The 72,089-nt window shown below is 39.2% G+C and overlaps 2 protein-coding genes across 4 annotated transcripts in view; both read right to left on the minus strand.

Annotated features, from left to right (window-relative positions):
• Nucleotides 1-14,696: 14,696 nt before the first annotated feature.
• LOC117291581 (insulin-like peptide) lies at nt 14,697-42,374 on the minus strand. 2 transcript variants are annotated; one of them, XM_033773395.1, is made up of 4 exons: nt 42,214-42,374; nt 20,014-20,174; nt 17,371-18,083; nt 14,697-16,681 (listed from the first exon to the last, which is right to left on the minus strand). In XM_033773395.1, the coding sequence occupies exons 1-4, from the start codon at nt 42,249-42,251 to the stop codon at nt 16,514-16,516; spliced, it is 1,080 nt and encodes a 359-aa protein (XP_033629286.1). In that variant the 5' UTR covers nt 42,252-42,374; the 3' UTR covers nt 14,697-16,513. The 2 variants fall into 2 exon arrangements, with proteins under 2 accessions (XP_033629286.1, XP_033629285.1); XM_033773394.1 differs by lacking the exon at nt 42,214-42,374 and adding an exon at nt 23,906-24,382.
• A 20,618-nt stretch (nt 42,375-62,992) lies between these two features.
• Nucleotides 62,993-72,089, minus strand: part of LOC117291148 (insulin-like peptide) — a 24,981-nt gene continuing 15,884 nt past the window's right edge. For both annotated transcript variants that reach the window (XM_033772698.1, XM_033772697.1), the window contains exons 2-4: nt 68,196-68,367; nt 66,132-66,790; nt 62,993-65,314 (exon numbers count right to left, since the gene is read on the minus strand). In XM_033772698.1, coding sequence (XP_033628589.1) covers nt 65,081-65,314; nt 66,132-66,790; nt 68,196-68,349 — 1,047 coding nt within the window. In that variant the 5' untranslated portion in view covers nt 68,350-68,367 and the 3' untranslated portion in view covers nt 62,993-65,080. The remainder of the gene's footprint in view (nt 65,315-66,131; nt 66,791-68,195; nt 68,368-72,089) is intronic.

Consider the following 72,089-nt stretch of genomic DNA (forward strand, 5'->3'; position numbering starts at 1 on the left):
CTGTGTATAAACATTTGAAAACGGAGACAAACACATTGAAGTTTTCCCAAGTTATTTTAATTGGGTTACTTTTGAAGAAAACCGTCTTCACTTTTATTAAAATGAACTTTTGTTTAATTTTTTTAACAATTAATACGCCTCGAGTAGAAATATAAGCACGAGTAAACGGTCCATCAAGGCAATTTGTTTGTTTTTTAAATTTGTGTCATTTTCACACGTCAGAATGTACAACCTTGCAACTCCTTCATATTTCGCCGTCCTAATTTACCGCAACTTTCACTATATTGTCGAATTTTGTCAAGCCATGGACTGAAGTGGACTGCCTAAATTATATAGACCAAATGTAACTGTCTGAAGCTGGAACTGGACGAGTAAATAAGCTGAATTTCGGAAGTGAAAATGCTGCGCCATCTCACCCTTTCGCCCATGTGCCGTCCGCCAAGCCTCAATGCAAACGCACGGCAACCACCGTGCAAGAGCACGACGTCGCTGTTGTACAAGAAGGTGAGCCCGTACAACTGCGAGCAAAGACTTTGACTGTTGGTTAGACGGCAAATGTTGTACTGAAACTTCCACTCGAATTTTGTGCAACAAGAGAGACAGTTTTACTTCTTATAGCAGAATGAGGAATATTGTCGTCTTGGGTGAATTCTTGTGTCGAGTTCAAGACATGGTCAAGCCTGACCAGGAGGGGGTGAGTCAATGAGTCAACACACAAAAACGGTTCTTTTTAGAACCACCAGTGGGATGGGCAGACAACTCTCATGAATATAGAGATAATTATGTTGTTTCAATGTTGTTGTTTTTACTGCAAATCTTAGAGGACAAACAATATAGCTCTGTGTTGAAAACCCTAGTTTATATTTCGTCAAAACACTTTTTAAAATGAATGTATACGTGTACACAGATTTACAAGCAAATTCCTCTCAAACTATACTTTTCATTTATACTCGATGTGTTTTGGGGGTAAAGAGAACGAGTGAAGCATTAACAAAATTATGAACAAAATGCCCTCGACAAATACTTGTTAAGCAAATTAATAGTTGGTTTCCCAAAAATAAAATCACTAAACGAAAATTCTTTGTGACGATGAAAAAGATTGGCACTCCAAGGTTTCGCAGTAAAGTTACTGCATGAACTGCCAATTTAAACTTATCTTTTGGGCAAATAGGAAAGCAATACATATTGTATTGAGACAGGTTTCGAAAGATGTTTTAACGGATAAATGAAAAAGGATTAGCAATTTTGTAAAAGGGTGTCATAATTTAAACCTCACTTAAAAACCGTTTTGTGAAAATTATGTTGATCTTTTTATATCATCAGACCATTATTAAAATAATTATATGATGTGTGTGTATCCATTGTGCTCAAAAATAATTTTGGTCATGTTAGAATTAAAAAAATAAATAAATGTTCATCGTACAAAAACAAACAACAGTCGAAGTCATAATAGCCTGTGTGGCTATTATTATTTGGCTGTTATGTGGTATTCCTACTCGGCTGATGTTGAACTCGCAGTGCAAATCACACCACCTGTTTACCCGCGAACTGAACAATGAGACTAAAAGGTGGTGACCAGTTGCATGCCAATAGCTTCCAGCAAACCAACACTTCTCTCGGAACTGATGTCATTCATTGCATCAACAAAAGAAATAGTAATACACTTTTCAAAGGAGATGAGAACACGAAGAAAACTACATTGATCTTCAGCGCACATAACAAGATTAAGGGATGAATTGCATAACTTTGAATGACTATATAGGAAAGCTGACTTTGGAACATTTCAGTTTGTTTATACGCAATGCGATGCATAGGCAAAAATCAACACCAACATTACTGACCAAAACAATCCACCACACGAACATTGTAATTATACACACTTGACTTTAAATACAAATAAATGCCCCTATAGGGGAATTTAAACAACTGAAAAAGGTTAGTCCTTTTTTAAATTAGAAAAAGTACGAAAGGAAACAAGTTAATGGGTGTAATGGGTGGTTAATTAGCCCAATGTTTATAACTCAAGTTCCAATTAGTAACAGAGTGAATGATTGAGATAACAATTGAATGAACGTGTAGCCTCCTGGAGAGGGGGTGAATGCTTGCTTAAAGAGTGAATATTTAATGAAATAAAACAGCAACACGAACAATTACTTAAAAAGTAGAGTTATTAGGCTTACATTTAGTATATTGTTTATAGTGAATGATTGAGATAACAATTAGATGAACGTGCAACCTCCTGGAGAGGGAATAAATGCTTGCAAAAAGAGTGGAATAATTATGAAATAAAACAACAGAACAACAATTATTGTTAGTAAATTAAGTTACAGGCTTACAGTTTTTAGTCTTTCTCTTCTCACACTAAATATTTCAAACTCTTACATTCAAAGTCTTGCTTTGAAGTCCTTTCCCTTTATTTTACGTCTGTTGATGTCCTTACACTCAAGTTCACGCTGCCTTTCGTGGATTCATAAAACCACATCATCTGTCTTGGTTCTGAGATCCTTAATGCAGAGTATCTTTGTTCTGTGATCAAGTCTCTTACACTCTTCACCAAAGGTAATCATCCTGTGTGAATCAGGTATTCACCTGTTTGCAATCAGGATGTGAGCAAAGTGTTTTCGTACACAATGTTGAGAATGTAACGTAGAATTGTATTGAATTTGTCAGTAGCTATTTTTGAAAATTGCTTGAGGTGGTCTGCCACTGATGTCTTGAAGTCATGAAGACCCAGCTTTCATTCTTCTTGAGTTGATCCTTATTTTGAAATGTTTTCGTGTGTGTATTTGCTATCATCTAGTCTTTGTTTAAAGAGAATTGCAGCATCCATTTTAGTGAACCCCTCTTACAAATTCCCCATTCAACAGAAATAGCTATTCTATTTAAAAGGCAAGTAAATACTTGAACATGTTTTAAAGTAATTTTCTTCCTCAATACTATATCTCCTGCTTAGTTTGTTGCATAATATGGGCTTATATTTTTAGGGTTTATGGTTAGTAAGTTTTTGTAAGTAAAACAAAAATGTATGTGAATAATAAGTGTATAGTAATTTAAAATGCAGTTTGTTATTACTCTGCGACACTTCACGACAGCGTTTTAAGGCTGTCCTCCTCACCTGTGCGAGATCCTATACTCACAGTCCCCCTCTAATCTTCTTAGTTCCCCATCTCAGAGAATCTCTCTGCATATGACCCTCAATCTCTTTTTCTGCCGTGGGACACACCCCCCCCCCCCCCCATACCATGACAACATTTTTGGTCAGGAATGAAAACAACTCAAGGTAAATGTTGGTATATATGAGTTGGTATGTTTACAGTGTCAGAACTAATTAGAACTTCTTATGTATGTAGTGGTTAACATTAAGTAAGTAGTTAATAAGGTACACGTAGTAAGCATGCTACTTAAGATAGTATATTCCATGGTGCAAAGTAGTAAGCGTTGTCATAATGTATTTGTTTTGGACACTTCCTGTGTCATCCCACATGACTCTTTTTCTATTTGGCGCAAGACACTTTGGGGCTGTCTGCCAATCCTATCCTCATATAAAATGTATCTTCTATTAAATCTATAACTCTGGAATTCTATCTCTTTTTTCTACTCTACACTTTCATGACAGTCTGTTTTGTCAAAATTAACCAACTCGAGGTAAGTTTCTGTACATGGTCTGTTACCACGCAGTGTCAGAAATATTTACAACTTGTTATGTCTTACATTCTGGTAATATTTTAGGTGTGCTCTACTCTGAGTGTAAAATAGTATAATTTTAGTGGTTCATATTTTTAAAGTAGTTAATAAGGTATACACATAATTAGCATTAAATGAGTAAGTGTAGGTCTATGGTGCAGGTTATTTCCCCCCCAATTTGGACACTTTTCCTTTCTCATCCCGTTTGTCTCTTGGCATACGTGTGAAATAGTAACGAGACAGTTTCTTTGGGCTGTCATTTCATCTCGAAAAGCCTTTCTGTTGTCTTATCTTATAAAATGTCTCTTCTCAATCTATGGACTCTGAATCTCTTTGTCTAAGATGCACTCCTGCATGATAATTTGCTTTTGTCAGGGATAACAAACTCAAGGTAAGTTTGTGTACATGTGTCAGAAACATTTACAACTTGTTATGCATGTCTTATATTGTGGTAATAGCATAGGTGTGCTTTGTGTATAAAACGTGTTAAATTAAGTGGTTAATTTTTTTGTAAGATTAAGGTACACGTATATCAGTACTGGCATGATAAATCGGTAATTGTATAGCATATGGTGCAAATATTTGGGCCTTTTAAATCTTACCCCGATTTGGACACTTTTCCTTTCATCCAATGATGTCTCTTGTCCTTAACCTATTGATGTGGGATACCAGACAGTTTCTTTGGGCTGTCATCTCATCTTGGAAATCCTTTCTTCTGTCTGTCTGTCTAAGACGCACTTTAATGACAACGTGTTTAGCCAGGGTCAACCAACTCAAGGTAAGCTTCTGAACATGCTGTTTATAGAGTCAAAAAGACTGTCAACTTATTATGTCTTACATTCTTAGGTGTGATCTTAGGTGTGCTCTCGAGTATAAAACAGTATGATGTAATGATTAATGTTTTGTGTAAGTAATTAATAAGGTACAAGTATATCAGTATTAGCATGATACGAGTACGTGTAGTCTATGGTGCAAGTTATTGTATATATTTTTAATCCTTCCCCCCCCCCCCCCACTTGGACGATTTTTCTTTCTCATCCAATATGTCTCGACTCTCTTGACTTTAGCTTATCGATGTGAGATATATATATTTGGTTTGCGGTAACACCATGTATGTATCTACTTGCCAGGTAGAGTTGTTCTTAGGGAACTGTCTTGCTTTATTCTACTGCCACATGGTGTTACCGCAAACCAAATATATATTGATACCTCACCATGCAATGCCTCAAATCCTATATACGATATGAGATAGTTTCTTCTTTCTAATTTTTCTATAGATAGAGAAGAGAAGAGACGTTCATAAAATAAGAAAGTTTGTTATTTTGTTGGATAGCCAACACAATGTAAGTGTCTGTATAATGTATAAGTAGGCCCTACACATTATTTTTAATATTTTATGTGTACTGTATATTTTACAGTATAAGTTCAGTTGTTAATATTTTGTAAGTAACAAAAAAGTACATCAATATTAAGTATATCAAGTGTGATAATTGAATAAGTGTAGTATATCGTGCAAATTATTTGTTTGTTTTTACTTATTTATTCTTTTATTTATGACACACTTCCTGTGTCATCTATGTCTCTTGTCATCAACGGTCAGTGTTATACCCTCGGTTCCCTTGGGCTGCCATTTCACTACATCCCAAGCTAAATATCCACCATCTATTTTCATAAGTTCCTTATTGTGTCAACCAAAGGTTCTGCCCTCTCTGACTCTACACTCCCAAAGTAACTGGTTTTCCTGACTCAGTTCTTATTGATGAAGAAATAAGTACCTGTCTCAGAAAGGTAAGTGTGTGCACCTGTCAGTTGCCACATCATTTTAAGTAACATGGTGCAGTTATTGTTCACTCTGAGGATACCCTTGTGTGGGTATTTTTAGTAAAGGTCATAAATGTTTGAAGAGTTATGTACATCGTGTATTCTCCCTGGTGAACTTTTCAACCGAGGGTCAGTGTCCTCCCTTTTTCCTCAGAGGATCTATTGGGCTGCCCTAAGGCACATATCCTCTCCTGTGCTTGTAAAACCCATCTTGGTGAATGTGAATTAAGAAAGAAAATAGATGGTGCACAATCTATTTTCTTCCTCGATTCAGATTCCTTTTTCTCTGCTACCCTATTTCATTCATTTCCGAATCATTGGCCTTGGCATGAATCAGTAGTGCATGTAGTGTGCGCTAGTAAGGATTAAATGAAACTACATACACATTGGATGGTACGCCGAAGAAAAGGAAACGGAGGATAAAGTAAACATTTTGTGAGACATGCTCGTGTCAAACAAGAGACAAGTAAAGGTTAAACTCTAATTCAATTCACATTACATACTTGAATGTGAGCCAAGGAGATACATGGAAACGATAACGGTGAAGGACACTGATAAACTCTGTCAGGACCACTACTTTGGAAGAGCCTGCATTCCTTTTTTCTTTTCCTTTCAAAAACTAAATAGAGTAAAAACATTATTTATCGTATATTTTATTAATAAATAAGTTTATATAAGTAATTATTTAGTTGATTAATAGGTAGTTAATTTAATAAACGAGGAGTGATTTAAAGAGTGTTAATTAATGGATGGGAGATGGGTGCATATGTCGCTAAAAATTATGAAAATGGAACTTGAGTTGGTTTATTTGACTAAATAATACTTAAATAAAATTTAGGCTAGTAAAAAGATGTCCACCAAACATAAAACTCAAAAACAAACATTCACGCAAGTTACAACAGCAAACGCATCGCATTGATAACACTGAAGCGCAGCTTTGGACAAAACTGAGCCCTCACATGCTCAAAATATGAAAAATGAGACGAGGTTATCGTTACCCTTAACAGTAATTGACTCAGATAACGTCAGAAATCTTCAGCCTGGTGACACCACGCCCGACCAAAGATATCTCCAACATCAGTGTCAAATCGACCAATTAAGCCCATGTATGGGTTTTTCGTCACACCCACATCAATACCTGTTGTTCTGCACCACACACCTATTGAACTACCATATCAACAGCGGAGATGCCTCATTTAACCATCATCGTGGACGCGACATTTAACCACGCCCATCCAAAAGATATCAATAAACCATCAATGTGCAATGTTTGTTATCGACATGGAACGTAACGCCGAGGGCGCACTTGTCATCTAGAAACAGCTTAATGTCCGAATGGGATAACATTTGTATGTGTACAAATAGTGAACAACTAAGGACGTAAAAAGGAACGTTTTGAACACTGAGGGCAGCATGACTATCATCCCGCTATGACAATCGTATACAATCACAACACATCGTACAGCACCCAAAACCATTTACACGGATAAAAACACTAAACTTATAAATATATTTATATATTTTTAAAACATATAACTAAAACATGTATGAAGTGAAGGATGAGAATGTGAATGTGGCAGTGTAAAAAGTATACGATAATAAATAAAACAGAAACAAATATTCATTATTTCGTTAAGGAATAAATAAATAAATAAGTTTATACATAGCTCTTGGAAATTACCTTCAATATCAAAGAGTAATTTGAATTGTGCAAGGTTCTGGAATTGTCTATGTGGTTCCGGAACATGGGGATAAGTCAGAGATCTTCAAAAGCCTCTTTGCTCTTTAATCTACCAACCTGAGGAGAAGATGAGAAGGGCTATCTTTCCTGGCCTTTCACCTCAAGGACCCTGGTTCGAATCACGCAATGGACACTACGTGGATTAGGTTAATTTCAGTCCCTACCTGACTGCTAGGATTTCCCATGGATTCATTCTCTGGGGATTTCCTCCTACATCTAAAACTGAAACTTCTTTCCGAGTGTCTTCTTTAGATGTGGTTCTTGACTTGAACAGTGATTGAGTTCACTTTTTTGTTGAGAGTCCTTAGCTTCCAAAATCAATCAATCTGTTTATTTATAGATAGTATTTAATAATAGAGTAAAGGAAAATATTAATTTCAATAATAGATAATCTTAAAAGTATGTATCAAGGGTGCGTGCAGTGTGAATAATTTGGTTGGTTGGTTGTTTGTTTCGATTGATTGTTACATTTACTAACTACCGCGTAACATTTTCACTAATAGTTGTTTTAACCAATACTAAGATCAGTCAGTCAAACATAATTTCATAAAAAACACAATTCATCGTCAACACGCGTGCCAACCGGATGTTACAGAGTAAAGGAACAATGAAGATCTATCATTAACTTTATGTATTTTGGACCATTTTGTCAAATATGCGGAAATACTCGATGGAATTAAACTTCAGGAAAATAAGAAAGACTCGCAAATGGATATATCGCTTGTTCTACTTTGCTGTGACACACTTTAGTTGCACTGAATACTTCTGTGGATACAACTCACTGGATAAACCTCACTGGATAGACCTCACTGAATATACCTCAATAGATATACCTCACTGGATATTCCTCACTGGATACACCTAACTGGATACTGGATATACCTCACTGGATATACCTCAATGGATATACCTCAATGGATATACATCTATGGATATACATCTATGGATATACTTCACTAGATATACCTCACTGGATATACCTCAATGGACCTAACTCAATGGATATACATATAAGGATACCTCACTGGATATACCTTACTGGATATACCTCACTGGATATACCTCACTGGATATACCCAAATGAATATACCTCACTGGATACCTCACTGGATACCTCACTGGATATACCTCAATGGATATACTTCAATGGATATACCTTAATGGATATACCTCACTGGATATACCTCACTGGATATACCTCAATGGATATACCTCAATGGATCATACTTCAATGGATATACCTCACTGGCTATACCTCACTGGATAGACCTCACTGGATATACCTCAATGGATATACCTCAGTGGATATACCTCACTGGATATACCTCAATGGATATACCTCAATGGATATACCTCAATGGATATACTTCAATGGATATACCTTAATGGATATACCTCAATGGATATACCTCAGTGGATATACCTCACTGGATACCTCACTGGATACCTCACTGGATATACCTCAGTGGATATACTTCAAATGATATACCTTAATGGATATACCTCACTGGATATACCTCACTGGATATACCTTTATGGATATACCTCACTGGATATACCTCAATGGATATACCTCAATGGACATACTTCAATGGATATACCTTAATGGATATACCTCACTGGATATACCTCACTGGATATACCTCAATGGATATACCTCAATGGATATACCTCAATGGAAATACCTCAATGGATATACCTCAATGGATATACCTCAATGGATATACCTCAATGGATATACCTCAATGGATATACCTCAATGGATATACCTCAATGGATATACTTCAATGGCTATACCTCAATGGATATACTTCAATGGATATACCTCAATATAATATACCTCAATGGATAAAGGGCATACTTCACCGCAAGTGCCGTACCTCAGAGATGGACTCGGACAAAATGTTTAGTAAAATGATGTGTCAAAAAAAATGATTATGTTATGCTGTAGTTTTTATAGTTTAATTTAATTACGTTAATGAACAGTTTTCAAGCAAGAAACATGTGAACAATATTTATCGGGACAATTGGAAGTGAGCAGTGCTTTACATCAAGATTTGTGCCTTCTACAATCAAGAAAAAACAGCAAGCAAATCTTCAAACGAGAAGCTGGAAGTGACAGCACTCGAAGACACTATTGCAAGTGGATTCTTTTGATGAACATTATTTTGACTTTATGGAAAGCAGCAGAAATGCCAGTCGAAAAGGACAGTGGCAAGGACAATACTTTCAAAATGTATTCCTCACCCCGGACAAGCTACAGACGATCAAGCAACGAACATTATGAACATTTAACACTTATGAATTTGAAACAGTCATGAAAACGCTAAGAACAACCAGAAACAACATATAATTATTGTCGTTGATAAAATTAATAAATTAGTTTTTTTAATAAACGTATGCGAGACATCAGATGAGTGTAAAGAGGTGGGTTTCGTGTGTTAGCGGGGGAACAATCATTTGAACAAACTTAGGTAAAAATAATAATAAGTAATGTAAAACTTAGGAATTCGGTCAGAGCAAACCAGATTGTTATTGATGGGAATCGTTCAAGGAAGGACGCCTGTCTTCGTATAGTCAAGTTACATCACGTCATCTCCTCTTGACAAGGATTATATTCCTCATCCTCAAGAATTGGTATTCTGAAAACTTTTCATGCAGACAATTTTTTCTTTCTATGTCACAGTTCTCAAACTCTTTTCTACTTTCTTCTTCCTTTGCCGTTTGTTTCAGTGTTTTATATCTTTGGAATACGTTGGTGTCTTGATTCAAAATCACATCCTTTCTTTCACGTGGATTTATGCACCTGTCCAGCTAATTAAGTTCTCTCTAACTCTCTATAAATGCAAACGTCAGTGAAAAGGCACTCTTTAAGGGACAACTCGAAATGTCAAGAGTGGTGTTTTTCACTCTTTTACATTTTTAAGAGAGTATTGACACTAATTTTCTTCACCCTGTCAGGGCTGTCATCTTCAGGTATTTCTTCTTTATTTTGAAAGAGAAGGTACCTTGACAACTGTCGGTTTGTTGACCTTGAAAAGACAGCCTCATAATGATTGCGGAAAAGGTAAGTGTGTAGAATTCGGGGACTACGTTCGGCATGACTTTATATTCTTCTTTGCAAAATACTAGATCTATATCCTTCGTTCCTGGCTGTGAATTCAGACTTTCTTCACCTTTGAAAAAGGCTCAAGATTATACCTCCGCCAACATTTTTAACCTTACTTGAAGGCTGCTACACCAGAAGGTTTGATGTCAAGGGGGAGGGTGCTACAAATCCTTGCTCAGCGAAAATGTTCGCAAGTAGGCTCAAGATTGCCAGTATTGTCTTTCGTCTTGGCGAAGGAAGAGGAAATCTTCAGGATGAGCAGAGATGCGAGCTTAACCAATGTGGGATACTATACTTGCAAACCACAGGGAAACTCACCTCATTGCACCATTGTCCAGCTTGGAAAAATATCAACGTAGGAAAAGGAACCAATTTGAAAATTGAAAACGTGATCTTTGGTATAGTGGCACAGAGTCACCTGGAATTTTGAGGTTTGTTTAATGTACAATTAACTAATTAGGTCTAGTTTAAGCATAACAAATCTGTGAGTGAGAAGTTGATTCGTCACGAGTGAGTGAGTGATATGGATGAAATGGTTGAACCAGCTGAATGAATTTTGATTGGTTGAAAGGAGGAAGTGTGATCGAAATAGTCAATGAACACATTTGGGGGGGGGGTACACCATTAAATCGACACTGAACCTTTGCAAACATCAAACATAACTCATTCAGTCAATCAGACAACAACGTCTTGCGTTAACACGTGACGTCACCAAGAGTTTATGCACTGCAAACGGTATTTAAAAACATTACGTTATCGCATGAGCACTGCGCATGAGCCTCAATGGACCAATCAGGATTGCGACTGAGGGGATTCAGAGTCAACTATGAACACCCGCTCTGGAAGTTAACGAGACTGTCCGCTGATGACTGCGGATAAGAGATTGGAAAAACGAACTTTGTGTAGAGGTCTGGGATAATAATCATCAATAAGCGTAAAAACTGCTGACATCGTGAAGTTCAAGAAATATCATCGAGAAAATGATGAAAGCTTCAGTGAGAATGTTTTGTTTAATTTATGTGAGTTAAGCAATAGTCGAAAATGGAAGAAGCCCCTGACATAACACTTTCTTTCAACGATGAATAGTTTGTTATAGAGGCTTTATGCAAAGAAGATAAATTCTGTTATTATAGAGTGGTTCACGTATACATATTATGAGTATCATAATAATGTGTGAAAGTCATAAATAAAGTAGGTTTTGTTTTAGTAGGTGGAAGCTTCAGTGAGAACTGTTGCGTTTCAATAGGCCTTCGTAAAACGTGAGTTTACCAAAAGTCGACATTGGGAGAAGTCATTTTTCTTCTTCGATATATAGCTTGTTATGGAGGCTCTGCCACATATTGTGCTATCTAATGTGTTTTGTTATATTTCGTTGTACAAAATGGTCTCACAAAGGGGTTCAAATGAGTATTTTGAGTGTCATAAAGTGTGACAGTCATAAATAAAGTAAGTTGTATTTCAGGAAAAAAAATTCATTCATTTACGAAAGTATTTAAGAGGACGAAGCGTTTACTGTAAATTGCGATATTAAAAGCGAATAAAATTATCTAACCTCCGGGCTACATTCGCACGGCGTACATTACTCTACTGGAATGCCAGCTTGGGACTTGGTTATAGAAAAGCAGCAGCCTCATCGGTCAAGGAATGGTGTACTTCATCAAATTCAAGGTAATAAAATTTATGAGTTTCTGAGTTATCCTTTAGGCCTAATTTTAGTCTTTGGATTTTCTAGATAATTTCCAGAAGGCCTAATGTATTTTTATATCACAGTTACATGCTTAGTTTGTAGTGATAACAATATAATAATTGAGACTGTTTTATTATTATTATTTTAATTATTATTATTGTTGTTTACGAATGATTCATTTTGAAAAGGAAAGAAAATAATCGGTCAGGACACCATTGTTATAGGTGAGGCTGGGCGGCTGTGTGGGGAAATGGAGGAGGCCGTTTTAAAAGTATTAATTTTTATTAAAGGATCGTATATAAATGATTTGATCAAAACAATGTATTTGTTGTTTGACCACTTTCAAAGTTTTCCAATCACTGAATACGTTATATTATACATTTTTGAAGAGTAGGCCTATCTTAGAAGATCGATCGAACAAAAATTGTTCGTAAACTTTAACTATTCATTGATACGGTTTTGTTTCAGGCTCTATGGTACTTTGTCAGAAACTCATTATGATATTTTCCTCAGCAACTCAATTCCCCCTCTGAAAATCACCCACTGCAACTTTTTTTGTATTTACATTTCTTTTTACTTCTGTTTTTCAGTTCATGAGAGATCATCTTAAATGGAAGTCGAACCGCTGAATGTTTTCCCCCCAACATTTCTGCATAACTTGGTACCTGGAAATGGTAAGTTCAAGAAACATCTTGTTATTCTTGCTTGTGTTTATACTTTTGCTTTTGTTTGTACTGGTTTAAATAATATTTGTGTATATCCCTATATTGTATACATTTGCATAGATAAACCATGTTGTAATATAAATCGATCAGTACATACCCCCAAATATTGTTCAGCCTGAAATCTGTGCATCTTTAAATTCTGGGCCCAATTTCATAAAGCCTGTTACTGTTAGCACAGAAACTTCCTGAGCACAGACATATTGCTTAACAGAAACGATTCAGGCTATCAGCCAAAATTGCATAAAGATATTGTTGTGATTGGTGTCCCACTCATTTTGTTTGTTTAGCAAAGACAATTTTCAAGAATATTTTTTCTACCCAACAACTTTATGAAAATAGGCCCTTGTGTCATGAAAAGCAACACAATCAGAGCTCCATATGGGACACTATTGAATGACGGACCTCAAGAGAACTGTGAAGTTAGTATTAAATTTACTCGTATTAAATTTACTCAAATGAATATTCCTCTTGGTAAAAATTAATTATTTTTGTTTAGTTGAATTCGGGAAATGCAAGTTGGACCTCAATATAAAGACAAGAGTGTGAAGTCTGCGAATGGTAAGAAGATATAAACCGTTCACTTGCAGGGCCGGTCCACCAACCCTTCTACCCCCTCCCACTCCTCCGCTCAGCGATCTTGTTGATGTTGTCCTTGCTAAAATAACTTTTAAGATGACTTCAAACTGTCTTGGCATTTTGGGATTTGCATATTGGTCGAAGCCAATGATGCTTTTTTAATAAAGAAGACTTATTTTTACTGGGCGTTTCTGTCAGGGCGTTTCTTTTGTTTTACATCAAGTCATCAGTTGTCATGTATATGTAATCTTTGTGATTTGATGTAGCGTAATGTTTATGAAAGAGTGCAAGATCAAACTTAATTTCGTATTCCACTTCAATAATTCTTCGTGTAAGATCAGTAATGTTTGTGAGCAAAAAATTAAATAACAAACTCCCTTCTCTCTCGATTCTTTTGGCGAAGGGTGGGTGGGGGTCCCCGTTGGCCCTCCCCCTTGATCCCCACTAGGCCGTGTCCAGTGTGGCAGGGGATCCCCCCCCCCAAACAAATTTGGTGCCCCCCCCCTCCCCATGGCAAACTGTGAACAAACTTCTGGTAATAGCGCCCTCTTTAGAATAATCGTTCTCCAGTTCATGTTAAATTCCCATAATGTAATGGGAGACTGAATCTCCCTGCGGACACACCGGCTGCGACAGTGGCTACGGTCAGATAGGTGGACATTTCCATTTCTCACCATTGTCACTGCAACCAATGATTTGCAATGTGTGCTGCCACCTAGCGTCTCAAAACCACATCAAATTATTTCAAAAGAAACATGCATGAAGACTGGTCCCCTTTCTTTGTCAGGGGGTATAGGGTAGACACTCGTCCACACAACTAAGAGAAAACGGAGCGTCTCCCTCATTAATAATTTAGAATATTCCATACTATGTTAAGCATATTTGACGGGCGGGAACTGATGTATTTATTTGGAGAGAGATTAACTCGACTGGTACTGTGACTCGCCTTATTAAATTGAGCAGAAGATAAACATTCAAGAGACGATGGATAAGTCACTGTAAAAAGCTTTAAGACTTCCAAGTAATTTTGGGTTTATCAAAGTATACTTAATTCTTTAAGACAAAATTAATGAGATAGAACTCTAAGTGTTCGTTGAATGAATGTTTAGCTGTACATTTTAAGCTGTGCAGAAAGTTCCCTCGCGTTACAGTCTGGTCTTGTAAACAACACTTATGCCGATGCAGTAAACACTTTCTTAAGGCCCAGCCTGTGGTTTTGAATGTTTTCTCTAAAATTAAGCCTTGCTTAAAAAATTGTGATACTTGCAAATAATGCTTAAAGTATTTTTATATTTTTATCACTTAGGACAGACACACATAAATCGACTAATAACCACAAGTTCTTCCGTTAATTTTGATTTGTGTTTTATCACCTCATTTTATTTTGCATTTCCCATCATAGAGAATGGCAGTTCACAGTTATCATGAATAACAACACAGCGAAATAGAGATCGAATTGTAGAAAATCTCAGTCAAAATATCTTGTTCAAGTTTCCTTTGGACAATAATGTATAATTAATCCTCTATCAAGTCCTAAAACGCAAATTCTATTTTGGATAATTACTTATTATTAAAGCATCAAGATCATTTTCAAGATAGTCATTTCCCAAAAGCTGTTAAAAATACCTAAAGAAAGTATGCATTGACAGCTTTTGTCACTGTTAATTCAAATTAACTAAATTCAATAGTGAACACTGAATTTAATCCAATTAACTTTTGAATTATATTGAGCAATGTACCCTGTTTTAAATATCCTTTAGCATAAATAAATAATTTAGCATAAATACGACAGAAGTGCACTGAGTGCCCGTAAGTTGGGCAGTTGTCATGTTCTCTCTCAATAATAATGCCATGCCTATCTGTCATTATTAAACTGTAGGTTTCGTATATACCTGTACCATAAACCTGCTTTAATGACTTCTAGTTATCGTTAGAAAATATTTACGTAACATACGCAGGAAGGTCACTGTGGTGGCCAATCAGGGAACTATAGGACAATATTATTAACTTCAAAAAGGTTTTATTAGAAAAATAAAAAATATATAAATAAACACGTCATCCGTTTGAATAATAATCTTTGCGCTATAGTATTCTTCGTCTGGCTGATGAAGGTATAAGCACACTCTATACTTCCCAATAGTTTATGGACGTCTGTTTCCCTTTTAGTGAGCAAATCAAAACTGTAATCTCTCCTAACTCAATAACTAGTAAGGTCACTTGATCATCATCATAATAATATTGTGTGCAATTTGTTATTATTTTCCACCTGTCCTGGAAAGGATAATATCTTATTAGCAGTACAGGAAGAAAGCCCGTTCTTGTTTCCATTCAAGAAAGAACTGTTGACCTAATCGCAAAACCACTTCAACCTAGGCCCTTCATAAAGCCTGTAAGCAGAAAAAAATGCAAAGAAAACATAATCTTGCTTTGGAAAACAAGCTTACCAGCCAGAATACCATACATATACCATTGCTGCATGCGACTGCATGGGTACCCCACTAATTTACTGCTTAACAGCTTTATGAAATTGGACTCTCGAAGTAAAATACGGGCTTCGTCAGCTGCCTGTGGAAAAAAAGGTTTTTCAGACTGGGTGCCCTTATAAACTTTACTGTGAGCAATTCCTTGTAGGAAGAGCGCTATTTCGTATCTGTAAGTTTTTTGGACGCTATGAGCATGATCGTGGGAAGAACACGTCCTTTTGATCTTGGGAAGAAAATTTCCTTCTAAAGTGTATAAAATGAAGAGAACTTCCATCTGATCAATGAAAGAGCGCTTCATCCGCCCTAAGAGTTAACAACCATTTAAATTATTTCGTAAATTGTACATTTGGTTCACAGTTAAGCATACCGCCCTCCTCGTCCGACAAAACTCAACTCCCGAGTGCAAAGTAGACACAAATCGTCACATCGCTATATAGCTTTCTCATCATGTCTAATTACACCTTCCCCTCTCTCTATCTCTCATTGTCTTTACCTATCCATAGTCCAAGGGGTCTGGGATAATAAATATCAATAAATATTTCCGTTGCTTTCCAAATCCAAGCTCCCAGTTTTTATAAAAGTCAGTTTGAAATCGATCAGTGATGAGCAGTGAAAGTTAATACTAACAAACTGAACTTTAAATCATTGGGTTAAAGTCGTCTAGTTCTCGACTCGTTGATGGGGTGATCAGCGATTACCATTGTCTGGTTGGAAGCCTATCATATCACTGAGCACGGCCGTAATCGTGGTGATCAGATCATCTTTCTTGACCTCTGGTGACCCCGCCCCCGCCGTGTCTGTTTCGGTGCCGTTTACTGACGAATGTTCCCCGGATGTGCTGTTCCGACCACCATTCTGTGTTTGGAGAGAAACAAATTGGAGTCAGTCAGAGGTACATTTGCACCCTAACGAAGTGAAGGCTTTTCATATACGCTTTGACAGATTATGTCGCTACAATTGATACAAAAACATCTTTGTTAGACCTTTGTTTCAAATTGCAATAATGAATTGCAAGAAACTATTCAGCAAAATTGCTGTTACCTAGAACTCCTTTCTGGAGAAGCTGTGGTTCTGGAAAGAGCCAGTGTGGTCTTGGCGTTTCAAACAGTATACTCCGCCCTTCCAATGGATGGGGGCTGTAATGTACCTATACGATCATTTTGACTTGTGTTTTTTTTTCCCCCGATCTCATTTTTGGGGAGGCAAGGAGGCGGCAAGTGAGCCCCCTGCGCCCTCTGGTTGCACCACTGGTAAATTGTAACAGGGTCCTTAGGGCCAAGTCACTTGAGGGCATTCACAGGCAACCAATTCCAGGCATTCACGTTTCGAGCGTTCACACATTCAGTTATTGGGGTAAGATTGTTTGAAGACAAGTCATACTCATGTGCTACCAAAATGGTCCTGCAGCATGACCTTCATTTGGTTGCCTCCAAGTTGCATGTAAAAGCCAACGAGGCAATGACTTAGACTCTAAAGTTCTTTGTTTTTGGTGATGACGAACTGGACACAATTATAGTGTTCATTTTGAGTTTCATCGCACTAACCTTTAGAGGGCGCTCTTGTACTGCGAGTGGAGTAGTGGCTGCAACAGAATGGTCTTTCTTATCTCCCTTCGACTTCCTCTTGGAGTTGGACTGCTTCCGTTGTTCTCTCAGCTCCCTTTCCCGATGTCTCTGTCGTCTCCTTCTAAGCTTCTCTTCCCTTCTACTGCTGCTTGATCCTCTCCTTTCACTGCTTAGACCCCTCCTCCTGCTGTTATTTGCTCTTCTCTCCGAGCTAACCCCCTTGTGGGTCCTATTTCTACCTCGCTCTTTTGAATTGTCCCTAATGTTGTTTGGTTCCGGTTTATTTACTTCGTTATCTTCATCCTGTATGCTTTCTCCTCGTTCTGATGGACTGCTATCGTCTGGTTTATCATAAGGTGCGCCCTCTTCGTTGTCATAACTGCCCTCGTTCGACTCTGTCGTGGTTTTACTTCTGTTCGTCACGGTGTCATGCGTGAGTACGCCGTCCACACGCGACATTTGGGAGCCTTCGGTGGCTAGCTGGTCTGAGTAGTCGACGACCACATCTTTCGTCCGTCGGTCTTCTGTTAATGGCGCCATTTTTGTTGTTGTTGTTGGGGCTGCTGTGGATGGTTGTGTTTGCGATGGCGGTGCTGGTAGATTGCAGTAGGTCTCGAGGATTGAAGACTCGCAAAGGGACTGGCAACATCTTGTCGCAATGCCGTCGTGTGTCGGCGCTCGACGTGAAAAACCTATAGTTGAAAAAAAAAGGTTTCCATATAAATTCACCACTTGTAAACAGACTATTTTGAGTAACTACTTCCTTCAAAGAAAGGTGGTTTTAAGAGAAATGCGCTCAAAAGTTGAGAAACGTTTCATATGAAACGTTTCTCAGATTGTATTTTCCATTGGAGGATTATGTTCTCTCTGCGTGGACCTTCGATAAACTAAAAACGCTACCATCTTTTGAAATACCATATTTACAGCTTCTTTGTTCTGCAATTACATAAGATGAAAAAGACACACACACAAATGGTTCCCAAAACCAAAGGTATACTTTGCCTTTTTAGTTTGAATCATCAAACAAAATGATTTACTAGAAGAGCACCCTCTCGTGACCATTAATGTCTATTTACAATTAGTTATCGAATCTTGGCATCTGTAATAATCAACCCAGTCTGAATTACCTTGAGGTCATTGCTCAGTTGATGACACTATTATTCATTATCTGGCATAAAAATTCCATTGCACTGCCACACAATAGAGCCTCCAGATACCATAATTCGCACACTTTCTAGTGTTTCCACTATCAGCTCGTAAAAGAGTCATATAATATACGACCTATTTTTCTGTTAGATTTTGAAATGCAGTCAATGGTTACATAATTCAACCATGTGCCTTTTGGAAAACAGTCAACTCGCCCCCAGTCAAGTCCTATTTAATACAAAGTCGCCGTATACAAAGTTGTCCCCTATAGCAAAGTCGCCAGTCACATACAATCTCACCCGTTTCAAAGTTGCCCCAGAAAAAGTCGCCCTTACCCCATGTCGACCCCTTCCCCCTCAACACAGTCGCCCCCCCCCTACAAAGTCTACCAGTATGAAGGTGCTAGATGCCTTTTTCGCCTTGCGGCGCGCCTCTTCCTTGGCAAAACAGCCAATTTCGAAACTTTGAAATGGGAAAAAAAACGCCATGAATTTACCAAAGAAAGCAACGTTTTCTTTGCCATGTCATGGAAAACCTTGTTCTTCTCGGCAAACAAACCAGCACACCATTTTCACATAACCCATTTCAAAGCGCCAGCCAGTGATCTTTGAAGGCTTGTTTTTTCGCTGGCTATAAAAATAAAAAATGACATGAGGCTTAACAAAGCTCCGTGATGTCATTATCAATGAGGGAGAAAGTTATGCCAGACACGCCGCCGGTCGAAATGCGCCGCCGGACCCACGGACCGACTTGCTCGGGACGCGGGGTAGTCGCGCACTGTTGTACTTTTCCCCGGTCCCTTGCGGGAAATTGGAGAGGAAAATATGACTAGTTCCGCCAGGAGTGTTGAAAGAAATGAAACAATTATTGTTTCTTTGGTGGTCGATGCCAGATTTCGCTGATGACACGACAGTGGAACTCATAACAGTTTCATTGCATCTCAATGCGAGAAATTTGCATTTGTAAAAACAAAAATGATCAAATAAACAAAAATGACCTATTAATAACAAGAAATACAATGACATGAATATGAATATTATGTACAAACTTGTTAATTTGCATATAAGTGTGATAAATTATTTTTGTCTGAATTTTTTTTTTTAAGTTTTTCGTTTAACACGAAGCGCGTCAATCTCGCTCTGATAGAAAGGGGATATTGATCTCAGTATGATCAAACATGATCAATTAATAATCAACCAATCAATCAATTAATTAATCAAAGCAATTTATATAGCTCTGATACCCATACAAAATATTATGTTCAAATGCGCTTTGAAAAAAAACGAAAAAAAACCATAAATTTGCAGCTGCCAAACATCATCTTGGACCAATCAAAACACAGGTATGGAAAGCTTACGTCACAGCCTGTTTATTGAATGAAATCATTGTATCCAATGAAATCACTGGTTATGTAAAGCCAATACCTGTCTTTATGATAAAGACCGGGCACCAGTCTACCCTTAAAGGTGTTCTTACTTTGTCCAGGTGAATAGTAACCTCTATCACCACAGATTGACCTAAGCGTCTCCGTTAACTCCCTTCCACACAGCTGGACTGGAGAGGCATAGTTTAGCATAGAGGCGTGAGCCAACACTTCGAATAGTACTATCAGCTGATATTGGTTCATCTTGAATAATCTGAAAAGACAAAACGAAGATCAAAATAACTACAAAACAACATTTTTTTCAAAGACCATCTTCAGTGTGTTTTTTATTTATTAACTGGAAAATACCAAAGAGTTGTACAGCAACAGACGGCTGTATCCGAGAACTTATAGCACCAGGGCTCCATTTTGAAGATCAGCATTTTTTTTATAAAGCACAAAAGGCAACCATTAGCCGACATAATTTTCTTCCCATAAAGACTTTACTCGGATACTGCAATGCAAGACTTGACTATTTTTATTACACTGATTCGACTCGGATTTAATACTGTAATAGAAAACTGGAACAACTGTATTGCAAGACTTGACTCATCTGCACACTACCGGACTTTCTCCTTTATTGCTCCGCGAATATGGAACAACCTCCCAGTACGCATCAGCGTAACTCTTACCATTGTTTAAAAAAATCTCTCAAAACTCACTTGTATCAGATGTAATTTGTTGTATTTTTAGTTCCATTGGTTTTGCTCTCTTCAGCGCTTTGATCTTGATGTAAAGGCGCTTTATAAATATTTAGTTGGATGTATATGTATGACTCGTTTCATACCATTGACTCGACTCGGATTTAATACTGTAAAAGAAAACTGGAACAACTTTATTACAAGACTCGACTCGTTTCATTACAATGACTCACTCGATTTAATAAAATGGAACCTAACTTGAATCACCACACTGTGATACCTAATTCGTTTAGATAAACTGACTCGACTTGATTTAATACAATGGACCCTGACCTGAATCACCACAACTCGAAACGAATTGCTGATTGGAACACTTTACTCGGGTCTGTAACGAAAGTCTTTTTGCTCACTTTTGAGTTACTTTCTATTTACTTGATAATTTTACTTGAAATTCCATGTGTATTTTTTTATTGGGGAATGGTTTACACATTCAACCCGGGGACCCATAACTAAAGAGCACAATATAGTCCCCAGTTGGGTAAACGCCCCCAGTTGGAGAGTGCGTACAGAACCAATGGGAGCTGTTGCCCCAAAAGTTAGTGTGCAAACAAAAGAGGGCATTATATGACGTCCCCGTGCAGGTGTTTTACGCACTTGTGGGTGGGTTGGGGTGGGGGTGGGTGTTGGAAGGGGTGCTGAGGTGGTTGTCTTGAGTCCGGAGTAGATAACACACGTCTATCGATATCGTTGTGATATTAGTCGAAATCTCATCGAGATATACTAATGATGTCTAGAGAAACTTTGTTATCTGATGAGCGACCTGATAGTGCTACATTGTATAAGGGTCTGCGTAAAACTTCTCAGACGCCCAGACAATGGACAGGCAGATTGTCTTTCAACAATGTTGAACAATAGTGTCAATGTCCTGCTGACAGCTTCATTTTATCTGTGCCAAGAACGATGAGGTACATTTTCGTTATCGAAGAAATCGAGTTGATAATGTTTGCTGAGTAGTTGCTGCATTTGAAGATCATGATGCACCAGTCTCAAAATGAGTTACAACCACGATTTTTTACTAAATTTGTTACTATTGTTTGAACCACAAAGACGGCGCTTTCAACGCCATTGCATCGCCATCTGAGAAACGTTTCTGACAGTAACGTGTCTCAGATTCAAATTTGGGGATGACTGGTATATTTTCTTTCACCACATTACTTCAAAGTGAAATGATTCTCAACATGCCTTTAATTATAATATCGAAAGCTGCTGTTTTTCTACCCAGTAAGTTTGGATTGCCATTAGTTTTAAGAGTGATTAATTTTACTGTTTGGCATCAAGTAGGTCTACACTCAGTTCACACACGCCCTCACGGGGTCCAAAAAATACTGCAAACTGCAGTAGACGACGACTTGATACCAAGACTACGCCGACTGAGCACAGATTAACAGACCTTGCATGGTCACACTGCCAAGCACTTTCTGAACATGTACACGTATTCACAATAATTAAATATACAAATCAGGGGCCATTTTTATAGAGCTGCTTAAGCAAAAAATTCGCTTAAGCACGAAAATAGCTCGCTTATTTTACACATGTTACTGGCAAAAGTTTCATGCCATATACATTGCTTGTGACTGGTATTTTAGCTGTTTTTTACTTAGCATAACAATTGAGTGAAGTCTTGGCCGGTTATCTGATTTTACTAGGCAAGGATCTTTTTGCTTAAGCAAAATTTTGTGCTTAAGCAGCTCTATGAAATTGGGCCCAGACTCTAACCTCCAAGCCTTGGTTTAGTTACATTGATTTAAAACAAAAAGTCCATTGTGAGTATACACCCGCATAATTATGACGTCACGCGCCTATGAAGACCTTTTTATTGGCTGAGAGTTGTGCGTGGCGCGTGCACACATGCGCGTTTCCCTTCTCTGACTTCAGTGAATTTGGATCTTGTACCCATGAGTTTATTTGTTGATTCGTAGCTGTCGACATAACAGCTTTATGAGATTGGACCTACGTCAAACATACTGACTGTCTCAAGACATTATTGTTACCCTCTTTTCAAAAGTAAAGTGCGCACTCAACGAAAACATTCGGTCAACTTTGTACAATAGAGTCGCACCCAGTGATATAAACACAACGTCAAAAGTTCAATGTATTTTAGATTCTAAACAGGGTAATGTAGCTATCAAGTTATAATTGACAAGTTTCTCTCATAAATATACAACGTCAATTTCAGTCACACCGGTGTCGTCTAGATTACCAATTTTCTCGGTAGAAATCGAAAGTATTGTTTTCTAAAGCTTGCTCCAGTAACTTTATCGGCAGCTTTTTGGGTCAAACTGTTTGTGCGTGGAAGTTTGTTGTTCTTGGTTTCATTTCCTAGTCTTGGTAATCCTGTGACTTGTAAAAACGACTAAATGAGACTGAAGTTTCACTCCTATATATCTATCTACGGTTTTATCTTGTTGGTAAAGGCAAAGTATACCTTTAATTTTTGAAGCTCTTCGATTGTTTGAATCAAATGTAAATGTAGAAATATAATACACAAATATAAATGTAAAAATCTCGTTTCAAAGGGTAATCGCGGTTTCGAGATATCGCCAAAAAACTGGAGCGAGTATGTCCACGCATGAAAAATAATCACTGCTATAATTATCGGGAGTACAAAATCTGATAAACGTCGATAGAATGGGTTCTCATGTTCAATATTTGGGGCATAACTGATATCTTTTTACATAACCACATTACTTTAAATCTAGAAAACAAATCGTTACTTTCACAAAAGTGTGGTTAAACGCCTGTTTAACTTTTCGGGCATTAACTATTTGATCAACACTGAAGTTACATAAAATTCCGACTGTACACCAATCGGATGACATTTACAATCTATGTCTTGTTAATACCTGTCTACATTTGTAATATTCAACACTGACTAACATAAGAACAAAATGGGACCAGACCAAAATGTCTTCCCAGCCTCGGTTTTGTTACAATACATTGATTCAAAGAGTGAAATCAAAAGTCAGAAATAGCTAAAAATGTCAGAAGCGTGCGCTCGATGACAGGAGAGGAGACAATATTGAAGCTACATATTATTTAAAAATAGATCAATCATAATTACGCCACAGGGATAATTTAAAAGGGATTCATTATAGAATAAGTGTGGAAGGGTTGATGAGACAATAACGTGAAAAGAGCAACCCAGGAGAGTATTGAAGACAAAATGAAGTCAAAAGTAGAAACCCACATCGAGACTACTCGATCTACGATCGACCATTATATTTTGATTAATTAACCATCATACCTGTAAATGGGTGACTTGTGATTCGTCCAATAGCCGACAAAAACGAACGCTCAATTAAACTTCGGCAGTTCAAGTTTTGAAGTTTTGAAGTTGGAGAGTTGAAAAACCGAAGTTATAGCAAGCTCGGGAAAGGAATGAAGTTGGATGTTGCTAGCAGGGTGTGGATGGAAGAAGCAAGCAGTCATGTAGCATGATCAAGACCGGTGACCGAAGAGGTAGCCAAGTGTCGACAAATACCTGTTTTTATAGCCAGCAGTCAGTTAACTTTTTACTTAGCATACGCCAGAACAAATATGTTGCAATTATACATCCTCGTGAAACAGATAACCTGGATTTGATACAAAGTCATCAGAAATGAACCCACACAATCTTTCAAGATCTCGCCTTTATCGAGTAACTAAGTAACCGGCTAGATGAAGAGGTTGGTGGTGGGATGCTGCGACGTCATAATTGAAATTCCACATCACAGTGAGACTACTAATCTTAGAGATGTTGAGGACGCAGCGATGCGGGAGGAAACAAGTATTTTCAGTGAAAGTGTTCGGTATTTGTAAAGTTTAGATTCCCCCAAGTTGTGATGATTGAGTGTGGGTGAAATAATGAGTTGAAATTATGCAAGCTTCTGGTTTTGACACCATCCCTCCTTCGGTGTTACCAAAGTGTTAAACCACGCCCTCTCGCTATACTTTGGCACCAATAATTGAAATGTCATAACTGCTTGAACGACATTCGTCAGTTTGCACACACGTGGGTGGAGGGGGTATGGAGCCGATGTAAGGCCCACCCACTTGATGCCTAGTGCTTACAGGGTTCAGACAGTGATGGGCTGGCCCCAACCAAACAGCCGACCATCTGAATAGCGTGATCCCCGGCGGGTCATGAAGAGGCGACCCTGGCCCGTTTAGGCTAGCCGTGCTCCTCTCGTATTCTGCCCTTGCCTCGAGTATGGGATGGTTGTGTTGAATTGGGTTGATGGTTGTTGCACGTGAGGTGGGAGATTGGAGCAATCTCGAATCTTGAAGTAGATATCGCCATATCCTAATCTTTCAGTTTGGTCGCATGCACAAGACGTTCACAAACTGTTGGAATTTCCTCTTTCACGGCATTCCCCCACCTCCACATGAATAACAACACGATGCATTTTGGTTTGTACAAAAACAAATTGAATGTTAAAAAAGTGACAAATTCCAGGACGAAAAACATTTAAGATGAAAAGGTTAGGAATTGACATTCCTCTTAAAACAATCTTGATTGTAGGATAGTGAGATACATGCACCATCAGACAAAGAGTTCAAATGGGATGCAGTAGCCTACGTGGAATTAAGCTGTTGGAATGGGTCTTTGTTCTACATCTCAGCCAAGTAAAGGTGTAGATAGCCTGGTTTGGCACATTTACCATGAAAATATCGGTAGAAAAGACAGATGTTGGCCACAGACATTACAGTAGGAACGATAAAAACCCTACTTAATAGACTGAAAGCTTTCCTTCGGTCAAACTTTGACGCTCTCTGACGCATGGACGGTTGAAATTACTGTTCTCCTCGTTTCGTGCTGAAAAATGTTTCCCCCTTCAACATCTTAGGTTTCGTATATTAATACATTTATCACCCATGCCATGATAACTACTACTGAGTTGTGTCTCGTGTTGATGGGTAATAATTGACGATCTTCTTGTGTAATAAAATCGGTCCTACGTCACCGGGTTCCACGGGCATACGATATGCTAATTACAAACGCCACACAAACTCTATCCTGTATTCGGCGTTGCATTTACACGGCAACAACGCATGAGTACCTTAATAGTGCGGCTTCTTCTACATGAGAAAATCATTGGATTCGAACCCACGACCCGTACAATCTGACAGGACTCAAACCGTGAGCATCTTGTGACCGGACACTCTCTATGGTCTGGGCCAAACATAGAGTCGTATTGACACTGATCCCTGAGGTATACGCCAAAATGTCATTGATTGTAGCAGGTGGGAGGGTTGGGCTCAAACCCCACCCGAGTAATCTGTAAATCAAGTATTGAACCATGTAACATGAAGACCATTCATTCATCATGTACACAACAGACGTATAACTTATTGTCTCTTGTGAATTTATAAACCATTTCAAACAGTCAACGACTGTTTTGATTGGCTAACATTGGCTCGGTCATGACCCCCAGGTGGTGGCGTCCCAGGAAACAGTATTGGTGATTTTCAGTCGCGTACTGTGTAGTACAAGTTAAACCCAGTGTTTCAGTTTCGATTATAAGACGCTCAGTTATCGTGGAAAACAACCAATTTAAAATTATGTATTTATCTGCTTGAAGTCCACTTTATGTTCACCACGGGCCATCGAAACGGAATAAAAACTTGGATCAGGACTAGCCACTTGATCATAAAATAAGAGGTTTGGTGTAGTGGGGTTATTTCAGAGAAAGCGCAAACTCAGTCAGAGTTCACTCTAGTTTTCCTCTTTCATGCTTGACACTAATTTTGACTGAGAATCTGGAGACCAAGGAGCACACACAAAGAGTTTTGAAACATTAATGATGTGTTGTTGCTCTCTCAGAACACGCCCTGAAAATGATATTTTGTTTGCTTAAGTGTTTACTCAAAGACTAAGGGCATCGGAATGTATCATTGATGCCTAATCCATCATTAAACCCACCACTTCAAACTTGTTGTTACTCATACCTATACTATTTGTCTACATATAGCTGTTGGCTCTAAACAAAAGTCACGTAAACATTTAAAACAATTGCCGAATGTCCTTGTCACATGGATTTAATTGGACGTATATTAGAGACCTCTCTCCCCGCAAGCGAAAAAATCAGATATACCCGAAGATCGACTCATGAGTGAGCCTTGAACTTGCAGCGAGAGGCCGAGTGAAGCTGCCGGCCTATCGGCCTGGAGACTGGGGCTACTTGCTCCTCGCGATCAGGAATGTCTTCGGAATTCTTTTTAAACGGATGTTCAGCCCAAAGGCTTGTTTTTTAAAAAAGGTCAAGAGTTGAAAGTAAGTCCAAGAAAGGAAACATGGATTATGATCTCACTTGTTTTTGCTTACAAGTTGGATTTGTGGCGGCTACGAAGAATAACTACACGTCAACAAAATCAAGAAAATTTGTTTAGCGGTTGGGTGTCCATGCATAATGAAAACAATTGAATGTGTCTTACCTCTCTTCCGCAACCTCGACCCAACGATTTGAATAAAGGCAGACGACAGGCTCTTAATCACACCTCTACTCCATTTAGAATGACCAAAATAAAAACTCGTAACCAGAATTTATACTACACCAGCAGTGGTGCGGAGAACCTGGCAAGCCTCCATTTTTCACCACCCCCTTTTTTCACCCTCCAAATATTTGTCCTGGAAAATATGTTGTCATAAACCATTTCCGAAACGCCACTAATAGAGGAAATTTATTACACGTGTTGTCTAACAATCCATTAAGACAATAATATAAGATGTTGGACTCATGATTGTTTCCTCGATATCTCTGCGTTTAACGGTATAGATGAAGGATCATCACACCATGTCTGTCAACAGCGTGGGAGTTTCAAAGACGAATTCTCGCCCACGTGTATAGAACAAACTTCAAACGGAGAGGTTCGCATAGTATGACTTTTCCGCACTGTAACCGAGGAGTAATTAAAACAAGTGAGATGCTTTGGTGCTTGTTTTGGAATATCTCTAAGGATGGGATGAAACTATCAATAGAAAGGGACTAAACACGTGGGTGTATCTTCTCTGTTTTTCTCTTTTTCTCAATTATTTTTAAGAAAGCTGCCGAGCGCAAACAGACTGAAGTAGGATCAAGTGATGGCAGACTACTTGTACACAAAGACAATATTTAAAGATAGATTGAGTGCCAAGTGCATGCGATGTGTTGTTAAAATGTACACTATCAGTTGGTATCCAAGCAATGAGGTGTACTTAGATTGTCGTTTGTCAAACTATTTCTTCTACTGAAGTGTTGGTGGCATCAAAGTTAACGTGAGATTGTAAGAAGACAATTACTATAAAACTAGCAAAGACAAAGCAAAATGTCCTTGTCCTATTGTTGAATTAAGAAATATGTGGCTCACAACTTAAGCAGGTTTTTTTTTGTAAACATTAGAAACAATGAAAGAGAAAACGAAAATGAAAGGAGGTGGTCGGGTTATCGTAGTGTTACGATAGGACCCCGGTTCGAATCACGCCGAGGGGCACCGTATGGATTGGGTTTCCAGTCCCTGTCTGCGTGGGTTTTCCCTGGAATATTTATTTCATGTTTTCCTCCCACATCTAAAACTGAAACTTCATTCCTTAATTGTCTTCTCTCCATTTGGGTTCTTGGCTAGTACAGTGATGACGTTTGCTTTTCTGGGAGTTTATGGCTCCCATAACGCAAAATAAATGCAGTGGAAGAATATCGCTTCAAGAATATTTGCATGTTTTTCTTAACAGCTCTAACTGGCGTGGTTTGTTTCATTATATCAAAATGTAATTTTTGTTTTTCAATTTTGGAAAAAGAACCTTTATCCCCCCTAAATCAATATTTTGGCAAACAAAATGTACACATAATGAAACTGCCTCTAGCTAAATGTTGGTATTTTCACCAGTTTCCCCGAGTCACTTCTGTCTGTCCTCCATGGTCATTCCAACAAGTTGTATTATTGTGGTCATACTGTCATGTTAGATTGCCATGTTTATTCATCACTTTTAAGTTTGACGGGCACAGTATCCCCCCAACGACGTGTTGCAAAACTTCCCGTGGGTGTAGTGTACAATGTAATTAAGACGTGGGGACTCACAGTTGCCTCTTAGCCGTTAATATGAGCCGATCTACGGCGGCAAATAACGGGACTAAGAGGGGCGCGTGCTCGTTACCATGGTCCAGTGGTCTCGAAGAACTCCCACACTCACACGACACATCATCTGCTGCCTACATCAAACCATCTATATTGGTTTTTGGACTTGTTTAATTGCGATGTCTTCTAATGGTTTATTTGTTCCTGTAGCATCTTAACGCAACTCATCCCCACGCAAATTCAGCCTTTGTGAAGGTTGTTTTGATGTGTATCAGGTATTGGCATGGGTTGATTTGGAGGCGATTACCAAATGGTCTATGGGTACTTGTTGAATCACACAGAAATTAATGTCCACATATTTACATTAAACTTACACGGTTTGAAGATTATGGTAGTAGTAGAAAGCTCCCCTTAGAATATTACTTGCTGATGTGCTATATAGTGTTTAAGGAATAAGTAAAACAATGTCCCACTCGGAAAATAATTTTCGTCTCAGGAAACGAACATTATCATCCGCATGTAAAACGTATACACCAGCATGATAGAAATGTAGCTAATGGTAATTGTTAATCCCAACAATCATTATTTCAAAATGAGGGCCACCCGGAGCCACGGGCAAACGGGGGAACTTTCCCCCAGTGCCCCCCCCCCCCCCCCAAATCCCCACACACCAACCGCCGTGTCGATGAAGAACATTGTCAGTTTAAGCTGCGGGAACACGTTTATGGGCAATAAGCTTAAAGTCCAGTTATTGGGCTGACACATGATGAAGCTTTTAACCCCGTTGTAAAGCCAGTTGTATTTGTAACAATCACAGAACTTCATGACCGCACTGAACTAACGAGCAAAGGGTGATGACCTAAATATGAAAAGGAGTCAGTGGTTCAGTTCGACTGGGTGGCCGTGGCCAGCACGAATCAGGCCCGAGTTAAACATGACCACAGAGCCGATGAGCCGTGACACCACACAGGGCCTGTCTGGTGACGGGGTCTTTCCTCGGCTCGTCCTGTTGGTCCGATGATATAGACTGACACTTTAAGGGACTCTCGAATCAATTATGGTTATTAACCAATAAGCAGGAACAATTTTCTGCTGAGCAGAAATGAGCAGGATACTCACAAATTGTACATGTCACAGTTTGGCTGGTTAGTCCTGGTAAGCATTATTGTGTTGTGCTGAGCTACATTTTACAAGCAGCTCTGTGGAATTGGGCCCATGTAACTCCACACGGAGTATCTCTTGGGATTTCATTCTCGTCGCGTGTTGTTTCATATACGCAGACCCCAGGGCCAAACCGATTGTGAAGGTTTTTTTCAGGAACACTATCTTTGCTGCTTGCATTGCACTTATTCTGTTTGGAAACTATGCTTTCGCCAGTCGTCAAATGAGAACCACATGGCCAGGGGTCTTCCCTTACAAGTAGGCCCTATATCATACGTCTGTGAACAACAACTTTTATCAAGTAATGCCGCCCCCCCCCCACCCCCACCAAACAACCAAAACATATAAAAAGACGTAATAATAAAGCGAAAATTGTTCTCCCCAAAAATAAATTTAACCCGAGAAAATATAAGACAATTTGGATTTCGACCGAGCTTCTTCCTCCATGGTCCGAGTGCTCCACAAACCTTTCTTCATTTCGTAAAACAATGTGATCCTTATCTCTTTAGCCCATATTCATTGTTTTCGCAAGATAAGGAAGCTGTGATCACTAACAGGGAAAAACAGCGCCCGAACTCTAATAAAGTTACTCGCTTCGTTAACAGTCTTTCTTAGAGACAGAATAAGTCATCTTTCCGTGTGGGTTTTATTTTTCTTCTTCTTACAGAAACTGAAGCACAAAGCTGTGGTGTGTTGTTGGTGCGTTTTTGAGTGAGCGAGTCAGGTTGGTTGGTGGTAACTGATTGCTTTTCCGCGGATAAGTCCATGTTTTTCTACTAAAGCTCTTAGTGTTGAGTGATAATGCCTGGTCATAAGTGTACAGGGAATTTAAGTGTAGGAGTTTACGTTCACACTAACGGTAAACCGCACACCACTAAACCTGAGCAATGTGTGTTGAGCACACATTATTAACATGTCAATTGTCAGTGCTTTTCAAAACACAGCTACCGTGTGATACAAACTTATTGTATCATAAAGGGGCGGACGACATAAATTGTTAGCATCACCTGACTGGAGAACAGACCAAAAAGTTCAGGACTCTCAAAAATATGTCTCTGTTTATAAGAAGTTCCCGTATACTTTGTACACAAAATTAATGCTCTTTAATACAGGGGTTGTGGGTTCGAACCCCACCCGAGTATCATCTATACCTGTTGATCTGTAGGTCTTGAATTAAATGTAGGCAACACGTACATATACATGTAGCCTTTTACACAATGGAATCCTCATTTTGTCACGCATTTCATTTTTAAAGAATTGTTGTTATTTTTTTGTTTGTTGTTTTTTTCATCTGGTCCAGAATCAAGTAGAATTTAAGGTTGCCGAGTGAACGGTGCATGTAAAGAGCCCACTCTGAATAATCGTAGCAAGGTTGTGAATTTTCACATGGGTCCCTTGTAAAACCATTATGTATGCTATCTTTAATTACATTGGTTTCTTTAAGACGGAGTAGAGTCTTAGGTACCGTCTTAAACAATCATGGCCCTCAGCTTCAAAGTCCTCCTCAGCTTAGAAACTGATTTTGGGATGGGGGTATGTCAAACCTTATTGAATTGATTCTAGGTGGCCTATATCAAGTTACACAATGACCCAAAACTACGTGTGACACCAACCGGCAAAAAACAATAAAATTACTTTCTAGACCTTCCTGAAAATATCATAAAAACAATCCCAGACATTTCCAGACAATCGAAAACAAAGTCGTAAATCAACAATTAATCCAAGTCAGATGCAACTTTTTATTTGCTTTTTTTTCCAGTTCAAGCTTTAGTCGCGATCATTGTACGCAGTCAATGTGAACCATATGATAACAGCTATTTCTTTGCCATAACGTTATCTTTATAACATATCTATGGGGTCCAGCGTTAAACTGCAGACTTGCAATCACAAGGTTGTAGGTTCGAATCCTACCAAGTCTACCGCCGATTTCACAACGACTAGAATAGGTTTCGTCTAGTTAATACTAAACTACAATTTATTGATAAGAGAACATGTTTGGAGACATTTTTATACATCGAGTTTCTAGCAGAAATTGATTGCTCAGGCAAAGCAAATCTTATATATTGGAAGATCATAAGGTATGTGGTTGTATTTACGATGAATACGTCACAAAAACAAGGAACATTATGTTCCTTCTATTTTCGTAGGTTTAGAAGTGACCTGTTTAAAAGTTCCAGGTCATTCAAAAACCTACGAAAAGGAAAGTATGTACGCCCCCTCCCCCTCCAACTCACCCGCCCCAAAAAGGGGTCGCTTTGTGAAAACTGAAAAAGAGTCACTTTATAAAAGCAGCATACACATTTCAAATTCAGCCAATCTAGTTTGCACCAAGAGTGTTTGATTTCCGTATGCTCACATTCTCCCGGTCCGTGTATGCCTAGTTCCTTTGGTAGATCACGAACTTTTTCATATACTTCTTTCTTAAAAAAAAAACAATTCAGTGAACGTGTTTCTACCTGACGTGGCGTCATTTTTATCCCCTCGTATTCAAGACTTTATGTTTTTTAATAAACAACTTTTGAAGAGAGAGGGAGGAAAAGAGCTCCGAAATTCCCTGGGGTAAAGTTGGGGTCGCGGTTGGCATTTTAGATGAATGAGATGTTTGCTTTGCGCTTGTGTAGTATGAGTTGTTTGCGGGCAGGCTGGGCTCAAGGGACCATCTGCGTTACCTTTTAGCAGACTACCCCCTTTCGGGCGGTTCAGATTTGAGAAGTTCAATGTCAACTAAATTAGTACGGGATCAAGGAGCTGTTTTGTCTGGTTGAACATTTTGTTAATTAGTTAGGAGGTATTAACGACGATTTTGAAGATGGTCCATGTGGTCAGAGGGCTGGGAAACCTAATTGCGATTGTCAAACCGTTAATTACACCGTTTCACGCAATCTTCTCCTTACTTTATCGTGCCCAGAACCCGTGTTGTGTCATTTACAGATTGCTCACTCTCATGCTATGGACCAACAATAATGGAACACTTTTCCAAATCACATCAAGGATGCTCAGACTTTTCATGTTTTATAAGAAACTGCTCAAATTTGTTCTAATGGTCAACATTAGTGTAGACTGTAATTAATTTCATGTAACTGTCTTCTGCGCATTTAAACAGTTTCTGTTGATTTTGGTGTGACATGAATATCTTCCGATTGATTGAATGATTGGATAAAATCATCTACATAACTGCTGCCCTATTTCGTGAAATGTGTCCTCAACTGATAGATCTAGAATTACGGGGCTTTGTTGTGAGATATTGTGTAGTCACCTTTTACATTCGTGTCTGGAGTCAAAAATGACTTAAGTTCAACGGACCCTGGAAGGCCAGGCCGGCTAAGAGAAGAAAAAAAATCTGCAAATAAGTTGTCAAGTTCAGAATTTCTAGCTTGTCCCCTCGAGGGGCAATTTCTGGGCCACCAAATTGCCACCATCTTGTGCGATCACTGCGGATAAATCGCATGCCTCCGTGAACAGATCACAACAACAACGTTAAAATGCTGAAAGGAACTCGGTGGGGCTTGAAAGCCGACTTGTGGACGAATATATGGGACATTCGAATCTCGGTCATGTTCGTGTATAGAGACCGAAGTTGGACTTGGATACCAAATTCACCATGTCTCAATTTACTCCGTTGATTTCAATAAATATTTGGTTTGCGGTAACACCATGTGTGTATTTACATACCAGGTAGATTTTTGTTCTTTTAGAGAACCGCGGAGTAGATTTTCGGATTTCAGGAGACTTCTCTCTTCTGCAAAGAACTGTCCTGCTTTTTATCCTGGGCGGAAGGTAGAATCTTGTTGATTTCGGTTTGCGAAAAATAAACATTTTACTGCTTTCTTCCTCCGTAATTTAATGTAAGTTAACTTAAATTCATGCTTTGTGATTTCGGTTCATGAAGAGGAATCAATATGCTGTTTTCTGAGGAGAAATAATCCGCAAGTTTGGTTTACGCGGCCTTGACTGACCTTTACCTTTAAAGCGGCCAAGACTTGAGCCACGGATTCAGTGCATTGGTTTTACTTCCCTCCACAAATTTCTACAAAATACAAGAAAGTGTGCTTCAAACTCATGGGCCCATGGCCCTTTTTTCTGTCTCCCCAAAGATAAATCTGGGCTAAATGTCTGCCTCATTGGTTGTGAGTAGTGCCTAGTGGATTTGACCCAAATCAACAACTGAGAATGTTGATGGTTTCTTTTCTGCTGCATAGTATATACTGAACAAGTTCAAACTTCCGGAAACGGAGTTCAATACTTGTAGACGATCAAAGTGTTTAAATAACAGGTGGTAAGTCGGGAGAATGTCTTAAGTAAGTGATCAGAAATATTATTTCTGACATGCTCGAATAACTACGAGCCCCTCAAGACCGACCCACGTAACCCGCCGCGATTGTAAATAAAGGTACTTGTCAGGGGACCGAACGGCGTGATTGGTCGGCAGTTGAAGGGCTGGTATCTCCCGGGAGTTGGGCTCGCTACGCCGGCGGTAAGAATCGAGGCAGCCGCCCTGCTGGCCGGTAAAGTCAGCCGGTTGTCGGCTTGCAGACAATTCAAAACAACTTCACCATCACGGCCAGGAGGGCTGGCAGGCAGGGCGAAACAAAAACTAGAAGTCAGACGAGAAACTAGTTTGTCCTAAAACAATTTAATTGAATGGTTTTGATACTGCAGACAATTATTGTTCAGGTTGCGCCGACAGTTAAAAATTTTGTTGTTGGTGTTTTTTCTTTTCTTTTCAATTGTAACATTTCAATATAAAAGGGACACACCATTGACCAATGAATGTCCAACCTGTAGCAATAACTCTTTAACATCGAATTACTTATTTGAAAACATTCATGTTTTATAAGCTATCAACCAACAATTTCAAGGGTTTTTTAATCTTGAAAACTAAACAAGGTTTAAGTTGATACAAGTAACACTAAATTAAAGGGAACGTATACATTTTGCCAATCACTCGTTAATAGCACTCAAAACTTGTCGATATCATTATAGCATTTTGAGAAACATTTCAATTCGACAGATATCAGTTGTCATGCCCAAAAATTTGAATCTGAGAAACGTTACTGTCAGTACGCTTCTTAGGTTGTGTATTCCTTTACAAAATTACTGATTGTTATTCTCCCTGGACAAGTTCGTTCTGGAATTCGGCGATATATCTCAAAAACGCGACCACCCTTAAAAAAAGAAATGTTAGTTTACATTACTATTAATTGAATCGAACGTGTCGAAAACCAAAGGTAAATTTTGCCTTTAATATTGTCCCCTTCACTAGGGTTGTCCCCGTCATCTACAAGGCGGTAGTGGGGGTTGGGGGGGGGGGGGGGACTTCTGTATTTTACTAGACTGTTGTTTTATTGTCAACAGTCACTTGCTTATTCTAAACAATGGAGGGCGCCTTGAGGAAGTCAATCTCTAACGTCACAGTTGGAGTTTCCACACACAAAAACAACAAAAGTTTTTATCAAGAAAACAAACTTAACCTTAAACGCATTTGCCGACAACGCGTCAATATTTGGACAACACTGAACCTGTAAGTAAGCTTTAACAATTGCATCATCAGGTTCGGCTTTACCTCGCTCTCCAATATGTCACGTGCGTTTCGAGGAACACAGAGAATTTTAAAAAGGACTCCACGTGTCAAAGACTTGTAAGAACTTTTCAGTTATTGAAACGAGCATGATGACGCCTTTATAAAAGACTATAAGCGAAGTTTCTAAGTTCCTACAATTTAGCAAGGTGCCCTAAATAAATTGCTCTCGTGTGAAAAGGGCTTTAAAATTATTTCGCGTACTTCTGCAATGTTGCAAATGATATGAGGGACCCTGGACAGTACACACCAAGTGTTTTCCTTGTCCTTTTACCCAATAATTGCTAACCTAAGTGCTAACCATGCTACAATTTAGAAATTTCTCTTTCTGGAGTAAAGTAGTTTTGAAAAAAGAAGTAACTTCTTAATTTTAATCGAAGAAGGAATTAAGGCCTGAGTGAACCTTTCTCATGGATCTGAAAGCACACCAGAGTTAAGCAACAGGGGTGTTTTTTCTTCTATTTTCTTGCAACTTCGATGACCAATTGAACCCAATTTTCACAGAGTTGTTTTTATGCATAGGCCTGTGTTGAGAATGGTTTTTGATAATTACCAAACGTGTCCAGTGCCTAATTTTTGATGATACTTATCATGTCTTGCCCATGAAATACCCTTTTTTCACAGTCAGTAAAATGAAGTACTGATGTTGTATTTCGGCGTTGATTGCTCTGTTTTGATGCCTCCTCCTCTGATCACGTGACAGGAAGACCTCACGAGAGTACAGAGGGACGTGACAACATGGTGCAACTTAAGACAAGACGGGAAAATGACCGTCGAAGGTCGGACACATTAATGGAATATTTCTCTTGTTGGTGGTCGCCAAACCATAGAAGGTTAAATCCTCATTACTTAGCCCCATCGGAGATGGCTTAATCAAGACAGCTTGCCAGACCCAGTCGACAGAACAACATCAATTGGCGTCGATGATTCTAACAATGTTTACCCCAAATCTGCGGGTATATACATCTGGGCCCAATTTCAAAGAGCCGCTTAAGCAGAAAACATTGCTTAACGATTGTCTGCTAAGCATAAATGGGCAGGAAACAGTCACAAACGGTACATGTGACATGGTAGTTTGCCAGCTGCTTTTGGGACCTAAGCGGTTCTATGAAATTGACCCTGGGCCAATTTTCAAAGCTCGAACTGCTTTAAGCATAAAAAAGTTACCACGCATAACAACATTTAATGCTTACCAGAATAAGGTTACCAGCTAACTTACTATTCTACAAAGTGGAACAGGTTATCCTTCTTATAGTTGTGCTTAGCAGAACAAAAAATGTTAAGCAACATTTTCTCTGCTGAAGCAGCTCTATGAAATTGTGACCCTGAATACTGTAACACAACTGGTGTAACAATCAGTAGCCTTTCGCTTCTTGGGATATCAAAGAAAAAAGACATGATATCCCCGTAGTTTCAAAAACAACTTTTTCCTTTCTCTCTTTGGCTCTCTCCTCTTATGTGGGAACTTTTGTGTTTGTTTTTTATTGCCGGGATATTTTGTTTCTCTTTTTTTCGCGACCTTGTTGGGGCATCAGAGCTAAATAGGTCGTAAAAACAAAATGAGTAAATTCTCACCATGGCATGTGTGGAATTATTGCGCAAAAGACCTTGCCGACTTGGTGTCTTTAAGAAGCTCATAATGATCTCAATTATATGTTAGGAAACAAACAAACAGACAAGATAATTCACTAAAGCTTAGGCAATGTCTTTCTTGCTAACATATGTACCAAAGTTCTACTGTTACGAATTGTTCACATCCTTTGTGCAAATTGTTAGTAAAAGTGACTGTTTACAAAAAAAAAGTACGTTTTTGCTCGCGTAACGTGCTGCTACCTCCCTATTGTCTTTGCTGTTTTTTGGTGTGGTTTTTTTTACATGTAATTTTGTAATGTTCTTCGTGTTATGCCGAATAAAAAATAACAATAGTGAAATAACAATAGTGAAACAGTCGTATGTACTCCCACACAAAATTTGTATAAGCTCTTTTTTAAATTGTTAGTAAAAGTGACTGTTTACAAAAAAAAGTACGTTTTTGCTCGCGTAACGTGCTGCTACCTCCCTATTGTCTTTGCTGTTTTTTGGTGGTGTTTATTTTACATGTAATTTTGTAATGTTCTTCGTGTTATGCCGAATAAAAAATAACAATAGTGAAACAGTCGTATGTACTCCATCAGTGGGCTGTGGGTTGCGGGTTTTCTATTACGCCAACACACGCAACGGCTGTATAGTCAGACACACCGCAATAACTCATCAATTTACAGGCAATGGGAAGTAATTAGTTAATGACATAGAATGTGTCGGTCTCCAGTGTGGCTTCGCGCCTTCGCCAGTGATTCTCATAGAAGTCTCGATTGACACAGGATAGCCCACTTCAAAAAAATTGCAACCGATGACTGTTGCATGTATCCTTTCCAAATAATAGAGCTGTGAGCTTATAAGAGTGCGAAATCGACCCTGGGTGGATTTCACAAAGAGTTAAGACTAGTATTTAATAACTCCTAAATAGTCCTAGGACTATAATCCCCTAGTTAGGACTATCTTTGTGAAATCGACACCAGCTACCTTTAGTTTTCATTCCCAACCCTCAGGTTCAAAGCCGCAGTAGAAAAATGGCTCTAGGGAAAATGTAGGCCTATCTCCGAGTGAGTATGTGTTTAGACTAATATTTGCATCTTCTTAGACGTCAATATAATAATAAACAATGTAATGTTTATATATTTGTATGCATAGACTCTCTAACGAACGTCACAGTTTCTGCTGAACGTTGCAAACTGCTCAACGTTCCCATAGCAACACTTCATTAGCCATTCTTCCCGAACCTAATTTTTGTTCTTTCTTTATAAATATTTTTTCCCCACGTTTATGTTCTTAATCAAATTTGTTTCTAGGGTGAACAATCACTGATGAGGTTGTTTGTTTGAATTACTGTGTAGCTGTAGTGTGGTGTGCAATCTATAGGTGAGAAATACTGATGTAAGTGTATAGTTGGTTGCAGTTCAGTTAATATCATTTCAACAGAGAGGTGGCGACAGAAATTCCGATGGAAAATCAAACATTCTTAGGGTTTCAATTAACAAAGAAACAAACGTTGAAACACAGAGATGTATAGTGGGTAATTATTGGGTCATAACCATGACCTTTAGTCGAACTTCGGTTCATGATATTTATTTAAAATCTTTCTGGTAAAGGAAGAAGTAGATCCTGAAAAGTGACAAGCACTTGAACCAAATAGTCCTGAAGATTCCGAGCTGGACGATGAAGAAATGACAGGTTTTAAAGTAGGAAATCCCCAAAAGGGAAAACTCAAGCAATCGGGTTGTAAAGATGTGTAGTAAAAATTAGTGGTGTCCATTTGTTCCATTGTGAAGAGACCCCGTAAGAGCTTATTGCCAGCGCCCCCCCCCCCCCCACTCTCTCTCTCTCTCTTTCTCTCAGTCGAACAATAATCTCCGTGTACCCCAATTGTTTCGACTTTATTTAGCGACGTCACGATTGGTTGTGCTGTTCCCTCATTCTTGTCCACAACCTTCTTCCCACAGTTGGTGTCCCCAGGTCCGAACGTTGTTATGGATTTCGATTGGCCCGGCCGTTCATAATCATTTAAGTTTGCAACTTGCAATTAAATTTACCGTAAAATAATTTGCTCCCCATCCCCTTTCGAGTGGCAAAAACAAAACTGAATGCAAAACTTAGTTCTCAAAATGTTTATAGGCTAATGGATTATTAAACACAAATTTGTCATAAGAGACCATTGCCTACAAGCTTGGCTTCCACAGTGTCACTTTGTCACTTTCACGTACAAATATTTTGCATGTTGTAATTACTTCTTTTTAGTGATATGTTTTGCTTTTCGATACTGTGGAAATAAATTAACCTACAATAAAGGCGATGCAAATAACAGCATAGGTGGCTTTCGAGACAGATCCCTACTTCTTCCATGCGTGAGGAATACAAACTATTGTTTCAGATTATTGGCATTTTTTCCCAAGAGGTATCGGGAGACAACCATCGAGATTTGACATTGAGCCAATGTTTGGGAAGATAACGGCCAGACTAGGTGCGGGGATCTATATCATTCAATTCATTCATTCAGGAACATTTGTTTCAATGCTGTCATTCAACATAAAATGCACAGCTTTGGCGAAATAACAAAAGCTATACATTTATGAGCACTGCAGTGACGCTTCTCAAACTTCGGCATAAAATCCTAGTATTTTGTACACAGCTCAACAAGTACTTCGCAGTGAGAAAGTTTCTGAACATAATTATGGTTAAAACTGTCAGACGCTGCTGTAGGCCTATACAGGCTTCTAACCACAAGTTACAATTAACAAACCTATACACGCCCTTTAATAAGGGCCGTAAGCTTTAATGTTTGCAAAATGTCACATTTTTATTTACACAATGTACTGAGAGAAAAAAATGCGGTCTAAAACCTCTCCAGATAAACAGTTTCATTTCAACATGAACGATACATCAAATCTTCGGCTAATAAGTGCGCCAATTTCCGTCAACAATTACCACAACGCAGTAACGCGCCTAGCCTAACTCACGAGTTGGATTTCTGATTTGAAAAAAAATTACTATTTGATGTTAAGTGTTCCTGTCAGTAAAAAACAGATTATGACGTCCTGAGAACATTGAAAAGTAAAAAACTAATTCGCCTTTAAGCACACGGTGATTCATCTGATTAGGTTGCACATTTTCTGGGGGTTTTGCACTTGTTTTTTAGATGAAGTCATCGACCCAACTTGCAGTGACGCATTCTAGCAAAATGAAGTACACACCATAGCACCAGTGCCACTTGGAGTTACAACAAAAGACTAGCACTACTGAGTCAATAGTGTCACTTCTAATCAACCACCCTAAAACACACGCACCGAGATGTTTGACTCATCAGTCCAAAGAAACAAGTTTCATTTCGATAAGAATTATTGTGAAACCCAACAACGATTTCCATAAAAGCATTACAATCTAAGAACATGGGTCCAATTTCATAACGCCTGTAAGTATAACAATTTGCTAAGCACAGAAAATGTATGCTTATAACAGAAACTGGTTTGAAGCAAAAATTCCATCAAGTTTACATCGTGTACGGCTGGTGCCCACTCATTTGTTTTTGCTTAGCCAAGACATTTTCTAAGCATCATTTTGTGCTTAACAGCTTTGGGCCCAGTGCGAACGTTTGAGGCCTCCCCCCCCCCCCCCCGGCTACACCACTTACGAACCCACCCATACTCTCCAATGAACACGCCCCTTCGTAAACCAATAAAAGTATCCATTAAAATTCATGGGCAATATCAATACTTCATATCAATATGTTAGCTCAAAATCAACATGTGACCACTTTACTCTCGCGCAGCATTTGACGGGGGAGTGGGGTTTGGGAACTGGGGAGGTTTAGCTGTCAAACAAGAGTGTCGCGGGAATATTGTCCAGTAGTGTTGGATGGATGTATCAAGATTGAATCAATTGAGCAATTAAGACTAAATAGAAAACAATAACCAAGAATATTATTTGTGAGCATTGTTGCAAGTCGTTGATAAAAAACTACACCCGTTAGCTGATGTTTAATTGGCTAGACTATTGTCTAAAGAGCTTTTTACGCTGCCATTGGCTATAACCAATGACATCTCTCTTGCTTTAACGACCAATTTGCACTTTTGAAAATTCTACATGCACCGACATCCAAAGTATTTATGATGCTAATAATCAATACAACACCTCTATTACTCAGCCACAAATGCTTGTTAGTTTGTTTTGAGAACCAATTTGGTCATTAACCCCCCCCCCCCCCCACCCATTCCTAAACAAAACGTCATCCTACTAATTGTCAATTGCCCAATTCTGATAATGAACATGGGTGTGTATTTAATTCAATCAAGGTTTTGCTGTCAGTCGAATCCTGAACTGGTGCTTCATTAATGGGCGTAGCTGTGTCAACTGATTAGCCAAACTATTGTACTCATAAAGGAAGATGTTTAGGATAGGAGGTATCTTGTTCCAAATGTTTCCTGAGATAAGTGTCTTAGATCTGATAAGCACAAATCTCACGTAATCTTAGCTTATTATAATACCATTATCTGGCATCTTGAGTTGCATTGTAAGGTAATTTGGTCACACAATTAAGATGGATTCATTAAGTTAGTCATCCTATGACAAGTCTTCAGAGTTGTTGATTTCACAAACTCCTGTCCCAGGTAACCATACGAATTTAAATTAAAACTATGTGGTCTATCTTCAGTTAATTGCATGTAATGTTGTGCTTACAAGATAAACAATGTGAGGTGATTTTTCAGGCAGGAACTGCACTTATGGGGTGTCTTGACATTATGGGTGTACCCCACAATTTTTATAACAGGTGTATCAAAGAAAATGGATCATACACGACAACACCTGGGGAAAGCCAACAATGTCGTTATAACATAACATAGTGACATTTTCTGCAGGAGTTGGAGTCCTTTCTGCATTAAAAGTATGGCTTCGTAAAAGATTAATATTTCAAGATCATAAAGTTTTTACCAAAACACATGGGTTGTACTTTTTATATAGAAACAATTTGCTATTGTTTAGTTGTCAAGTTCATTATATGAAACAAAGGTATGATATTAAAACAACATTAAATACTCTAGAAAAAGTGGAAGTGCACAATCGTTTTTAGGAGATGACAATGTCAGAATGAACACTCAGATATTCAAATTTAATTCACTAAGTCGGCATGATGCTCAGTAAATATCGACAGCCCCCAATTAATCGACTGCAAATCAGAAAATATCACTCACCTATGTTGACTGAACGAAGAAAAGTAATCCGAAAGCATGAGATGGAAAACAACCGCAGGAAAGTCGTTCAAAATTATAATAGATTTGTTAGTACTGAGTTGACACACACGAACTCTATACACGCGGCCACACACATCCAATCGTAGCTGGCAAAAAGTTAAGAAAGGCCGCTGAAACAAGGGCGCAATGCCAAGCAATTTCAGCTGACTCTTCAACCGCTGACTTGCTTGCCTTTAACTTAAGGCATGTACATGTATCAGTCATTATGTCATGCTCTAAAATAAACTTGTTTCTCCAGAGACGAGTAAGTCAATGCCTTCCTGTCGTTTTTGTTCTGCCTGGCGGCCTTACTCATGATGTGGCGGTACAGTGAAGAAAAACTGTCGATGCAAAAGTTCAGCAGGAGAATCAAAACTTTTTTCTGTTCGTGTCGTAAGGACGCGTCTCTGGTGTGCAGTTAAACCATAGAGCATGGTTAAAACCTGTTCCAATAACTTCTTTTCCTGTAATATTTTATGAAGTCTGTTGTCGAATCTAAGTGCCGTTCAGTTCAACGTCAGTGCCGATTTGAACGGGTCACTGGAACTTTGCTAAGAACTTCTTCTTCTTCTTTAGTAACTTTTGAGTGTGCGGGCTCTTTAAAAAGACTGAAGATGTTCGCAGTGCGTTTCTAAACAAAAAGACAGTGCCGATTTGAACGGGTCACTGGAACTTAGCTTAGAACTTCTTCTTCTTCCTTTTGAGTATGCGGGCTCTTTAAAAAGACTGAAGATGTTCAGTGCGTTTGTTTGTAACATGAAGACACGTTTGAGTAAACTGTCATTGTTTCCTTGGTTGAAGTTTGTTGATTGGTTGTGTACATTCATTGAAAGGATAGAGGAATATCAGGCAAATGTAAAGATCGAGATTTAGATATAAGACATGACAACTATGTTCCTCTGTTTCTGTAACAGAGTTTAATTTTCTGGTTCGATGTGGTGTACACACATCTCAGGCAATGGCTATGGCAATTTTAAAGTCAAACAAACTTTAAGTTTCTACTGACAGTTTTCGATAGCTGGTTTAAGTTCAATGTTCCATATCTATTACTTTTTGATTCAGTGTTAAGTCAAGGTAGATTTTTATTCGGTCAGTGAGGTTCGTGTAGAGTGATACCACAGAATGATGCCAGCAGTTGTTCCTGACAATCTTACATTGTCAAGGTTAAGAAATTCACGCTCATTGTTGAGTCATGGACATCCGGAATTACATCATCATTGTATCGCTATAGGTATTAAACAAAGTACCGTTTTCCCTAAACTCAGGAATTCTGATGGGAAAACCCTTCAGTTGCATACTGTCAATCATCCATTTTTAGTTTCAATAAGAATTGATTTCTGAGGGTTGATCGTGTATACCGTGCCATATGTACCCAACGAGTTCCAACATGTTTGCCTTTAGTCTTATGGCCTTGTTGAGGCAACTTTTGCAGGCAACCAACTGCAGTGCATGCTATATACACGACTACTTTGGTGGAAAATGAGTTTTTTTTTAAACAGTAGCATACGAACCCTAAGAATAATATGTGAATACTTTAATTGTAAATATCTGTTCTTCTTGGAGATTGCTTAAAACTGATTGTATGTAAATTGCTTCGTATGCAATGGTACGACAAACTGTGAATGGTATTAGTGTGTACCAACTCGACCTTCGTCTTTCAAGACGTGCTCTTCCTTGGATTATTGGGTTGGTCCAAATTTGCGGTCATGGCTAACGGCTGTTGCTAAGATGGTTGCTAAGGATGTCCTATACCGCATCGATATGCATCCATAGCCATATTCCTAGCCGCCAATTCAGACATGGCCTTATATATACTCCCAATTGAGTATTACAAACATGCATCATCAATTTGAAAGCAGTTATGGACCAACTACTATAATTAAAACGGAAACATATGTCTATTAAAGCCAGTACATTTGGTTGCTCAGAATGCCCTAATGCAGTCGGTCATTCCCCTAGGTGATCGATCCCAAATTATAGAAGATCTGGGGACAAGATTGACCATGGGGTGGGTTAATCACTGAAATAACTTGATGCGTTGCGGTCATAAAGCAATTATAACCTATGCATGTACCTCCTCAGATTATAAACTGTACCTCTACAGATTATAACCTATACCTACATCAGTTCTGATTATAACCTACACCTCCATTAGAACATAACCTATACCTCCATCGGTAACCCGATACCTCAATTGGATTATAACATATACCACACTGGGTTATGAGATACCTCAATCGGATTACAACCTAACCTCCATCAGATTATAACCCATACATCCATCGGGTTATATCATTTACCTCTATCGGGCTGTAACATATACATCCATCAGGTTATAACCTATAACTTCATCAGAACATAACCTATACCTCCATCGGATTGTAACCTTTACCTCAATTGGATTATAACATATACCAACATTGGGTTATGAGCTATACCTCCATCGGATAATAACCTATACCTCCACCGGTGCTTAAACATCCCAATCAGTGTGGATATCGCTACAATAGGATGTATTAAAAACGCTACTTCAATAACTAGTATGTTGCTATATTGGCTGAATCCTTTAGTATGACCCCGTTCAGGTAATTCTTTTTCAGAGAGATCCTACGGGGAGATTCCTTCTGCTAATCATAGCTAAAGGAACTCCCAGCCCTCCCTCACAGCAAAAAGGAAGCAGCCGAACCAACCAGGTTCAGTACCGCGGGCAATAAGACTGGCAAGGGGGACCACACATTTCCTAAAAAGCTCTTCCGATCTCTGATCCCCTGTGACCTTCAACGCTAACGAGACCAAGATGTGGTTTTGGGTTCTGACTAAATTGCACTTTTAACAAAGCCTTAAAACCCATCTTCATTGACAACAGACTGTATTAATCGAGGGAGGTATTTTATGAAAAATAAGAATTACGAGCAAAATGTTTTTTGTTCGCGTCTGTGGCCTCATCAATTTGTACAATTTGTTGGAACGCACGTTTCTCGAGGACATCCAATTACGTCAAACATAAAAGTGATTGCTTTCTTTAAACGGTTTCCATTTAAAGGATAGCTCCCTTTATAGTTAATAATAAACGATGACTTACATTACAATAACACTTTCTTTACTGTCCTTAATACCCCCAGTGTACTGTCAGCATACCCTGCATTTGTAACATGTTACCTCAATCTACCATATCCTCTTCTATGTCACTCCACATTCTTTGGACTTGAGAATGCCTGACCCAGTGCTAAGCAACTTTAGCCTACATGCCCCAGTCCCTCCGAATCCTTCACTTTGGCTATCCTAAACTAGAAGGATTTTAGACTGTTTGTGTGAAAGAGTGAAGTAAACTTGGATCACATTGCAATACATGTTCCCCGTGATAAGGAACTATTTTGGCAAATTAGCCCTCAGTCCTTCAGAAGCCTAAGTTCACTTTGGACAAAATGTGAAGGATTTTGGACTTAAGGGCATCGTAAAGCGATACGTGCTAGCTGTATCATGTACGGACACTGTTTAGAAGTCATGGTTACAGTTTAATCAACACCTTTTAAGATTCAAAACAGTAGTAGTGGCCTCAATATTATTTCGACACTAGCAAAGTCTTTCTCTTTTCAGCCTTCACGAAGGACCATGCAGGGTCGAAACGTCAGGTAACTAAACCATTTGTTGCATGATTACACCATCATTTTGGTTAGTAACCAGTTTGCAACAGCAGTGAGCTCTACTTTCTCACTTTTTAAGATTAAGAACTACTCGGAGCAGTAATCATCTACGGCTTAAAAAAAGTTCATCGAGTACTAAAGAAAAGGCCAGACGAAGGCATGACTCTACATTGAGTGTTTGCCAAGTCAAACAGAGCTCGGGCTGCATTGCGTGATGGTTAGAGAGTTTGGCCACAGCATCCTCGTCTGTAAACTTCCTGCATTCTCATTGATGCGTATCTCCACTGTATGAGTTCATCAAAATCACATCAGGAGATTGACAGACGCCTTCAAGATAAGACACGCCCACAACACCCCCCCCCCATCTCTTAATTTTCAACCAATACGGAAAAGCTTGTTATGTTTTTGTTAAGTCTTCATATATACGTCTGCTCAGAAAATTTCACAAACTTCATATAGTTATGTGCGTAATGATCAAAAGCTCTTACAATGTGAAAAAGCGTATAAATATATATATTTACATGCCTCAAAATGAAAATGAATGATGGCTTCAATATGAACGCGTCGTCGCCGAGCAGCGGTCTAGTTCACCGGTTCGATTCCCGGTTATGACACGTGTGAAGCTCTTCACCATAATAGCTTCGTACCAGTAGAGAAGTTAGTGCATTCTACTTTACCAGCCAGGCTTCTCGTGGATGGTACCCATCATACGTAAAACATCTTCAAAGGGTCAATAATGAGGGTTTGTAAAAAAAGGTTTATTTTAAACCGTAACAGACAATCCAAAAAATGAAGTCATAAATACTGCGGCTATAAATTATTTCCAACTCGCGTTACGATGACAAATTTTGATGTGGAGGGGTATTCGTATAATCCGATATGAGTGTTTTTTTGGCCATTACTGTTATAAACAAAAACAAATAGGAATGCAATATTTGGTGAGCCCCGCGGTAAAAAAATGAAAAAGAAACACGGAAAATTTGAATTTGGTCTATGTCTCATATAGCGCATTAATTGTTGCTCTCAACTTTGCGAATATGGATTTAGTTGCAGGCTATATATTGTTTGTTTGTGATATTTTGGCATAAAACATTCTGGAACTCTCAGCGGTATTCAAGTCATGTAATGTAGACCTGTACTAGACCACCGGGACATCCTTAAACTTACCACCTTAACTTGGTAGTCCACAAAATGAAAAACACCAGTACCGCCCAAGGATTTTTATGAACGAGTTTCCCAAAAAGAATTACGTTTTTTTGGCAGGGACTTTTCGCTTGATATTATTCAACCGTGCGTATAGAATGCATTATTGTTGCCGGTCCCATGTGATTTCCCATACGTGCGTTTCTCGTAAACCAGACTATTTTTATTGCGCCTTTTTTGTGTACAGAATTTGCACATTATGCCCCAACGTACAATTATGTTTTCTGGGTGTAATTCCAACCCAGTAATGGGTAACTAAATAGACATAAACATATTTTGGACTTTATTGTTCATTAAAACCCCCGCGGTATGTTGATGTTTTTTGCTTGTCATTCATTTAGAAGTTGACGTTCAACAGGCTACGACCCCTTTAGTCAAAATGTACACTTCCTTTATTCGTAAACTTCATCTTCATATTATTTTTAAAAAGGGCCGTCAAAACGCTGATCTATACCCGTCATTTTTTGTATAAACATCGGCTTCCAGAGGCAGTGTTTCTTTTCCAAAGATTGCAATATTGTTGTGTAAAACCGCAGGGTGGCGACTATGCCCACCATTTGTAAACAGTTCCTAACTGGTACATCAGCCCACTTTAGCACTTAACATGCCCAAGTAAATCCTATGCGATGAACAACAAAAAACATCCATGGCATATTTTGGCCTATATAACGTTCCATCAAAATAACAGATGAGTAACTTACGGATGTGTTAAGAAGAGGTTTGAGTTGATAAACTTTACAATAACACCATGACATTGTTGTTGTTACTGTTGTTGTTGGTGGTGTTGTTGTTGTTGTTGTTGTTGTTGTTGTTGTTGTTGTTGTTGTTGTTGTTGTTGTTGTTGTTGTTGTTGTTGTTGTTGTTGTTGTTGTTGTTGTTGTTGTTGTTGTTGTTGTTGTTGTTGTTGTTGACGATGTGGATCTAAAACAAGAGAGCTAATTTTCATAGGATGTGCAGCGATGTTTTGTCACGGTGTTTTCTGCAAGGCCAATAATAAAACACTTGACATACCACATGGATCAAAAACTACGAGTGTGAGCTTAGACCTCGTCGATCAGTCTGTGAGTTTCCGATCAGGATTTACTGGAGGTTTTAAAATCGGTGGATTGTTGGGAAGTTTAGCCTTCGTAGGGTAAAACACAAGTGTAGTCCATGATGGTGATGAGCCTGCATGCCCCCTATAGTCATTGTGTTGATGCCCTTGAACTCCTCCATTAGCAATGTATAACTTCCTTATAGGGTGCCCTTTACCAATGAGAAAATGCCTTGGTGCCCTTTCAAAAACGAAGCATGCAGGCTTTACAGTTGGCTATCTCCAAATTGCCTGTAAAGGTGCCCCCCCCCCCTGTGACAGGGCCTTGCATTAGGGTTTATACAATTAATTTCGAATACTTGAAAAGTAAGGATTTGCATTGCTCCAGATTCCTCATAGTTATGTTTGTATTGCCGCTGTTAATTTTAGGCCCATACGAAAAAATGAGGTGATTCAGAGTTTAATTTTTTAGATTAAGAGCAAAACAATGCGTTATTTATGGGATACCATTTCGACGTAGCCCGATCACACATAGGTGACACCGTGTATAGATGACCGATTGAGGCATGTGCAAACATTATGACGTGGTATATTACCAACAAACTGTGTAACACAAAACCCTCAAGGAAGTTGCAATACTACGACTGGTTTAAACTGATTCACGTTGCAATTTGTAGACAGAGAAAATAACAGCGTATATCCACTGTTGATTTATACACATCTTACCAACGTGACGTTAATTATCGCTTTCTACATAAGGAATAAGCTTCTCGAATCATCAATGAAACTGCGTAATAAAAACCTTGTTTGTAATGCCTTCTTTTTTTTTTTTTTTTTTAGCCAACCGTTGGCGAGGAGGTTGTGTGATGTAACCGTATGGATTCGGCAATGGATTGGTGAGCACATACTTTTATTTTTAGGAAATGTGTGAGGTTTGTAAACAAGAGTATTGCATGTCATCACCACTGACCCCCGGCATAAAATGTTAACGGTTTGCGCGCTTTTGGCAAGTTACGTGATTGAGATGTTTGCTGGTGTGGAGTTAGTCTCTTTTCGAGTAGTTATGGATAGGAAACAGGGGTGCTATCCATTCCTGGGTTCATACGAAGGCTGGCGTCATTTGTATGTAATGACCGATTTGTGTAGCCGGTGAAAGATCGGCCGGAGTTCGAAGCTTCAAAACTACAGTTTTTCCCGCGTTAAAACTAGCGCCACAAATAAGGTACCTCCACTTCATTATGTAAATGAGGAGTAGATGCCACGTAACACGAGGTTAAGTTATAAGCAACCAGTTCTATGCATAATTGTCTTGTAGTTAACGGGTAATTTGACCAGACGGCTAAACTTGCAGGCGGATAACTTGACCAGACGGTAACTGAGATGGCTAACTTAACCAGGGGATAACTTGACCAGACGGATAACTTGACCAGTCGGATAACTTGACCAGTTGGATAACTTGACCATACAGAAAACTTGACCAGACGGATAACTTGACCATACAGATAGCTTGACCAGACGGATAACTTGACTATGCGGATAACTTTGACACCCCAGTGTTTGCCTTGGTACAACATTAATGACAACCACCCTTTCCTTTGCTAGTTCAAAGAAATGACTCAGCTTGACTGTGTTTGATTACAACCACCTCCAGTTGTTTCCGAAACTAAAATCACTGAAATATATATATGATGTATCCAGAGGTCATCCATTAACTTTATTTGATACATCCCTAAGTTAGTAGTTTTTACCATCATGGTTTCTTAACAAGTCCATCACAATTGATTAGAATACCTGTAGCTAATATTAAAGGTAAGGTCAAAGATTGGTAATACCTTACAATATCAATTACAAGACTTTCTTAGTGAGAAGCACCTCAGCTAATTGGTATAGTATTAATTTGAGACAGGGTTCCCTTCGAAGTAATATGGTTTGGAAAAATTTCTCCCCAAAACATTTTGAATTCGATGAGATACTATTCATGTTTGAATCATTTCTCGTATTTCTGTGGGTTGGTGTTCGTTTGCGAATGCACAGTGCTGCCGGTTGGTACAAACTGTCACCTTGCTATAATACGTGGATGGATTCAATATTCTTTGGAAAATACCTTCGCAGTTTTGTTTCTGTCTCAGCAAGTATTCACTTTATTCAGCTGAAACTTTTACCAGGACTTTAATTGATCTTTATTTAAAATGTTGCCCATAAATCAGCATTACGTTGACAAGAACCAATCATTGACACTACATTAACTAGAGTGCCGAGTTTCAGGCCATTGGATAAAAAAATGGAAAAAAATAAAATAAAAAAAAGCAAGCCAGGTAAAAAAAATTCCTCTGTGGAGACTTGTTAAAGTGGGTTAATTAAGACCAAGTGTCAACCTCTTTAAGATCGTTTACATATTCCATGTGAATTACGCCAACAAAAGTATCGGTCATTCTGAATCATATTTTGGGTGATTGCCAGTCACATTTCAACACATTCCCCATAATTTTGCCACAACTGGAGCTTTGCTACACAGCCATGCAGTCTGTCCGTCTGTCAGTTGATTTTTAAATAGAGACGTGGTGTCAAACCACGGGCCTGGTCTTGTGGGGCAGATTTGTTGGGCGGTGTTTGTGAACGACGTCCAGGTAGACTTTAGAGAGAATCACGTACTGTATGGGTGGTCATTAATTATAGAACGGTTTCCACTTTCATATTTTGTGTTAAATCGTGAGCTATAAGTTACGTTTGGCTGGTTGAACTGGATCTATGGGATCCCGTTCGGAAAGAATGTGTTTGTTTCTGTGATTTATTCAAGTTTTATTTCATCGGCTATTTAGTTACTTACCAACCGTCAACTTTGGATAAATTCATTGTCAACACCATGTGTGTGCGATTGGGACTTTAGATAGCAGTCGGCAGAGACCCATACTACCACCCCCCCCCCTCAATATTCTTGAAACAGAACAAGAAATGTATTTGTGCACAGCTTTACAACCATGGGGTAGGCCTACACATTTTGTTCGTGTCCATTTTATGACGACAGTATGAAAAACACACTGATGTAGCAGTTATCCCAATGTTAGTTATTATATCAGCTAAGAATCGCTTTGTCAATATGATGAACAGAAGTCATTAAGTTTGTCGAATACAAGATCTAAAAAGAACAGACTGGCAAAGAGTTGCTCAATATGTATCTGTTGTGCATTTGGTGTGATTGTCTACCCAAGACTGTGGCCGTGCATACATGCCATTTAGGACATTTCTCATCCGCAGATATTTCCTTGGCGCTATAGGGGATAATTCAATTAAGAACACTAAGTGATTAATCAATTAATATTAAACACTCTGCACTCTGTTAATTAAAGTAGCATTTATTCAACAAACAAACGTTACTGGCTAGTTTCTCGTTAGCGCCTGCATAATATTGTTGCCAACATTTTGTTCCCTCTCATTATTCATTATTGTTTTTAATTGCGAAAGTCTCAAAACTTTTTTTTCAGGCATCTATTTATTTTCCATAATACAAAAACGTCTATGCGTGGACTTAACAAACCACAATGGAAACTGACTTGACAACATGCAATGAAAGCAGGAACTTTTGCTTTGACTGTTAAAAATAATTGACTGTTTGTGGAAATAAATGCAAATAAATAAATAAGAGCCTATAATATAATCTCGTGGTATTATGCAAGGAATTTATCGTTACTCTTTTCACTTCTCTCGGTTTCAATGGTAAGTTCACGCAGACGACGACAGCGCGTTGTTCTGGTTTTAATAAATGCAACTTCCCTTTTAAAATTATTATCGTCGAAGAAGTGGAACGGTGGGTTGCAGGAGAGTGTTTTTTTTTATATTAGTTCCCGGTTCGCAGACGGTCGCGTAGGCTTTCGGTTCACAACTTTTTGATACCTCTAAAAGTAGGTCAAATCCTTTATCACTGTCAATCGTCAAGGCCCGCTTTGAAAAATATTGAAACTTATGCTAGAAGAGCCGCCTAAAAATAAACGTGCAACAGCCCCGTAGGGAACGCGCATGGAGGTATAAAGCTGGTGACCTAACGCGTCTAAAGACAGGCAGCACATAAGAGAGGTCTGGGAACCATACGTGACACTTTAGCCAGTGTTTTTCGTTTTTGGCGTATTATTTAGTTTATTGGGTGACAGGGGTCCCAGTCGCCAATTCAACTGAAGTTGTTTTGATCGTTTGCTTTTTGTTTGTTTATGTCTCGCTGTGTTTGGAAATATTTTTTGTTAGGGGTTTTCTTTTTGCAAAGTGTTTTTAAAGAAACTGAAATATTTCATCGTCGGAGTTTCCTCGGATTTCCGAATTGATAAGCCTACCAACAGTTTGTGTGAACTGATAGACGACTATCGAATTGAACCAATCATATTGAGGGCCAAAATGATCAGTTAAGCCTACTACTATTTTCAACATTGAGACACGACTTAGGTTGTCGTCTCTTATTCCTTGGGCAGGAGCGATTGTGTTCTGATCAGCAGAGTGTGGGTTTGAGTCCCGGTCTTCACACTTGTATCCTTAAAGGCAGTGGACACTATTGGTAATTACTCAAAATAATTATTGGCATAAAACCTTACTTGGTAATGAGTTATGGGGAGAGGTTGATAGTATAAAACATTGTGAGAAACGGCTCCCTCTGAAGTGCCATAGTTTTTTTGAGAAAGAACTAATTTTCCACGAATTTGATTTCGAGACCTTAGATTTAGAACTTGAGGTCTCGAAATCAACCATCTAAAAGCACACAGCTTCGTGTGACAAGGGTGTTTTTTCTTTCATTATTATCTCGCAACTTCGATGACCGATTGAGCTCAAATTTTTACAGGTTTGTTATTTTATAAATATGTTGAGATACACCAACTGTGAAGGATAGTCTTTGACAATTACCAATAGTGTCCACTGCCTTTAACCAAGAAAGCATAATTACTTTGTCCTTCGGATGGGACGTTGGGTCGTAGGTCCCGTTTACTAGGGTTTGTATAGTGCACGTAAAAACACATGATAATAATGATAATAACATGACATAACGTCTTTCGTTGTAGGGGTTAACCTGGTGTTCTTGGTTCACATTGCAAGCACCCTTGTCTAAGGGTTTCTTCGGGCCTGTGAGCTACAGTGGATGAGTTAACTTACTCAGTGGGTTGAAAGACAATTACACTGTCATAACGTGTGCCCACACTATAAATCTAATTACACAGAAAGTCACCCGTGGAAATTGCACACGTCTTCATTAGTCGTGTTTCACCCCAGACTTCACACGAATCAACTCAGTCCACAAAGTCAATCCATGTTAAGTACACAGTCTGTAATGTATTCATTGGTATTGTTTCCAGACTTTACACGAATCAACTCAGTCCACAAAGTCAACCCATGTGACATTCACGGTCTGTTGTGTCTTCATTAGTCTTGAACCTAGACTTCACACGAAGTAAACCAGTAAACCACAATGTACAAGGTATTTCACACACTGTACTTTCCCCCACTTACTTAACACCGAGACCCCGTTCACACTATGCCGACGTAAATGGGATCGGACGTATTTATTAATTCATGTTCCCCCGATATGTCAGTGTGCGTTACTCCGGACGGCTAAATGGGACCGGGCTTGCCGGGGCAGACATGCAGCTATAGCCGGCTGGCTGGACAGCTATAGGAAGTCGGGCATCTATATACAGCTGTATTTACTGTTCCTCGCCATCCTTTTTACACAAGAGCACTTTAGCAATTTTTTAAAGTGCACCTCGTGTGAACGGACAACAATTTGTGTAGTGTGCAAGGTCCCTTGTAAAAGTGGAGCTGCAGCACCGATCCACACCAAGACGCCCTCCCTCCAAAGGACTTGGTTATTTACTGTGTATTTTACAAGAAGAGGAAGGGGGCAACAAATCTCAGCAGTGATTCCCACATAGCCTTGGGGATTGGGCTATGTCCGACCCCACAAAAATTACAGTTGTATCCCGTCCTAAGCCCCACCCAAACATCTGCTTCCCCTCGCAAGACTGCCCCACTAGGCGTATCATCCAAAAAAAGACATTAAGCAGATTTTGAAAGAAAGGGTTGGTCTAATTAAGCCCACTCCAAAATCGAACAAACAAAATGTTTGCGGCACCCTGTAATGCACTATAACAGTCAGATATGAAAACTTTCGTTTTGGCGGTACGGTGGTGGTTTTTTTTTTGCAAAAATAATGCAGCTAAATTCACCACCCTCTAAAAAGAACCTCAAAGTTTCCTCAAGGTTTATTGGTTGAAACTAGCAGGAGTTCTTAAACTAACAAGCGGCATTTATTAAACAAAGCATCATCCTTTAGCACACTGCAAGCAAAATATTGCAACTAAAACTACCGAAAGCAAACCCTAAAATGAACCTCACAAGGTTTATTGGTTTGAAAGAGGTATAGTTCTCAAACTAACAAGCGGCATTTATTAAACAAAGCACCATCCTCTAACTGTAACACGGGCCAACCCCCCTCCCCCCCCCCCCCCATCGCACCAATCAAGTGTTGCATTACAATCGCAGTCTAGTTACTCTACTGATTGTTTGTTGACATTTACATTTTTCACGTCAGATTAAATTTGAGAACTTTTTCTCCCCAAACAACAAAAAAGTGCTAATGATTTGGTATATTATAATCTGATCCATAAAACTGTCCAAGGCACTCTTAATTACGGGGACAGCTATCGACCATTACTTGGGACACTATCTTTGACCGGTTGTAAACCGGGGTCAGGGTGGGCCTAGGGGGACCCTCATTCTTGGACCCGTACCGACAGAAGAATTATTAGGGTACCTGAGAAGACTGAAGCAACCCGCCCCATAGACGCCCCCTGGCTCTAGCTAGCTATTGGCGCTAAAATCCACAACAAAACAAGAATGTAAATTTGTGTTATTACTATACACAGTTGCAGTTTAAGACCTGCCCCCAAATTATGACTCTCTCTGATAGCACTATGACACAAACAGTCGTCAACACCCGTCACGACGCAAACAGTCGTTAACAGTCGTTTACACGCGTCGGGACTTTGGCCTGTCTGTTGAATTTTCTACTACACGGTTGTCAATATTAATAGTTATTGATTAATCGGAAACTAAAGTGGTCTCGAATTGGACTGCGGTAGGTCGTTGGCATCTATAATTTTGAAAGTTGTTATCATGTTTAACCCAGGATAATATGTTGTCGTAAAACAAGTTAAAACTTGTGAGACACCTAAATTTCTAACCCATCTAGTCTTTTATAGGCCACTATTTAAACATTAGTGTGGATCCAATAGTAAAATTGCATAAAGAATTGTAAGATATACCTGTCTGTGTAAGCCGAAAAGACCCTATGCAATAAATCATTTAAAAGCGAAAAAGGAAGAAGAAATAACCAGGAAGAAAGAAAGAACAATAACCGAACAGAAATTCTTCTCACTTTACACAATTTATTGAAACAATGTATGCGATTTGATGAAAAGTCTCCAATACCGCGCGGTCAACCACAGGAATTGCAAACATTAAAATTGCTTTTCCAAGTTTGATACCACCTTGAGCACGAAAAGCATGCGCTTTAGCCAAACAATAATAAAAGCAAAGGAAACAAAGGCACGCAGCGAACGGAAGTTTTTAGTTACAAAGTTTTGTCAGCCGCTGGCTTCGGCATTATTGTTCCAAGTAAAACAAGCAACAGTAATTCAAGAACCTCGCATACAAACTATTGTTTTAGTGGCTAATTTTTCATTGATGCCAGTTGTTGTTTGTGAAAAACAAAGTGATTATGAAAAGAAGAAATTCCCAAGTGGGGGAACTTTATCGCTCGAGCTTATGGGTGGCACAGAGACAAGACGCCGGCCGGCCCGCCCGCCGCGTGGGCAATATGCCAATACTAGCTCTAATGCTTATGGTATGATATTGTCTTTGAGCTGATTACACTTTTTTAAGGCTAACGCACCTCGGGCAGGCTATGTTTGTTTTCAATTGATTGTTTGCGCCCAGTTAAGGCCCCAAAACCAAACAATAATTATAGAATAATAATTTACATTCCTTCCGAAACCTTCAGCTCATTTTTGTCATCAAAAAAATTGGTGAAACAAAGTTCTTTTGTATTGAGCAATGTATGCCCTGAAGACAATCCCAGTCTACTGATCAAAACGTCGAGATGCTAAACCACCGGTTCTTTTCAGAAGCTCCACAATCCGTAGAAAAAGTTTTGTGGATGCAGTGTATCAAAAACCTACAGTTTTAATTGGACAGCAGTGCCCCCAACCCCCCGGGAAAAAAATGAAGCACCCCTGCCTTGTGCCCCCTAAGTGTTAACCTAATTTCGGCGCTAGGCTAGACGAACAAGACATAATTTCAAGCCTTTGCTAACTGCCGAATTCTGCACTTACGATCAGCATTCTTTGCTTACATAGCGAATGCCAAATTTCTGCGCTAGCCGTGTAAGCGAAGAATGCCTAGTAAAGTGGAGTAGGCCTACGCACAGTAACAATTTCCTGCTAAACCGTGACATCACCTGCCGTAAGCGCCGATTCTTTGCTTACGGTAAGCTGAGCCGTGAAAATTGCGCCACGGCTGAACGAAGTTTCTCGGGCAACTGAAATTTGTCCTGTTTTGTTTGCGTTGATATGAGAACGAGTAAAACAACGAATGAAAATATTTTACTTGGCAAAATATTTAGTTATTAAGTAATTAGTTATAATATTTCCAGTCAGATACAAATGGCTTGTGTTGTTCACTGGTCTGTGGTATTTTCGAGTGTTCAAACATTCACCAATGCACAATGAGTGCCGATGATGGCGCGTTTTTGCTGTCAAGTATAAAACTGTCCCTGAGATCGAACCTGACGTGGAAACCGCCCCGGGCGAGCTCCCTCGAATTACAAAACAAAGAAAATTGTACCAATAGAAATGCGGTTACAATTGCAGCTAACGTTAACGAGTTTATGCCACAATCGGTTTATGGAGGAGTTGAGAAATGAAGCCATGCAAAGTTTACTGTCTTGTTTTGGGGAACTATTTCTACAGTTGAAGTTCATTGACTGCTCTAGTGAACTGGAGAGACAGTTTTGCAAACATTTGGGAGATTCATTTTGGACTATTGTCTTGACTGCTAGCGGGAGGGTGTATGCATGTTCATGCCTCTCGCCAACTTCTTGGATACAAACAACACTCGTAGTTTGTTCTTATTGTAAAGATGTATTTCAAAAAAGCTACACTATACTAACGTCCTGTGAAATGTTGCAGTCAGACCACATGGAGTCTATTTTTACCTCCATGGTCTGACATTCTCCGTGGTGCGAAAAAAATGTTGCAATAATAGTCACATGCTTGGACCACAGGGCTATAGAGGGCGCTCAACTAAACTGCAGCTTGCCTTTCGACTTGACGCAGCGTCAAAGCTCCATAATCATAATCGTTTCCTGAAGATGACCAGAGCATGCTGCTCAAACGTCTGGTTGTCAAACCACCGGTTCTTCTCAGAACCACCACCACTAAAAAGACTTACACACTGCAAACCTCACTAAATTATACAAGTTTCAAAACCTACAATACATACTGCTGAGGACGGTTATAAACTGTCAACTGGACTCGATTGTTTCATAAAATGAGAAAAAAAAGCATACACGATAGATTACAATGCACCCATCCCCCTCATTACAGAATAAATGTTTTGAAAAGATTAAACGGCTAAATCGAAAAGTAATCATCCAACAAACAAACCTGAAGGTATCCTAAGCACCAAGACTAGACACATGAGAAAATCTCTATTATTAATAGAGGCACTTAGCCGCACCCGTGGGTGGCCATTAACCATACAATGACGAAATAAAAGCTTTTTGCTTTTCTGAAAAACCTCCGAAAGATACCCCTAAGATGTCTCATTAACTAGATCTTACCGTAGCAGTAAACAACCTGATGCTCAATTCAGTCGACTGAGTGGCGTAAACGTTGGCGATGATTACCTTAATGAGCACCCGTTGTCGTGTCTTGTTTGCCCCACTAGGGTATCCTTTTAACAAATTCAAACCTCAACAAGAAACCGGTGAAGCCAAATAAAAAAGGGGATTAAAAGTAATCCGCTAGTCATTGAATATAACAACAAAAATGTTGTGGCGATCAAAATAAAAAACTGTCCCTGCATGCTAACAACATGTGTGGAGTTTTCGATGAGACTGGTTGGTGGTTTGGTATCCTGAAAAACGGGCGATTGGTTATTCGACACACGTGTGGCAGCTTTTGTCGAGTGTGGGTTCTTAGATTATCTGCTGAAATTGCGCGTTGAGTCACTTGTTGAATAGCTTGTTGTGTCAACTTTGTAAAACCTATGACTAATTACATGACAATTGTATATTCCTTTTAAACTAATTGACATTGGTCATTGCAATATCGATTATTGTTATCCTATCATTTAGCCTTCGAGAAAGACTCTGGTTGGGTCGAAACATCAGGCCATTAACATTAATGTGTGCACATTGTAACACATGTGACATCACATTGTAAAAAAAAATACCAAGCATGAACTTCCTGCATGTACGACTTGTACCCATCCCCAAAGAATAAACATAAAGTCTTTTTATTTTATGGAGATTGCGCTGTCTGATTTTCCATCAACGTTTGATTTGTAGAAAGGTGCATATCTCAAACTTGATAATTACTTCAATGTAAGAAACTTATGACACAAACTTTCTAAATGTTACCATATGACCACTGTAGAATATTGCCTGCCATAAAAGCACTGGAATGTACAAGCCCACTCTTTTTGTAAACAAAGTTTAGTATATAGTGTCTAAACGTTTATCATTGTTGTTTCTCCCATTAAAATCAACGTAACCAAACCGAGACTGAAAGGAAAGCTAGTTTGGTTCCTTTTTGTATATTGAATCGGAAGCATCCATCACTGTTATTTGAGATCGGGAACATGACCAAGATGGAGGCAGAATGGTTTTATACATTAGACCTTTATCATGGTGCGGCCATCTTAATCTATCCAATTCAAATATATTGTATTTACACTGGGTCCTTGGTCGACAAATAGTCTGGTTCTGTTTTATACTGAATGAATAATGGCACTTGCTACTGTTATTTGATACAGGGAACATGACCAATATGGTAGCACGGAAAAAGTATCTGCAATAGCCCCCAATGAGTATCCAATATCATGCGTCAGTGTTATGTTATTGTGTGTTGCGATGACCACATCTTTATCTTTATCGGTAAATTATTGGGCAATATTTCGGAATAATAATAGACCTTTTGAGTGTTTCCCAATAATATGTCAAGTGCCATTCATATCTGTATAAGAGGGTTCACTATCTCGCCGTCCCCTAGGCGGTCACGCACACCACGTGGCAAGCATTGTCTTTTAAACGCACAGCAACTGAACACAATACGCTACATCAACGAACTTCGTACACAACTACCGTACTTTGTTTCCAAACTTTTCAAAATAGATTTGCATACGTTGAGAAATGTACTTGAGTCAGACAGCATGGCGCATTGGTATGGCTTGCTCTTTGTTACCGTCTGTTTTCGTGTCTTCCGTATTTGGTATGAATCAGATCGGACTGGTCCCGGCTCAAACCGATTTTTGTAAATTATTAATTTAATTTTGAGATTATAATTACAACATAATATTTGTTGTTAGTTTTGTCATTAAGAACGTCTGGTTTGAACAGTTTACTCCAGGTCAATTTACACTGTTATACAAAGAATTAGTGTACTTGGGATTTCTTTAGTTCTCAGAAATTTTAAATGGACACACTATGGCTCATCTCTGGCCTGAGGGGTTACGCCCCCATACCTCCAGAATCTTCACAAATGTTGCTGACCACCGAGACACAGTGTTTCATCTCTTAATGGCACTGGACTCGTTTGTTAGTTGTCAAATACCAGTTTTCCTATTGGTATTACCCAATATACCCATAAATTAACAAACCTGTGAATTGGTCATCGAATTGTTTCTCCAAAACTACAGCACCTCGGCAAGTAATAATTTCAGGGCAGCTTTCTACTATCATTATTTTCAAAGTCTGTAAGTTTAATGTAATCTGTGGACATTGTGGGTTTTTTTTTGTCCCCCAAAGAGTACATAGACCCTTTAAAGGGGGTGACCCTGGTCCCCAAAAATAACATTGTAAAAGGTACAACATGTTTCGCCCCTTGTGTCTATTTTTTATGGGAAAACCTTGAAGAAGGTCGAAGAACGAATTCCATTTTGAAAGGAACTTTTTCTGCTTCCCGTCTACTAGAATAGTTCACGGGTCTTGCCCTCAAATACTAAAGCTGAAAGGGACCGAACTAATCTCCTTACGTGCGTCTGTAACGCCGAGGTCACCCTTGTCCGGACCGAAGCGAAAAGGGTCCCGTCTCTCAAAGGTACATCACTCCCCATCCTTCTCCGCCTAGAAACCAATCAAACAACATCAAAGAACTTGGGCATGCCGCGACTCTCTTTAGACCAAACACACTGTGCCAACACATGTTGGCTCAGTGCAATTTCAAATTGAGCGAGGAGGGACCAGACTATTTTTGACTCCAGCCTCAGTTTGGGTGTGTTGCATTGATTTACACGAATTGGCAAACCCATATCTATTCAAGATCTATTGCGTCCTCCATTTTGTTTTGTGTCTTCTGAAATTGGTAATGCACTCTGCATGTTTGTGCATGCCCATTCCAAATTATAGAACAAATTGAATTTATAATAACTTCAGAAATCATTATAGTTCCGAAATACATTGAGCTTTCCCAAAAAGCCAATAATCCGTGTACCCACCGTATCAAAAAATAATTATTTATAAAAACCAAATCGATAAAAAAATGTCCTCGGCTTTTCAAAGTTGCAAACTTATAAAAAGAAGTGTCTTCCACAAGCCCAATGTCATAAATACAAACCAAAATAAACAATACTAACCTAAAACAACTTCTATGTCTAATTTATACTCTTATAAGAAAACAATAGAGTTATCAGTACAGTACAGCCGCTACGAACTTGAACCATTTTGATAAATACACCACCTTGTGATAGTTAATAAGTACAGGTAATACACTTATCATCAATCTTACACAATCCACCAAAGCCGCGGCAATTTGCAGTTCCTGATTACACAATTTACCATTTCCTCAATTGTTCAAACTTACACGAGAGCTAATGAGTGTTTATTACAAATGAGGGAAATTGATCAATGCAGCGCTTTAATGAGCGGAGCTCTCCTATTACCCGTTTGGTATGAGTCACTTACCTCTCTCGCTTAATCCTTCCAAAGTCTTCCCTCAATATTTTGACTTCTCAGCAGGATATCTATCTACGAGGTAAATGCTGTCCCAGGGATGGTTGTTTGTCTTAGATGGTTCATAAAATCCTGTTCGGTGTCCTGGCTTGTGGCAATAATAAACCATGGGATGGATTTGATCCCGAAGTGATGAATGAGAAATTGTGGGATGTTTGATGAGGAGACATCAATCTGGGAGAGGTCCAAGATGAGTCGGGATCGAAGCTCGCGAGGAGTTTCCCAAGAAATCAGTCTGAGCTTTGCACCACCGCGAGCTAGGTGTGTTCGCCGGGCTGGCACACACTTCACACCCGTGTTCAGCATATCGGCTTTAACCCGTAATTCAGAAAAAGCCAAACACACAATCCACTAATCCCTAGTATTGTCATCCTGGCATGATTGACTAATAGTTTTATTCAGTCTGTTAACATCCAGGGAAAATGTGATTGTGTCATCGGCTTTTTAACTTTTGAACCCTTTTGGAGTACCGCGCGCGGCGTGGTGTCGCTGACTTCTACCGAGGACTGTGAGTGTTGTGTCCCGGTAGGATTAAGACTTTTGTACCCATTGAGATTCGTCTGATAGTTGAGGGGCTTCCGTACACAGCTCCGGGGTAAACAAGGCTGGGGTTCCCTAATAAACGAAACGTTAATTAACATCCGAGGACGATGTAGGGATTCCCACCCCATGCAGGGCAAGTTGTCAGGATGCTTCATCAAGCGATACTACGGACTGTGCAAGTCTCGCGTGATTTGATGTTTTATAATCGTGAAAACTCACAAGGTTCCCCAAAGGCTCCTTAAATTTAAATTACCCGCGTGATTTGAGCAGTCTATTTTTTGCCAGTTTACCATCACCCAATTACAAGTATGTAAGCATAAAACTTGCCAAGCACAGAAAAATCTTGCCCAGCAGCTGGTAGCCAAAATACATGAAAGTTTACACTGTTACACCTGGTGCCCCACTTATTTCTTGCTAAGCATAGCAATTTGATAAGCAGTATATTTTGCTTAGCAGCATTATGAAATTGGGCTCAGGTCTTTCAAGACCATCCGAGAGCTTACGGAGAAAAGAAATGCAGTTCGTGATTGAAAATGCATAGTGGGCTTGGCGTAGGGGGTTTCCCGAAGTGACTTAATTAAATTCAGGTCCGTTCTTGTCGTGTTTTTTCACTCCACGATCTACCTAAGAAACTAACAACTCAAAAATCCTGTTGATACCGTCATATTGACTTTTTGTTTAAAATAAATGTGTGTGTAAAGACCATGTCCACTCCAAAGCATTTTCTGGCAGGCAAGACATTACACTAACTTGTAACATGGGGAAACAGAACAACGATATTGACTAAAAGCAGACCTAGATAGTAGTTTAGTGCCGACACTTCGGGGTCTCAGGTTCAAATCCCGATATTGCCAATGTTTCGCTGTTGACCCCAAAATTTAATTAAAAATATGACCCAGTCAGTTTCCCTTGTGGTTTATTACTTGATATTATTCGCGTTTAGTGAAAGTCAATATTAACTGCACCCACACACGGTAAAAGGTAATTGTAACTGACACTAAAAGATGTTGTAAGCAAGAATTTAGTTCAATTATTGTGGACAAGCACAGTTAACATCATTACAACAAATACATAATCGATTCATGATTAATATTGTATTAGGTTCTGCTTTGAATGCCTTGTGTTTGGTGCACAAACTTTAATACCATTCCTTCCGTGCATTTGACAATTTCTCTGTTACTTGAATGTGTAAAGTAAACCACTGGTTGCTTTGGCAAGTTTGTGTGCAAATAAGGTACATCTACACATCATTTTGGTTAGTCTTTTGGCGTGTCGTTCTTTTGATATCTCAGAGAAGCGCCCTCTTTTGTTAGCATCTAGAGAGTCTCGAACTGGATGGACTAGTTTTCTTTTGGTCATGAGGTTGCTGGGCATCATCTTCGGTCCACATACCCAGGGAGCAGCATAATCAAATGTGCAGTCTAGTCTGGCAGTGTATAGTCTATGGTTGTAATTGTTGTTTTGTTTTTTTGTTTTTTTTATGCCTAAATTGTTTTTTACTTGCGAGTGGCACGCTTACACAAAGAGCGCCCTCATTAGTTTCTTGACACCATTACCACAAAACTTGTTGCCGAAACCAGACTCATTTTGTTAAACTAAACTCTTAAACTTAACAATTACTTCTACATAATAATATCATTTCAGATAAAATAGTATACTTTTACAGTTACACAATATCAAGACAACGTTCACAACATTACGTAATTTTTACGATTAACATATTATCAGAAAAAATATAAGCATCTTTTTTTGTCCGTGAATTTACATATTTTTCTTGTAATGCTCTCACCTTTAATATCATAACCGATTAGATTCTTTACATTTTAATGTCGATTACAAATTTATTACGTAATAATGTACTTTAATCAAAAATCTAAAACATTAATCAAAATAGATAGGCTATGTAAATTCAAACACTGTTTAGAGTACCACAATATTGCACAGTAAAACTTCATTACATTTTAAGTACACACTGAAAACTCCCGGATCAGAATTGACTCTCGGATCAGAATTTACCCGAGTCAGAATTGACCCAATTCAGAACCGACACGATTCAGAATCGACCCGATTCATATTAGACTCGGATCTGGGTCTTGTGAGGCCTGACCATTTCTGGGTCAGTATTACCCATAACTTGTGTCAAAATGTCATAGAAATTGGTCAATCTGACCCAAAATTGGATCAAGCCCCTTAAGACCAGGAATCCATGTCAATTCTGACTGGGGATTTTTTAGGGTGTTTTAATAAGCAAAGTTTGTGCCCAGGGTGAGCAACATCAAGTTTGCAATGTCCAAACTAATACACAAGGATGAGGTTGGGACCCGTGAGTTTTTAGAGTGATAACCCTTCATGAGATGTGGACGGATTTAGCTGCGTGTGGATGAACGTTTCTGAACAAGACACTTTGGAACACTAGGTGGAAGCAGACTTACCAAGTAAACTTACATCGTTTACATAGTTATGAGAGTGCGCACTGAGAACAAAAGATTTATCTGGTTGTCATGCCACCTAGCTTCCCAAAAGTCCCACATTGGTGGCTATGGCCAGAGTCCAGTTCGGACACTATCACCCAAAACGTGCACGTTAGAACTCCCGCAGACTCCGTGTCCCGTAAACTGCAATGTACATGCACTTACTGTCGAGTATATTACGTAGAGCAATTACGTACTACGTAGAGCAATTACGTATATTACGTAGAGCAATTGACATGTTCGATATTGAACGCTAGGTGGCAGCAAACAAACCAGATATGTCTGATAAGTCTGCTGCCACCGTCGGCGAATGTCGCCAATTGAAGATTTGTTGAACACATAACTTTAGAAACAAACTGTTTTAGACAGTAAGCATTGCGTTTCCAATGGTGATACATGAAGTCAATTAATGAGATTCAAAAAGTTATAATATCAATGTTGGTGATTCTTTTAAAGATCGGCAGTGGATTTAATTAAGTTGAAACAAAATTGAATTATAAACGAATAAACACAAACAAGTATTATTTATCAGCTGATTCGTTTGAACATTGTTGTTCACTCTTATCACAACTGGACAAAATTGAACTATCATGACCCCTTTTAGGTTATAATTATAACCACGTTAGAGGGCGCTGTACTTTCATATAAATTCCTCTTGTACTATTATTCGTCAATGTTGAAGTCCCTTGGCGAGTTTAACTGCAAGGTTGTATAGCGCCGCTAGTGTTGGGTGGTTGTCAGGTTGGGATCCCCCTCGGTGTGAATTGTACCCAGTAAGGGGCGCCACCGCTCGATAGCTTTCTCTTTCAGTGTCTCGCTTCTCGTCTACAGTGTAGCGGTTGTACAGAAAGTTACGGAATGGTCTGGTATCGACTCGACCTAAAACACTCCTTGCAGTAGGTTCCTGTGTAAACAAGTACGATTTAGAACACGTGGTAAATACTACGCAAGATGGCGTGTTAAAATTTGGTTTTGGAAAATGTGTCTTCTGGTGTTCCCATAAGGTGTAAATGGTCGCTGAAGGAAGTTGAGTCAAGGGCTCTACATAGCCATATTTATATGGGGCGGAATCGTCTGTGCATATAAAACCTTCTGTGATACTTGTAGCTGTGATGTTCTTTGGATGATTCAAGAAGAATCGTATTTCACTCTAAATCAGCTTTGCCAGCTATATTTATGTTTATTGACTCATGCCGAGAAAAGATATTATCAGGGTCATAACAGTTTGGGAAAAAATATCTTTCAATCAGGCAGGGTTTTTTTTTCATTTAAACCAACTGACTGTGTTGTGTTGTGTTGTGTTGTGTTGTGTTGTATTGTGTCGAATTAACTGTTTTATATACCGTGTAATGCTTTGTTCAGAAAACGTTTTTCCAATTTAGGTGAATTACACGACTTTGAATCTTAAACAAACTAGCGAATTTTCTGAATTCAAGACTAATTTGTATAAACTGGCAGTAGTTATTAAAAAGCAACTATGTACTTTTGTTTACTTCCTTATGATATGGCGAGTATAGGCCGTACGTGTCCGTACGAAATGGACCCTGGACCGCGCCTATTGATTCTGCAATATCGGGGGTCAAAATGTACACAAACGATTTGACTCTCAAAATGGCGAAAACGGAAGACGTGGAACGGATCAATAGAAACAAGTCTCTCTTTTGCTGTTTTTTCAACTAACACATCTTTTCTTCGTCTAATCATTTTGATCAACGACTTACCTTTACTGGGTGCGATGTATCAAGCCCCTCCCATCTCTTGCTTCTCTCCCGGCCATCCCTCTGCTTCTTCGATCGGGAGCTTTTTCCACGACTCCGACGAGAAGACCGTCCCCCTTCCCTGCTCCCGCTTCTCTTCTTGTTTTTCCCTTCCGATTTTCCACCTTTGTTCTTGCTCTCTTTCGATCTCCTTCCCTCGACCTTTCTCCTCTTTTTCGTCGGGACTGGAACTGGGAAAGATTCTTCAACGTCCTCTGGTTCTCGTATATCTGTGTCTTCAGCGTCTTCTTCGGGTAGAGTTTGCATGTTCTGTTCCTCATCTTGTTCGATTTCCTGTTCTTGCGTCTCGATGTCATCGATAAGATCTTCCTCGCGCTGTATGACCGAGTTGGCTTCTTCCACGTCCACAACATCCGGGTTGTACATGTAGTCCACGTCCGCAGATTTATCTTCCCGTACCCTGCCCGGTGCGACGGGAGATAGAGGCGGGTCTCGCGACTCTATCGCCACGGGCCAAGGGTTACAGTAACTCTCCACGATGTCGAAGCTACATATTCTGTCGCAGCACTCCGTGGCGATTCTACCCGTCCGCCGTCGCTGCCTCGAGCCGATGCGGGAACCAAGGAAGCTCTTAGCCGCTCGTTCATTCTGGAAAACCTCAACTGAAGAAGACAAAATTCCTTTAAGTTAAAAATGAAATGTTCTGACGGTCAAGGTCGTTGTGGTGTCGTGATATCAAAAGAAACCTAATGACTAAGCTTTTGAATTGGTTGTTTGTTTTAGAATGGCTCGGCCAAGTGGTATTACTGCATGCATGCAAGCAATGATAAGATCCAATTTAAACCCACACACAGTATTGTTCGCCAAAAAATCAACTAAATCTTGAGACAGCGGTTCCAACTAAAGGGAGGTACAACGCTTACAGTCACTTTCCTGTTTATGGATTTGAGCCTTAAATATAGGCAGCATATAAGCCGGCTTGTGGTGCCGATGTCAAAATGGGTCAGTTCCCCCTTCCATTCATTACGACGCCCTCCTTTGTAATGATCTTGTACACAAAGTTCATTATGTCCATGTCACTTAAAGGCGGGCACCGTTCCTTATCAGTTATTAACTGGGAACTTGTTCCGGAAGTTTGCAATTGGGCGTGCGTACGCGAATGGGGCCTCGTTGCTTCAGCCAGGGCGCCACGTTGGGGGCGTTGCAATAACACAAAGCCAGGTGCGCAGATATGATTTTTTTAAGGAGGTCGTGTCGTGCTTCTCTTGGTTTACCAAACTGTTCACAGCAATGTGACAAGGGGGCCTCACTCGCTGACGACGACAACAACAGCCGGGTTGATTGGGGGTGCCCTAGTCAGCAGACGTAGCGGCCACTGCCCGCCTGCTCTGATTACATGCTCGTACAATGAAGGCTTGGGGCACTGCGATGCCCGGGACTGCGCCCCCATGTCTCGCGTTAATGATACGGGGCTTAACTCGCAGATTCAATCTAAGAAATCTGGATATTTATTTCATCACAAAGATGCGCCTTCGTGAGCAGCATCATCACACTGCAAAAACCGGGTTGTTTAAACAACAATCACAATGGTATTAATTTAGCAAACAAACATGATTCTCTCTTTCAGTGTAACACCCATGGTGTCAATTTTAACGCCAGTTTTTGCAAGGTTTTGTAATCGAGATTTATGTTTCAATGGATCTATCGCATTATTAGCACTATAATAGCATTGTATAGACTCAATGTTCAGTGATTCTTTAGTAAGGTAAGATCAAAACTAGTCTTTGATTTGAAATCCAAGTTATTAATCATACTTTCCGGGGTCAGCCTGACCCAATAGCTGGTCAGGGCCCTGTGGACCCGGAATCCAGGTCAATTCTGACCAGTTTGTTAAGTGTCAGCCCAACGTGCATGTTTGAGTGCTGAAAGGTCTTTGCCTTTTTAACCACCTTCCAGGTCAGCCTGACCCACAAATGGGTTAGGCACCTAGGCTCAGAATCTGGGTCAATTTGTCTTTTTCACCACCCACCCCCACCCATAATTAGCAAAATAATTGATTGGACATACCATCTCGTTTTGAATCTCTATGGCTGTAGAAACCTCGTGTACTGCAAACTAGAGACACTGTCTCCACCAGTTGCTCTCCGCAGATCTTCGGCCATGCCGTGATTGGTAGAACCAAGGCAACGAAAATGACGTCAAGTAGGAGAAGCGCCCTCATTGTCGATGTGTTTCTGAACTGTGCAAAAAAAAAGATGAAATGGGACGAAACCATTACTAATAATAACAGGTTCTTATAAAGCGCTTTATTACATCCCTAATAGAGGCGTATCAAAGTGCTCAGTGTTTTGTCCTGCAAGGTATGTGGAGCTACGTTTTGATGTATTCCTGTGGCGCAATATGCTGCCAATCAGACCACCAGGAACCATTAGTTTGTATCTGCCATACCATTAGACTGGTACCTGTCTTCATTCGATACAACGATTTCATTGGATAAACGTGCAGTGACGTAAGCTTTCTATCTCGGTGTTTTGATTGGTCCGAGGTGACGTTTGGCAGCTGTACTTGCGGTCCTCTGCATATGAATCTAGGTGAAAGGTGATTATGGACGGGGATTGGACCTATGAGGCCACTTTCTGGCATTATTCATGAGCCCAAGAGTGTGACGTCAGATTGTTCAGGCTATTACACTATCTACTTTTACTGGTGTAGGGACATTGGAATAAACTTTCTTGCAGAGTTTGCACATTTTAAGTAATTACAAATTGATAAAACCTCAATGTGTTTGCGAAAAACACATCGTGTTCTGAAAAAGCGAAACTTTATTGCAGATTTTTCGAGTCAATATGCTAGTTTCAAATTTCGAAGATGCAATTATGACCAAGTAATAATAAGTAGTCTGTAATTGTTGCCTTTTCCAACGAACAAAAAACAAGTTTCGTGATCTCAATAGTCTCAAGATCTACGGCTTTGGTTAGGCGTTTGTCTAGCAATATCCACTGTTGAAGCCGTAGCCATTAACTAGGTATCGACTTAACATGAAAATCGAAGTCATGCCAATTTGTTTGTATTTCGCATGACGAGTCACTTACAGTACGTTTCACCTCCGACGACTGTTTAATGCACCTCATTTCTACCACTGTGTGAAACCACGCCGATTTTTAATAGCCCTTCCGATTTGTAGGTTTTTGTCGGTATTAATGGGGCTTTCCCACAGTGCCAAAATTTCCCTCCTCCTCCCCCCTGCCCGGGCACTCGGGCAACAACTTGCCGCAAGAGTCGGCAAGCTTCCTTTGTCACCCCGCCGTCGTCGATTCGTGCCTTAATAGCCCGCGTCGCGCCCATGTAATTTTCACCGCGAGAGGCCGGGCGTGTTTACATCATTTCACCGGGGCGGGAAGCACCATTTACTACCGGCTCACGCGCCCCTGTCGTTTGGGCTAATTTCTGGACAAATAGACCCACCAGGAGGCCGGGCTTCGACGTCCTCCTTTGAAGACTGAGTCGGAAGATTTCTTGGGTTGTGCTTTTTGTGGGACTTTCTTCTCTCTTAAGTGAACGGTTCCGCTGATGCTTACGGTTGAGGAATTATCATGGTTAGGAAAAAAATGTAGGTGCGGTTTTGCGGTGTATTGACTTATCGTGACATTTTGATTATTACAACATCAATTTGTGCAAGGTGTGTACCGATTACATTCACATAAATGACCTTTTGGAAATACTTCCGGTAAAAGTGTTGAAATGAAAAAGTAATGCAACTCGTGATTTGTGAAAGATATTGCATCATGGATTGTGGTGTCTTGGCCCAAATTCAGAGAGTGGCTCAAACAGGAAATGTCACAATTTCTTCTTTAGAAAAGAAATGAACAATATACAGTCACAGATAGAAGTGATAAACAATAAATAGAATTTAAGATTTGATAGGTTCTCTTGGTTGGATACAGAAAGGACCGTGGAATGTGTTGCTGAAGAAAAAGTTTATGGCCTTTAACTGGTGTTTGGCTGTATTGATTCGATTTTTTCCCCGGCTTATTTCTTACAAAAAATCACGAATATTCCCCTTAATCCACTCAAACTAAAAAAATGCATTCAATTTCTTTTTCTTGCAAACATGATTTCTCCTCATTCAAATTCGTTTCAGTTAATGTATTGTAGGCATTCAAAGCTACACTTGGAATTTCTGCTACCTATTTACAATTGATTTAAACCATTAACCTATTTACTGATGAGTTTGAATGGTTGACCAGTTATCGAACGAAATTGGACAAATATTGTACGGCCCAGTAACAATAACATTGAATTGCATAAAAGCTAAACTTGTAAATTGAATTACTCTTTTTAACTGTTGAATGCTGATTCAAAACTGTTGGTTTTAGATCAAAGAAAAAGACGCAAGCCCACTCAGTATATAAGGCCTTTTGATTTGAAGATAGTTTAATGGTGCCAAACATCCTACCTGGCTGCCCTGCCCAACTTGTCACATTCCAGTTAAGCGTTAAATGCTTGTGAAAACCTCTAAATGACGCATACGTATGATCCATTTCCACGTATCACACTCAATCAAATAAGCGATATATTCAAGGGCTGCTATTTTTGTTCACATATTAGAAAACTTATAATGTGGTCCACCATACTCAACAGTGCAATGTTAGTGTGAAGTTATAGTTGTTGATAGCTTGTTGAGATTTGGGTTAATTTGTGATGTCATGGGAAATCTTAAAGGGGCACATCAGAACACTCTGGGAGGGCGTGAGCATTTTATGCTCCACCGATTTTCACTAATCGGGAGTTTTTGCCATGCACACAAAAATAAAGCATACATTTTCACGAAATATAATAAAAAGCATATAGTAGGCGTTGACGTTGTAAAATGGTGTTTCGTAAATGAGACATAACTGTGTATACCAAGTTCGATATTTGGCTGATCCTCCACAAAATGTTCCCTTTCTTTAAGGGGGCACATTGCATTCGGACTTGGCACTTGGGCTATGAACATTTTAAGTTTTAAAGGATAATTGCTTGTAGATAGGCTTTGTGATATAACAAACATTTGTTATATGGAATTAACACGGTTGTAGCGATGTAGAAGTAGAATAAATTGATCCACACAAAATATAAGCCTCGAAATTTTGTTGTCCTTTTACTTTGTGAACCAACACAGTCCGCCAACAAAATGTTGATTCCACAAAAATGGCAGACTGCATGTTCCGCAGATTGTATTTCAAAAGGCAAATGTATTGTTATTTTAATCATTACTCACTTACTATTACAAATTATATATAGATTGTGCTTTTTGTGCAAGAACAACTCTACAAAAAAAATATGTAAAACAAAAAGAAATTGAAAAAGGAGAAGGAGCAAATTCCAAAAGGCAATATTTTGAGAGATTTTAAGGCAATGTGTCGCTATGTTCACAAGAAAGCCCCGAATTATCTTTAGAATTCCCGAGATGCCCAGAACACAAAGAAGACACAACTATGGAAAAGGATACACAATGCCACTAACGATTGCCAAAAAGCAACTGCGAAAAGACACAAATATAAATACGGATGGTTTCCATTCCTTATTTGAGATGTAAACTGTTTGCACAACCGTCATGGACCATCAATATATCCAAGCCTTCCAAATGCTAGAATTGTGATGATTGTTGTCATTAAAAACTCCATTGATATTCTCTATAAACAAATATGAACAAACATCAGTTGTGACCCAATCTTGGTTGGTGCGGGATGAAAACGAGAGGGTGGGTGTTTGATGGATTGCTCACTAGCCGTCCGCCCACACGCTCAAGAACAAAAAAACAATATTGCGGAAGTTTTACTTCTTCTTTATTTCTTATTCAGATAATCAGACTTTGAAATACTCGAACAAAAGAGTCTTGAAGGCAAGGTGGTGCGGGGGAGTTGCAGTTTTATTGGAGTTGACACGTTGGGTTGATAGAAGGCTGGACGCGAATACAAT

Source organism: Asterias rubens, chromosome 6 (assembly GCF_902459465.1).
Source record: "Asterias rubens chromosome 6, eAstRub1.3, whole genome shotgun sequence".
Classification (NCBI taxonomy): Eukaryota; Metazoa; Echinodermata; class Asteroidea; order Forcipulatida; family Asteriidae; genus Asterias; species Asterias rubens.

Bases quoted from the DNA above. Each gene is read 5' to 3' on its own strand.
- LOC117291581 (XM_033773395.1), bottom strand. From the start codon at position 42,251: ATGCTTTCGGATTACTTTTCTTCGTTCAGTCAACATAG. The intron at 20,175-42,213 runs GTGAGTGATATT...TTGTCTTTTCAG, and splicing joins TCTTCGTTCAGTCAACATAG to ATTATTCAAGATGAACCAAT. The intron at 18,084-20,013 runs GTAAGAACACCT...TTTCAACTATAG, and splicing joins TTACTATTCACCTGGACAAA to GTTTTTCACGTCGAGCGCCG.